Genomic DNA, 60,948 nt, shown 5'->3' with positions numbered 1-60,948 from the left:
CAAAAAAGGAGGACAAACTCAAGCTGTGACCTCTGACCTCCAAATACTGAACTTTTAACACCACCCATCAGGTTTGAGCACCCATAAAACTGACATTCAAGCCTTTGGAAAGATTTGGAGATATGTGTTTAGGGGCAGAAGTTTATTTTGTCAATTCAGGGGGAGATTATGATTTATGAGTTATGCACTACCCCCCGTCATAAGCTGATGGAACAGTCATATGCATAAGTTACTTAACAATTACTGAATTTTCACGAGACAAACATGTCCTTGAATTGAGTCTGAACTTAGGAGGAACATGGGAAACTCTTACAGGAAGTTGCATGTGACGTGGCCACTCAGCACTACATCATCCACACTCATACTATTAGCTTAGACTATGTCAGGAAGGCAGGAAACTGAACAAAAAGCCTATCACAACTGGAGAAGAAGTTTCCGTAAATGAGGAGAAAATCCCCATTAGCCCACACATACACACACACGCATCCAAATCCCCACTGGACACACAATCACTCCCACATTTAGACCCCATCTCCAACAACAGCTGCCACCGCACCCCACCACAGGAAATGCCAAAGTCCTCTGAAGTGGAGCATAACAGTACTGCAGCTCACATCCACAGTGAAGGTCTGAAAGACTGGAAGGGCAGACGAGCCCCTAATAGCAGGAAGTTGTAAGAATAATAGTTGTATGGGGATGTCATGGCCCTGGGCCTTGTGGCATGCGAGCTCTGAGCCAGAACAGCAGAGTCGGAGTGTGCTGAATGCTTGCTCATACAACATTTTTTTTTACATGACTTACAGTAAGGGTTTACCAGATGTGGGCTTCACAGTTGCAGAGTATGTGAGATTTTTGTCATTGTTTCATTTCTTATTTAGGTCATGGCAATGCTCCAATCAAAATACAGAAAGTGTTAAATGATTACAAAACAAATTTACAGTGTAGGCCTATAAATGCATTTCTAAACAGTTGCAAACCTGATTGTGAAAAATGTACCTGAGGAGGAGGAATACAAAGATGAAAATGGAAACTCTCAGTCCGACAATGACCCTTTTTTCATGAGGGATTGCATTGGCTGACTGTGTCAATCCAACATTCACCAGAGGATTACTCAGCCATTGTGAACTGTTTCCAGATCAAACCTCAGCAGTGAATAGCGTGGCACACCGTATTAAATGTTAGGAAAAGTGATCTGAAGTCAAATTTCATGTAGACAAATCCTACCTGAGCCTGACGGATCAGGATATAGAAACCTGTGACTTTTATCTTCTGCATCTGTCCTGGATTATCTAAGAATGGCTGCTAAGTAAATTAGAGCGCTTAGGAACGTTTCCATAATCCAACAATCTTAAACCCTTGTGCCACTGACCCACAGGCAAACACCAGTGCACCAGTGTCAAAGAGTGCGCATGAATGCGTCTTCAGGTCTGCAGAAAGTGTACAGAGGTCTTGTGTGAGCCTGTGCATGAATGCATGGCAGCGTTTGTGTGAGTGTGTGGTCAGTTTGTGTGTGTTAAATCGTCACTGTTGGACAGCAGTTGAACAGACCCCCAGCCGTTCTTAAACACTGAAGCAGCCTTCCCTGTTTTTTTTTTTTTTTTTTATGTGCTGCCTGCTTCAGACTCAGTTCCCATGAAATTGGTCTTTTTTGGCTTGTTGAGAGATTGCCTGCACTGTAAATGCTCTCTCTGGAGTCTGCCAAGGGCCAGTGGGGGCTGATTCAACGACAAAAAAGACACAAAGAGAGACTGACAGATCCAAAGGTGCCACACTGCCCCCATATCTCCTCTAAAGGAAACCAGCAATTCCTATTCAGGTTTTATTTTCTTCTAAAAAAAATCAAATCAAAGCAACTCAAGCTTTATTGTTATTTAGCTGTGCATACAACATTAGTGCAGACAAGATGAGAGAGTGTTTCTCTGGGATTCAATTAAAACAACTGATGACAAAGCCTTGTCATCAATAATTTTACCAGAATTTTCAAAAATACTCAGTTAATTTTAGAGGATTGTTCCATGATGTGGGCATACCCAGTTATCATTCATTTGTTATTATTATGTGGAGATGAGGTGCATAACTTCTCTGCTTTCCTTTAAATGTCTATTGATTTCAGCGTGAGGCAAGTGAAGAGCACTCATGCTCTGTTAGAAGACAAAGGTTATCCAATGAACATTAGCGCAGGAAATGAGAGTGTTCTTTTTATGATCACTACTTGTTGCTGAGCGGCTGCGTTGCGCTGTGAACACTTTTCCTCCAAGTGACCCAGCTAGCGAAGTCATTATGCTTTCCACTCTCTCAACGGGAGGTGGGGCTTTTTACTGAAAACTTATTCTACCCAGCTGCACAAAGACCAGAGTGCAGTCACAGTCTCCTCCACGCTGTGAGTGCGCAGCGCCCTGCACAGATCGCTCCAATTCGGACCTAAAGCCCACCGTTGCATGAACCTGTGTACTTTTCCAGCAGCTTTCTTGGCCGACCATCAGTAGGCTGTTCCCGCTGTGGCTGTTTTCCGGCAGATACTCCGACCCCGAAACCCATCGGGACCTGTGAAAAGAGAAGCTGCGGGAGTGGTCTGGAAACTTTAGCCATCATGAGCACGCCAACGGTCAACCTTGATACCTACAGCCTGTCGCTGCTCACGGCCAAAGAGGACATCCTCAACCCCCGCTCCTCCACCAACTGGTAACACTTGCAAAACTGCATCTACCTGCTATAGCAAAACTTCATTTCTGTTTATCACGACACTTTAGATTAAATGTGAGCTTTATAATCCTGCGCTATTATAAGGAAACACTGACGAACGCAAGTAGAATCAGTACTTTACCAAAAACTTTTGTTCTCCATCTTGTTTTACCGAATGAGTCTTTTACGCATTACCAGAATGGCAGTTGCGTAAGCAGAGGCTTGATTTCAATTAATCCAGTGAGGGATATGGTGGCTAGCACAGAGGCAGCAAGCAACTTGCACTATATTTACAAGTCCCATAATGATAAATGTACGGTTTTGTGATGATGCACTGACTTTAGTTGCCGTCCATGATGCACGCCAGGCGGCTGGCGCTGCTCAGAGCGCAGCACCTGGCCAGCAGCCCGCTGCCCTCACCGGGGCCCTGCCGCTCCATGACTCTGCTATTCTCCCCCAGGATTTGGGAGGCTTCATCGGATCGTGTTTCTGCAGATGTCCTGATCTTTGACAGCGGATTGTCTTTCAGGGAGAGGCCCTTCAGTCTGACAAACATCGTTACATGCTCGAGTGTTATTCACATGTCTGAACAGTGACATTTAATAAAATAGCAATTACTAGATGGAGGTTGTTTGGGAAGAAACATTAAAGATCACCTGTACAGAACAGTCTGTGAAACAAATACCAGCCTTCAAACTACAGTTACACATACAATCAAGTATTTTAAGAACTTCTCCTGTATTTAAACACTTAATGTTTTTTTGACATATGGAAACTTGAAATCATTCATTTAATTAATTCTGCTCAGGCATATGTGAGACCTCGTAGTGGTGTAACTTGAGCATCAGACACATGGCTCATTCCGTCCTGTTGTTACAGGGTTTGGCTGGTCTGTCACTATGGTGATCTCCATCATTTCCAAACAATACCAATCTGCCTGTGTAATCTTCTTCCTCCAGTTCCTCTTCCCTTATAATGTGTGTGTGGTATTGTCATCTGCAGTTACAAAGGTGTTGTTATTGGCTCTACTCATCTAATACAGAGAGAGTAAAATGTACCTCGACCTCTTTCTTGCCCTCAGTTGATGAAGCTATAGTTTAGAAAAATATTCCAAGGCCCAGCCTCCCACACACACTCATTTGTAAGTAATGGACTGATTCTGTCTCTGTTTCATCTTTCTCTGCCTCACATCCGTCTCTTCCACCAGCTTTCCCTGCCCACTCTCCTTCTACCTTCTTCCTGAGTTCAGTTTTGAGCTAATGGCGCCATTCAGGAAATGAGATTCAATGCACCGAGTTGGAAAATCTCTTAAAATTTCCATGTTCAGTATCACTGTGGAGTTTTTATCCCATGGCAACAGCTTCGCACTGACACTTTCCTGATCCAGCAATTCCTCATTTTTAGAGTATTTTCCTAAAGTTTAAAATAACAACAAATATGGATCTGGTGCCAGACAACCAGCTGCTTTTCAGACAGTCACACAACAATGTGCTGATGCATAGATATAGATAGAATGCAGATACAAGAGAGGAAAAAGATGAAAAGAAAGCAAGACAGAGAGGGAGAGAGAGAGAGAGAGATCACTCGGCGTTCTTTGACCACATTTTAGAAGGATAAATAAGTCTGCTCTGACTGAATAGAGTGATGGAAGGGGGACACGGTGATGTCATAGTTCCCACTGTCAGACAGCCTCACCCACTCTGTGCATGTGTGTTGGTGGGATTTTATGTGCTTGCGTGTGAGTTTGCATTTCAGTATGTTTGATGTGCTTATGCATCCTGCAGAGACTATTATAGTCAGTTGTGGCTGTTGAGAAATTTGCATGGGGAGGGATAGGAGGCTTGTTTTGTTGAAGGATCCCGCCCCCACTGTGTGGCCTTGAGGTCCCTGTGTGTATTATCTAATGACCTTGTGTCCTGAATGGGAAACAGACCCTTTGTGGGTGAGACTCTGAAGAAAAAAGGAGCAATTTCAATGCATCCCTCATTCAGAACTCTCTGCTCAACATACTGCCTTGGAGGTCTGTGCTTAGTCTCTGAGACCACTGAGGACTACAAAGTGTGTTACTCCAAGGCTGGAGACTGGCACTGTGTGCATGTGCTGTGTGAGTATTAACAGTCAGAAAGAAAGACAAACAGTAAAAATACATGTTCCCAATGACAAAGTGTAACCCTCTGTGAAGTCATCATCTGTAATTATTCACAAAAGAAATCAAGATTTATGTAATTTACTTGCCATTCTGTGACAAAACAACATGTACAAGTTGTAGTTGTAGCACTTTTGAGGCAGTAAATATGAGCAAAGCAGCAGGAATTACCAGGGGGTGTCCTCCTGCCAAGCAACAAATACACCACAGCACCAGACTAGCCAAGCATGTTAAAGAAAGGAGGGGTGTGGGTAGGTTTAGAAGAATGTTTACAGAATTGTTTCAGCTTTGCAAAGCATATCAGATAGAAATTCCTATTGAGATGTGGAGCAATTCATCAGAATGGGTGTAGGCTATATCTAGACATCTGTGAACCCCATGGAGAAGCTGAGCACAACTGCTTCACAGACCTCTTTCTCCCAGGCCACACTTTGATACTTTGTGCTATGTTTGTGGTATGTGCTAACTTGTAGGGATTACTGTAGTCAGGTTGTGACACATTAAGTAAATATCTGATGTCACTTTAGCAAGAACGTGATTCAGCTTACATGGAATGTTTTTACACCAATCAGTTTGGTCTTGACTTAACCTTGATTTAAAAAAATAAAACAAAGACTCTGTATTACTTGACCATGCAAGTCGTTACAAAGGTTGACCTAGTTAAATGTCTATCTCTGGACTCAGGTCAGATATTTCATATACACTTAGTAACAAATTATACAGGGTCTATGAAAAAGTATTAACCCGCCCTTCGAGATTCTTTCATGTCCAAGTAAAAACATCCATCCATCCATCCATTCTCTATACACCGCTTTATCCTCACTAGGGTCGTGGGGGTTGCTGGAGCCTATCCCAGCTGACTCAGGCGAAGGCAGGGGACACCCTGGACAGGTCGCCAGTCTGTTCCAGGGCTACATATACAGACAAACAATCACACTCACATTCACACCTACGGACAATTTAGAGTAACCAATTAACCTCAGCATATTTTTGGACTGTGGGAGGAAGCTGGAGTACCCGGAGAAAACCCACGCATGCACAGGTAGAACATGCAAACTCCCAAGTAAAAACAGATTTCTACAAAGTAATGTCCATTATTTAAAATTTTGAGATGTAAAATAAGTAGCAGCATAAGTATTCACTCACTTTAAAGTGCCTCACCTCATTCAACACAAGTGCAGCCACTTAGTGCCAGATATCACACATTTCATTTGAGTGCAGTGAATATGTCTCAAGTGACTGTAGGATAAAGACACCTGTATCTGGAAGGTCCAGTTACTGGGGAGTCAGTACTCCTGGCTAGAAGACAAAAGAAAACGCCAAGCAACTCCAGGAAAAATTATTTCAAAGTTTTCATCAGAGGATAGATACAAGAACATTTACAAGTCACAGAATATCAGTTGAAGTACAGTTACATCCATCATTATGGAATATAAGGAATGTGGCTCATATGTAAATCTGGCCAGAGTAGGCTGTCCTCAAAAACTTAGTGTGCAAGAAAGAAACTCATGAGGGAGGCGAACAAGGCACTCATGACTCCTCTGAACAAGTACACGCTTCAGCAACTGAGGTGGGCGAGACTGTACATAAAACAACTATTGCCTGTCCTCAACAGCCAAAGCTTTACAGGAGTGTGACAAAGAGAAAATCACTGTGAAAAAAACTGATATCATATTTCAACTAGAGTTCACCAAAATTCACGTAGAAGACTCTCTTAGGTCAACTGGAAGAGGGTTCTTTGGTTTGATGAGACTAAAATGTAACTTTCTGAGCATCAGACACCAAACACTGCACATGATCACAAACACACCATCTCTACCATGAAGCATGGTGGTGGCAGCATCATGATGTGGAGATGCTTCTCAGAAGCAGTCTCTGGTAGGTGTGTAAGGGTTAAGGGTTCAGTTAATATAACAAAGTATTAGAAAATCCTGGAGGACAACCTGATGCAGTCCGCAGGAGAATTGTGAGTTACCGCAAGATTTCTTTTTCAGCAAAACCATGACCCGAAACATGCAGCCAAAGCTACACAGAGATGATTTAAAGACAACAAGGTGACTGTTCTTGAGTCGGAGAGTCGGAGTCCAGACATCAATCAAGATGAGAACTTGTGGCTGTTTTCTCAGCCAATGCAGACGAATAGAGGCTGAGCAGTTTTACAAACAAATGATGCAAACTTGCAGTGTCTGGATGTGCAAGGCTGACTGAGACCTGCACCTACCAAATACTGACGTGAAGGGGGTGAATACTTAAGCAATCACTTAGTTTATGTTTTATATTTGTAATTAAATGACATTACTTAATATAAATCTGTTCTCACTTTGATATCACACTTTGTAAATTCTCAACAAAGCCATATTACATTGAACACGATTCAATATTGAAAAGCAATAAAAGGGGAAAAGTTCCAAGGGGATGCATACTTTTATAGGCATGGCGTATTATTCAGGTCTTATATACTGTAATATAATTGCTGCTATATTGCTAAAAGTTCCTCACTGATTTGAAAGAACTTCCTGTTGAATGATGCAAGGCCTTCATTGTTATCTTTCTTTGGCAGAAGTGCAGCTGCCATACAATCTGTCATCAAATGATAATGATCACGAAATTACAGATATGTTTCAGTTTAAGCATTTTTTTAAAAAAAAAAAGGAAATTCCCCTCTACCAACACTTATTTTTGAAAGGCATCCACCTTATTTCTGTAACTATTATCCACAGTGTCTGTTTTTGTGCTGGTTGTAAACTGCTGGAAAATGTACATGATGCCATTTAACCTTATGAATTCATGAATTACCTGGAAATGTTTTAATATTATCTTCATTTATATATTTTTCTAGGTGTTGACATTCTGCGGGAAACTTAAGTAATCAATCGTACTCATTTTCCTTGAAGACACAACATATTATCCCTCCGCTCCAGGTCTCTGATCTCCTGTGAAGGGACTCTCCTGTTGATGATAAATGAAGGAGCCATTATTCGGCACAGGCCTGGGGTGTTTGTGTTGCTCCTACTTGCCAGAATTTCCACAGGCTCATGCATGATTAACTGATACCTTAAGAGTCCCTGGGTCTAAAGTTACATGCTGGATGGAATACACCTGTGGGTGTGGAGAGAGGATAGGAGGGAGGAAGGCAAAATGCATGTGTAGATGCACATGCTTGAGTGCTTCGGTCTGTTTAGAGGTGTACAGTATTTCCCGACCCTGGAGGGGGATTATATGTGCAAGTACAGCAAGCCAGCTATCTTTCTTGTAAAGAGGACAACCATTATCATCAATAAGCTGCCCATTGTCTAAACTTCCATGCACAGGTTCTGCTTTTGATCAGTTCCTTCATTGTCCACAAAGACTCACCTGTCTAAAAACACCCTGAAGCAGATAAACAAACGTGTGCTTTTTGGCACACAATGTGTTGTGTAATCCTCATCTAGGTTGAGAAAGGTTGTTGCAGCTTTCTGTGATCCTACTGATCACCTAACTGTGGAATCCTACTGAAGGAAACCAAGCAGTTTGGTTGTTTCCTCTTGCTGTTCAGGATAAAGCTTCAAAGGCTGCAGAAAGTATTGTTATCAGGCTGAATGATAACAGGACACGTTTGATTGATCCTTGATATAAATAGCAGAATCAGAAGTCAAAGAACGGGTACACTGAACCAGTGCCAGTCCTCCCTCTCTCTCTCTCTCTCTGTCATGCTGTCTCCAGCTTTGCTTCCTGTATGTTAACTTGCAGTAGCCTGTGTGACGTAGACCACTGCTGATTTCTAAACAAGCCAGCATTCTGTCTCTTATTTCTGCCATGAAAACTTTGTAGAACCCGTTTTGGTACTTTGGCAGAACTTGACCCAACTAGAGTGGTTCCTTGGCTGGAGACTAGAGCACTTGAGCTCTAATTTAGGACGATCAGAGTGGTACTTCATCCATTAAAGTGCTTTTTGAGTGACATTAGCACAAATGTCCTGTTATTGCACATATGTACGCAGGTTAAATGAAGGCTTTTAAAAGTTGTTTAAAAGATTAGAAAATTCTCCACACTGTGTAGGTTGTACCCTCTACAAAAACACATCCTCAGCTTGCCTGGCTGCCTGTGTGAGCAGGTCTGTGGGTGGCATGTTGAAAGATGATGACAATGATAACTATAATGGCTGTTATATGTATCTCTGTTTAGATGAACTTAGAGAATAATTTGAGCAGTTATCACTAAACAACTGCTTACTACTCCCTTAAATACTGTTTAGAATCATCTGGGGTCCAAGATGAAGGTGCGGGGTAATGGTAGGTTTTAGGCATGATGAGACATGACTGCAGAAGGTTATGCAGTATGTGTGTATTATGTTTGTATGTGTCTGTATGTGTGGGTTCCTCAGCGTGCAAACTGTTGGGTGGAGGACCACAAATTGACACTGTGTCCATGTGTCACTTGTAACTGCCCCACAGAAGATGCAAAAGGTTGGTAATTAATGTTTCATGACTTTAGGGCACTGTTGTGCTGTTATTCCCGGTGGTGTCGATTGTCCATCAGGAGCAAAGTAAAGAGCTGCTGCTACTTTAAAAAAGATAGTTTCCTGCAGCTGTGGCATCTCTGTTTTTATAGTAATGAAAGCTTTATATAAAGATCATTGAAAACAATAATCCTCAAAGTATTTTGGCAGTCCTTCTCACACCTGACCTTTCTATCAAATCCCTCTTTTGTTTATTCAAGAGCCTCAGATCTGTTGATCTGAATGCAGATGCCATTTGCACATTGTTTCCACTGGAAATCTTTCCTTTTTCTGCCTACAGCGTTGGACGCCACAAATCCATTATTGTTTCCCTTTGCAGTTCAAGATAAAGACTGAGAAAGTCTGCTGGAAATCTATATCTTTGTGGAACTAGATGATTTTTGCGAATGCTATGAAAAGTAGAACCTACATTAAGAGGACCTGCTTGTTTCACCTAACTATTGAGCCTTGAATGTCACAAACAGAGTGGTATTTTCAAGGGTGTGTCAGATAGCTGTCTAAAACATCTGTATTGTAGTGTTTCTTCAAACATTGGCAAAAGGATAAATACAGTGTGTGCGATGTGTTTAATTGCGTGTGTGTCCTAAGCTCAGTTGAGGCACTTTTTGGGGATGTCTGAACAACAAGATGATATCAGAGACATGCATTACTTACATTACATTTATTGCATATATTGACTGACATTTATGTGTCTTTGAGCTGCAATGTTCGACAAAGATATAATCTGTTAATCGAAACCTTTGAAACTCATCTGCTAGATTTAAGAGTGACCTACATGTTGTTACAATCTCGAACAAGTAACTTGAAGCAACATTGGTGCTAGCATAAGATGAAATGAAAGTTCTCTCTTTTACATCTTTGTTGGAGAAATTAAAGATATGATATTGTTTCTGTGCTTTAGAGTCTGGTGTTTTAAAGTTCAGTGCTTCTCTTTGGCATCTGGATTATCCGAAGTCATAAGAATAAAGAGCCTGAATGAATGTTGGGAAAGGAAGCAACTGAGGGCATGCCGAAACATTTTGTCATGCAGTGTGTTGCTGTGGCTCATTTCGTGCCAAGCATAACACCAGCAGTGTCTGACACCACAAAGTGTGTGAAAGACAAAAACATATTTATTGCCATTTTGCTTTTAATTACACAATTATGAGATCATCATTCACATTTCATACATAGTTGAGGACTAACACATGCACATACATATACACATGCACACTGGGCCAAATCAATAAAGACACACCCCTCTCTCATTCCTGTAGCTATCCAGACAGTGCAAGATATCACAAGCTCTGCTCACCAAAAAAGCTATAATCATGTCATTCTGAGGGTTAACTCGACTGGGAACTCCACTTGCCTTTCTCCAGCCATGTTTGTTCACTTGCCGGTAGTGGGATTGGGTCGTGGGTCCTCGAAGAGAGTCGGAGGCCATCCTGTTGTCCTGACGACCCTGGTGGGAAAGCTAGGTTGTTTGCTAAGAGAGATTGAATGAATTGAGGGGGATGAGTGGAGAGGGACTGAGGATGCTGGGAAGGGTCTGTGAATAAATGGACAAGGACACTTGGTAAGAAATATAGAGGAATAAGTAGACGAGAAAGGACAATATGTGAGAGGAAAGAGAAAGAATCTTAGTGGAGCGAAAGCAAGTTCAACAGGGTCGCCCGGACAAGAGGTTTTTGAAATGCAAAAACTGCAAATGATAGAACTTGGGGGAATGATAGAGGGGGGGGAAAGGGGAAGATGAGAGGACAGGTGAAGGGGTGAAGAGGAATGAAGAAAGGATCAAAGAATTAAGAAAGGCTGCAGAGAAGACGGGCCAAATAAGGCCTAAGTGGATTTGTAATACTTGAGAGTTTGCTTTGTTTAACTGAAGGAAATGGTTGAAGATAAGATGCCATCATGTTTTTAGTGGTCCCATAATAACTTTGATACCGAGAGGGGAGGATATTCCTGTGTGTGTGTGTGTTTGTACGTATGTGTTTGTGGCAGTGTGGAACAGCACGAACAGGAAATGCCTGAAAGATCCCAGCGGGCCATGATTTTAGAGGATTTATCGGCATCCTCTCCTCTCCTCTCCTCTCCTCTCCTCTCCTCTCCTCTCCTCTCCTCTCCTCTCCTCTCCTCTCCTCTCCTCTCCTCTCCTCTCCTCTCCTCTCCTCTCCTCTCCTCTCCTCTCCTCTCCTCTCCTCTCTCAGGTGCAGGAAAATAAATTCAGTTCCCATTCACTCTCCTATAGCTTTCCAAACAAACCATATACCTCCCTAAGTCATAATAATTTACCCCATACAGACCCATGACAACTCCCCTGTATTACTTTCATCAAAACTCTTGCCCCCATTAACCACATACTCCACTGGCCCCTTGGAAACCTCCAATACACTCTGGCTGTTTCCCATTGTGTGCCATTGTTGAACATGCCTCTCTTAGCCTCCCCATTTATACCTTTCTACGTCCCCTAGTGCTTCTCATCGTTTTCCCCAGTGTGAACTCTGCCTTTGAGTGGATTTTCTCCAACCTGAGTATATGCATCCCCCGTGTGCCCCATCATTCTTTAAGCACACACCCTTTTGGCATTGAACTTCATGCACCCATCTTCTGAGAAACCCTCAACACAGATTTCACCCCCGCATTAACCTGAAGTGTTTTGGACACCCTTTAGCATCGTTTTTCAACTTGCAGGCCAGCCTGATAGTCATCTAAATGTTTGTGAACATCAGATATATACACCACGAGTTTGTGGCTAAATGTCCTCAGCTGGTGTCATCACTGTTGCTACTTTCCAGGCAAGGAGAAGTTTGCAGTGTAACATGTGGTGGTTGTTGTGAAAGCTCGTATTTCAGCCAAAAACAGCAAGTTAAAATGAGACTTAAGCCACAAAATACAATGAAACAAAGTGGAAAAAAAATAAGGGTCAGACACAGGACACAAATGTCAGTCTCTTGGGTGAAGGTCCTGCAACTTAAGCCTTCTTCACACCTCCAGCCTCCTTGTGAAGCTCTCATAAACTGGAAAATCTCCTGTATGTCTGCATCGCACATTGATGCAGATGACACTGATGCCAAAATACACCTTGTGTGTATCTCTGAGAAGCAGGATGCTTTGGCAAAGAAGCAGTATTTTACGCCTTGGGAATGAAAATGGGATGTCAAAGAATATGCATATGGAGAGGCATCGTAACTTTTGGTCATTTTAACTCAACGCTGTAATTTGGCCTTCAGGGGAAAGGTACCGTTTGTGTGAATCTCTTACTGGTTTATTTGAGCTGTGATCTTACTGTTCATTGTTTTAGTGCAAGACATCAAGTTATGGCAATAAATACTCTTCTTACATTCTGTACTTAGACAAAATATGCTGAAACAGATAGACATAAACACCTACACTACACTGACCTTCCTTGAAAAATGGGATTATCTTACACAGGGAGGAATGCTATAGTTAAGTAATTAGAACATGGGCAGCTCTGCTTGCACAATGACTGGCTAATGTTGTCTGTGGATTAACTTCAGGCTGTAACACGAGATCAGCTGGTGTCCATACACTACCTGACGATTCATCACCTGATAACACAATGCTGTTCGCTGCTGTTTGTATCTGTCATTCCCGAGTGTTAGTGTTAATGATGTGTCTTCTCTGTTCTCTGTTTGTTGTTTCAGGACACTTTGAATTGTCATCTACTGTACAGCAGCCCACTTTTTGTCTCTCTTTGTCCGTCCCCCGCTCTTTTCCATCTGGCTCAGCACAGGGAGGGCTGTTTTCTTTCACTGGTCCTTGGCACTGATTTAATTACTTATTTGTTTAGTTTGTCATATTCTAAACTTCTCTGGCTCCGTGTTTTGCTGAGAGCCCAAATTTTCTTCCCTCCCCTCCTCCTTGCAGCATTCCATGCAGTCTCTCCCTCTGCCCCTCAGCTCCACCGCCTGATATTGTGTGCAGTCTGTTGTTTAACTTTTTACCCAAGTTTTCCTCCATTTATTTTTGCTACACTTTCTGTTTTTTTCTTATAATTTTCTTCTTCATTTCCTCTGTCATTTCTCCCACGATTTACCATTCTCTCCTGGCCAAATAGTTTCAGTGCTCTGTAATAGTGTCCAGGGGAGTCTGATTTGTCCTCCACCCTGTCAAATATTATACAGATCAGTCAGTGTTACTCACAGGGTGGATCTGGACATGTTCTCTTGTAGGTCAAATAAGCAACCTGCTTGCAATTTAAACATGCACAGCTGTTGTTAAAATTGGAGTTACCCAGGATTTATAATCAGAAACAAATAGATGCTTTCACAGTGACGAGTACATTTTGCTTTCATTTGCCTACTCAGTACATACAGTACCTCTGCAAAACTAACATTCTGGGTACGATTTTCTATTTAGTTTTTTTTCAATAAGAACTAAAACTAGATCAGAGAGGACACAGCACATAAGAAAAAAGATGAGTTGTAGCTTTGAACTGACATGAGGTCATATTTCCATGCCAGAATGTCTCAGTATCTTGTAGTCACACTGACACAGTTTCCAGAAGTATTTGAAGCATGCAGCATGCAAAGGAAACACTGGTTTTTCCATCTGTCACCAAGTCAGGAGAGTTTACCTGATGGGTGATTATATCTATCTATCTATCTATCTATCTATCTATCTATCTATCTATCTATCTATCTATCTATCTATCTATCTATCTACTTATATGTGTGTATTTTTTAAAAATTCTTAAGTTTTGCACTTCGACTGATACTTTTATGTTATTGTTTCAAGCATTGTAGAGTACATTAGTTCAATAACAGAACTTCACACAGGTAAAGCTTTTTTTTTTAGTTCTGTCAGTTCAGTATTAATGTAGATTCATGATACATCCCAGAGCTTCCTGCTAACCTGCTGCTGGAGCAAAAGGTGAAGCTTGTTTGTAGTTGTTGCCATTATGGTAAGATTACTGCGGGCGGCAGGATTAGTCACGAATTGAAGATCATGATTTTTTTAAGCTTTTCTGAATGTGAAGCAAAGTTGTTGTGAGGTGTGTGTCCAGTAGGCCGTCCTGGCCGTCTGTTTGGCCAGTGGACATGTTGTTGATTGGAACTTGGGATAATTTGGTTATTGGGTCAAGGTTTCTGGCTGAAGCCTGCAGTTACATCATAAACCAAAGCCTCTAGCTGAGGCCTTTCCAGAGCAGCTTTACTTCTGACACAGTTAACAGACACTACATGTCGGACTGGAGTTTTAGCGTATGTGTTTTTGTACTGGACGTTTTCTTTTGCTTATTTTTCCTGCACAAATAATTATGCACTCCCTTTGCACTAAATTTGGCATTACTTTAATCTTATCTCAGTGGGAGAGGTCCTTACTAAGCATTATCCTCAGCAGAGTACCGCTAGAAGGTATTTGGCTTGTTTAAATAAGAGTCCACCTCACATCATTGCAGGAATCCACAAACATTTCCAAACATCATTTTTGATTCTGCTCTAAGCTGTGTGAGTTCATCAGTAATTTGCAATGAGCAATTTGGTGCCATGTTTCAATCCCTTAATGCTCATTAAAGGACCCTGTTGCTTGGCTTGGGAGGATTACATGATTACAATGCCCGCTCTCTGCAGGGCACCTGACTCGAGTCCTCTGCAGCAAGTCAGAAGTATGAGACTTTACATTTCTTTGCGTCCTCCTTCTATGCTTTCTTTCTTACTTTTAACTTGCTTTGTAACGTACACTGGCATACCGTTTGTCTCCTTTCCTTCGTCTTTTCATCCCTGTCCCTGTTGCTCTGTCTTAGCGGATCTGTGTAAACTCTGCTGTGGGATATCTAATAAGCAGTGAGAAGTGTTCACATAAACACCATCCCTCAGCAGCAGCCTACATCCATGTTTCATCCCTTAATGAGGGGCCACCTAGAAAAACACTGATTGGCTTGCTGCCATTTTAAGTACTGGAGATGATGAATGATGTTTTCATACCTCAGTTATAGGGCCCAAATTGAGTATACTTTTTAACTTGTATGAAATAAAACCTAACAACTTCCCGTTACTGAAAGTGTGTTTGCTCTTTAACAGCAACATCTTGCACCTCATTACAGTTCCAATGCGCCTTTGGTTTAGCATGCCACATTTTTGAGTCATGATGTTTACAGTGATGCAACGTCTCAGAGCAAACTCTCCCACTCTGTAGGCCTCTACAAGCTGCAAACATGAAGTTGTCTCTTTTCTCTAGCCTTCTCTTCTGTTAACCTCTCAGTCCTTCTCGCACTCACTCTTGCTTAAATTTCCGAACCATTACCCATAAACCTCCATGTGTTTCTGCAGTCCAGACAGATGGAGGAATGCGTGCACCACTGGGATCGCTGTATGGACACGATATGAGTAACACGGCGGCCGAAGGGGGTGGGAAGGGGGCTACTTTTTCAGCAGTCAAGTCTGGCTAGACTTATTTTGTCCATGTTTGGAGAGCGGAAATGAGCGCTGTGTGCTGTGGGGACGTCTCTGAGCTCCCCGCTACAACACGGGCCGAGAGGTAGACTGAGAGACGGGCTAAAAATAGAACTGGGAGCCCAGGTCAGCTTCGAGCCACGAGTGTAGAAGTGGGGAGCAATGGGGGGGAAGGGGAGAAGAAAACATATGATGTAAAAAGAATTGAAGAGAGAGAATGGTATATAATATTTATGGTATCTAAATAGGTGATGAGATACAAACCGGAAAGCCCAAAACAAGAAATCTGACAAATTCACAAATGCTTTACATAAAAGTTAGTGTGTGTGCAGTATGTGGAAAGGGAAGAGCAAGAGAAAAAGGAGTGTAAAAATGGACTGATGGAGAGCTTAATCTGGGCACTGAATTCTGGTGAAAGCTCCCAGCCTGCCATCTATTTTCTCATATCTTTCTCTTCATACACAGTTGATCATACTGTAACCAAAAATCTCTCATATCTCCCCTGCTGGCAAAGATGGAATGAATAAATGACCTATGAGCTCACAAGAACTTCCTGTCGGAGAGACACGGAGGGTAGGAAATGTGGAGTCGAGGGAGAGAAGATGAGGATGAGATATTGCCTCAGTTTGTGACAGAGGTATGTTGTGCTACAGGATTTAAAGTAGGCGGAAAAGAAATATGCTGTTGTTGGAGGTGGGGGTCAGAATAATGAATTTAGAGAAGTAATGAAGCTGACATATCCACAAAATATACAGGGAGAGTAGGGCTAGTGAAGTTAACAATGGATATGAGAAACGGTTATTTGTTCTGGGCCCAAAATATATTCATAGCTTCATTTTACTCTTTCTTATTGTATAATAAAGCACAAGCACAATGAAATGCATTCCCTTGGAACGTCATAACAAAAAAATTGGACGGCAGTACAAGGGAAGAAAATCTCCCCAAGTCTCTTTAGAAATTACAACACGGGAGAAGTGTGTACATTGTGTTTGAGTATTTCCTGCACATTACCACACTCAAATGGTTCAGATTTGAGCTTGATGTAGTGGAATGCCTGGATAAGTGATGACAAGGCCTTCTCCAGCACGGCTCACCATCTGCTTCTGTTATGTTAATCTTGAAATGGTAGAGCGTAGCATGTTTGGAGGTATTACAGGGACTCTGGTAGTCCAAAACAAACCATCCCTATTGTTACTGGCTCAGGCGTGGAGTACATTGTGTGCGCATGTGCTTTTCTGTGTGTGTGTTTATAAACTGTATGAGTGCATTTCTCCTTGAATACTTTGAAAATGGGCTGTATATTTATTTTATAGCAGCACTGAATGGCTGGCTGTGGTAATGATGCAGAGACTTCATTCTTTACTGTTAATTACTTTTAAAATGTTGGAGCTGTTTCAGATTGTGACATCATTGCTGCTTTCTTTTCTTTTCTTCACCCTGTCGCCTTTTCATGCCTCTTATTGCCCTTAATCATGGCCAACTTCCCTACTTCTCTTCTCTTCTCTTCTCTTCTCTTCTCTTCTCTTCTCTTCTCTTCTCTTCTCTTCTCTTCTCTTCTCTTCTCTTCTCTTCTCTTCTCTTCTCTTCTCTTCTCTTCTCTTCTCTTCTCTTCTCCTCCCTCTGAGGTCATAGCTGGCTACGTTTGAAAGGTGGGCTGGGAGACACAAGAGAGTCTGTTTTTCACATCAGTCTGTGTGAGTATGTGTTCTCTGTTAGTTTGGGAAAATGTTTTACTACTTCTAAAACTGCGTATGTTGCCGCGGTATTACAGTAACTAATCAAGTCGTGTAGACAACAGAAGGCATGTGAAGGGCATCAGACTGGCATACTTGAGTTACGTATCGTGGGCCGACTACAGAAGAGAGACCCTGAAAGTACCTTTGTCTTATTCAAGGACACTCTTACAAAAAACACATTTTGTGAACTTGAATCTTTACCTTCAGCTGGGAGAACTCTATCTCTGTGCTCATTATACCACACTGCTGGCATATCTCAATAGTCATTCCGTGGTTTACCACAGGTTTTCACATTATCCTCGACTACTACAAAGCTACTGTGTGCAGTATAAACACAGCTTCAAAAACATAGAATATGCGGGACTATAGATATTCACAGACCTTCCGATATTCCATTCGTTTTATATCAGAAACAAGTAGGTTTTACATCTTTTGGTGTACTAAACCAAAAGAAATTCTGTAATGCCAGTTTTGCTCACCCATACAGGAAATCTTGAGATAAACTCATTGTATGGATTAGTAGTCCATAGAAGGATGTTTTCAGAAGAACTACAAAGAGATTTATGATTGCGCTTTGATCCTCTTAATAGTTTATTAAACTGAAAAATGTCATTGTACCAACACATTTCAGAGATGTGCATCCTTGATCTTGGAAGAATAAGTGAGAAAGCAGTCTAATTTTCACATAAGGGATCAAGTTCTGGTACTACAAAACTTATATCATAGATTTGTAGTGAGATCAATACGGCAGATATTCATAGACAGATAGATACTTGTGTGATAAATGTGTGTGTGTGTGTGTGTGTGTGTGTGTGTGTGGTTTTTTTTTAAAGATTATTGCATTAGTAAACCCCTTGTTAGTTTCTGAGGCAAGAATTAAGTAAACTCTTAGGGAGAAAAATGCTGAAAAATAGGATCTTTGTAGGGTCCATCGTAGGGAATGCTCTTGCAGGACAAAGACCGTCCCACAGCAGTGTATCCTCATGTGTGAGCCTGTTCACTGTGGGTGGAGAATTTGCACATGCAATAAAGACTTCTGCAGAGGCACTGTGACCTCTGACTTTGACTGCTTGCGAGTGGTAACCTTTAGGAATGCTAGCGGACCAAGGATCAGTAAATGTGTCTTGGTGCAAAAGCTCTGGAAGTTGGTAAGACTATTGAGGGAACAGAATATGTTGTTTTTATCGTTGTTGTGACTTGACTAATCCCTGTTGAGATATGTGAATAAAGCAGGTGACACAGTGATTACATAATACTCCAAAACTGTGGAAAATATTCCCATGAGTTGCGTTATATTCTGTGGAAATCTGAAATTAAAATAACTGATTTAATTTGGTGACATGATAGACATTCAATCACATTTGTCAGCTTTATTAGCACAATGAAGAAAGATAAAATAAAAGAAGGGCAGTGTCAGCCTGCCTCCTCACACACCGGACCAGCATGCAGTTTGCTCAATAGGGTGCACAATATGGTTATTGTGTCCTCAGCACACTCACATAGTGACTGACTTTTGGCGTTCTTTGTTCTTTGGAGAGAAAGAACAAAGAAGGAATTGTTGTATCAGGAAAAATAACACAGTGATTCACAGATGCAGGCTGAGTTAGCTGGCTCCCTGTCAGTATGTATGCTGTTGTGTTTTTGGAACAAATTGTACAATTTGTATAGAGGACAAAACATTTTAAACTGATACTTTGCCCTGACACGCACGCACACGCACACACATGCACACAAACATACGCACACACACACCATTCACCTTTGGCCCATTGTAATAACTGCTCATGGCCTCTTGCTACTCAGCTCCAGATGTTATTGACACACCTCCAGGAGTCCTACAGAGAAAGATTTACACCTACCCGCAGTCCGACAAAGTCACATACTTGTACACACACACACACACACACACACACACACACACACACACACACACACACACACACACACACACACACACACACACACACACACTCTCCTATGAAGATCTGACAATTCGTTTCTCTGCAGGCCAACTTAAACGTCACCTGCGCTCACGCACACATTGACACAGTTGAGCTTCAAACACACGCATGAATCAGGATTATGTTAGAGGCACGTCACGTGAAATAACATGAAAATATCATTTTGGATTCAGAACCAAGGGTATTACATTGTGTAGCTTTATGAGAACAGAATTGAGAATCGTGCTTGTCTTTTCTCGTTGGTCGATTATGAAGTCATAGCTTTCTGTCTTGGAGATTTTTCAACAAAGCAAATGTAAACACTGATTTGTTTCCATCTCACATCAATCACTGTGTTCCTAATGGAGGAGCGCCACTGTATCTCAGTGGTCTCATGAAAACACTTTACGAGTTGTTGAGTTGCCACAGAGATAGACTGACTGAAGGGTGTGGTGGGACAGGTTTTCACCTGCAAAATGTCAAAAAGCTCATAGTTGTGAGCAGCATTGGTTGCGTTTAGTTCACTTTGCGAGTCATGCATCTGTGAAGCAAACAGTGTGAGTGCTGGTTATTGTATAACAGGATGCTGTCCTGCTTTACACAGACTCTGTGAAGGCCTCTGGTGAACAAGCACAGGAAGGGACACAGACAGGGAAAAAGTGAAAAAGTGCATGTGTCACAGTTGAAAAAAATCTTTTTTGTTGCATATTGTAATGATGCTTCCACTGCAGGGAAGCTTGTTATGTCTGAGACAAAATACCAGTAAGTGCAGTAAAACATCTGGCTATCCCTGTGGGTCTCCTGTGCGCAGTGAAAGATTGAAATTCTGCTGTCCCCATGCTCAAGCTCAGATATTAAAGTTTTGATTCTGCCTTCATTTTTGGGGTCACATTAGTTATTTATTTCATAACCATCAGCATTCAACATTGCAAATGTCATTGTCCTACATTTGTGTGTATCTGACCTGTGTGTGTGTGTGTGTGTCTGTATGTTCGCAGGGCGTTGTTTACATATGAAGGAGTCACCAACAAGCTCAAACTGGCTGACTCGGGAGGTAACGTAGACTTCCATGTTTGTCAAATTTCTGTCTGTTTTCATATGTCATTTCATACATGTGAGTGATGGAGAAATGAATTTTCGACATAGCTCCAGTATTTAGCCAGGCAGGCAGCTTAGCAGCTCAGCTAGCAGCTCAGCTAGTGAAACGTATGGGGCAACTTGCCCCCCCCCCGCGTCAAAGTCCGCCCTAACGTGCTTTTTTTCCCCACACTGACCGGCTCAGATAGTCTCAACGAGTGTCCCACAACATACTAGAGATGAGAAGTGAACGAAAACCCCCACATTACTTGGCGATCGCTCTTTGTTGTGGTCTGTATCCAAATCTCAGGACGCTAGAAAGCAAATCTCGTTCCGAAATCACGCGATAGCTCGCGCCAAAACACAAACTCTCACACCATTTCGCGAGCTATCACGCGATTTCGGAATGAGATTTGCTTTCTAGCGTCCTGAGATTTGGATACAGACCACAACATCTCTAGTATGTTGTGGGACACTCATTGAGACTATCCGAGCCGGTCAGTGTAGGGGAAAAAGCACGTTAGGGCGGACTTTGACGCGGGGGGCCAGCTGCCCCATACTTTTCGCTAGCTGAGCTGCTAAGCTGCCTGCCTGGCTAAATACTGGAACTATGTCGAAAATTCATTTCTCCATCACTCACATGTATGAAATGACATATGAAAACAGACCCCAGGTTGAAAAAAACCGAAGTTCCCCTTTAACATTTAACAGTTTGCTATAAAAAGAAGATGCATCATTAAAGCTCATCAATTTCAGTCTTCCTGCGTTCCCTCCGACTTCTCCCTATATCGGCTTCTTTTCTAACAGCGGGTGGTGTGGCAGAGCTGGCAGGGAAGTTTCACATCTCCAAGCCTCAATATGGACTGTGCAAAGTGGGAAGTAAGGAGACAGGAGCCCCCCGGATTGCTATGATCATCTGGGTAAGTGGGAGATGGGCTTATCGGGCTTAACTCATGCAAGCATGTGCCGATCGCAGCACACATGCTGGCACAAATTACAGACACACATATGCTTTGTACATCCATATATATGAAAATGGGAGGCACACACACACACATGAACACACACGCAGACTTCCACTCATTCAGAGAGAGCAGAGTCATTTTGCAGAGCCCACATAATGCATTTAACATCGTATGTGGTCACGTACAGAAAAATCTATGCACTAACTAACCTGTTAAATCCCTAAGCTACTTGGCTTATACAAATGGTATGATCCTGTTTTGACACAAGCTTATTGGGCATTTGACATCAGGAAAGCGTCTTTCAGAATGTGTCATTCTAGTATAAAATAAGTTTAATCACATGACAGAATATTTAAATGCTATTGTTCCTTTAGCTCAAATGTCATGAGAAAAAGTAGTAACTTTGTAAGTTGTCTTATTTTGACTGATTATGGGAAGTAAAGGTGATACATACAGCACCACACGGAAAATTTGCCTTTTTTTTTATAAGTTATTTAGCAAAATCATCAACTGATGTAACATTCATCTGTAGTAAAAGTTCACACTTAGCTTCAGAGATTAATATTAGTACATCTATTAGCAGAAGGTCTGTGAGCATTGCTGTCCAAAATTGATCTGGGGTTAAAATTTTTGACAATTGCTCTGCATTTTCTTCTTTTTGAGCCATTCCTTGTTGAATAGTGTAGCGTGCTTCCACGTCCACTTCTATTTTAACTTCAGCTTTCAGACAGATGGCCTCAAATTATCTACAAGCACTATTTGATATGATGCAGAATTCATAGTTGGATTAATGATTGCAAGCTGTCCCGTCCCTGAGGCAGTGAAGCAATCCCAAACCATAACATTTCCACCACCCTACTTCACAGTTGGTATGAGGGCCTTCTCCTGAAACGTTGTCTTTGGTCTGCGTTGCACACGTCTACTGTTAAAATACATTATTCTGAAAGGCTTGGTCTTGGCCTGTATGCTTATTGTGGCTTTAAACTTATGTTCTTTTTGGACAGCAAAGGCTTTGTCATGGCATCATACGCACGTAGGTCAAATTTGTCCCTTTCTGATTGTAGACTAAGCACTCTGACATCAACAGCTATCTGCAAATCCTGTGATAAAATTTTGGGATTCTTAGGAACTTCTTTTTTCCATCAAACCACCTGTTGTTGGGCTGAATTTCCTGAAGTGGTCAGTTTAAACTGTACTTGCAGTGTTTTGAAATCTGCATTGCTTGTAGATGATTTTACCTTTTAGTGGTAAATCCCTTGTCAGTCTCATAGGCATTCACACTTTCTTTCTGAAAGCCTGAGGCAGCTCTTTAGATGTTGACGTAACGACACCACACTCTTTACAGGGAGAACATCAGACCGTAGATGTTAGTCTAGTGACGTCATTATGAATCCTATTGTTCCCCAGTCTGTTTTCCTCACATCTTTTTTTAGTTTTCTCAAAGAGAGGTATGATATGCATGCAAGTGTCTACATCCTGTGTTTGTCCCCAGGTCGGCCAAAATGTGGATGACTACCGGAGGACAGAATGTGCCAGCCACATTCCAGCCATCAGGAACTTCTACAAGGTGTAGTATCTCAAGATAATCATCAAACATCGATCTCTGGATTTGACAAATGCACATTACATCCTGTGGTTTGTCTCTGTTTGTCTTCACTGCTAAACTGTTTATAAAAAATGAATTGCAGCTGTGAAATTTTCAGCATTGTGGAGGGACAGAAGAGGTTCAGTACATGTAAACACCATAAAGATTATTTATGGTGCTTTCTCTTCCCAAATTTCTTTTCTAGAAAAAAAGTTACACTCTGTTCTATTTTATCTTGGACTCGAGACTTTGTAGTCTAAAACTATATTTATACACAGTAGTTTACTGAGTATTGTTGTGAGAGTTTCCTGTCCTCAGTCCTTTCCTGTTCTTCTGGTGAGCTGCTCCTGTACATGTGTGGTTTATCTGCCAGGGAGAGACTGCTAAATAAGTTTGGGCTTAAAAGCTACAATTTCATGGTGAAGCTTGAAGTCATGAGATAAACTGAGGTAGGGATAGATTGTAAAGAACAAACAAACATAGAAAAGACTAACTGAATGAATAAATACAATTTATGTAAATTATCACAAATAGAAATAAACTGCAAAAAAAAAACTCATACACATATTTTTTTTGATTTTTCATAGAAGGAGTGCTATTTTACTGATTTCTTCAACATTATTATGATGAACAACCTTCAGAAAAGTGTAATACAAGTTCAAGTTTGATACATTAAACACTATTATTTTGGAAGACAAATAGAGTACATGCCACTATTGATTGCAAAGACCTTTCTTAAATTCTTTCAGATAAAAATGTATAATATCACAGATATAGTCACAAACAATTCTGTAGATGCTCTGGGAAGAAGATGAAAAAATAAAAATTTATTAATTTGGTATATCTAATAAACTGGTAATATAATTTTGTGGACTTCTTGTACAGTTTACAAACAAGAAAACACCTGCAAAATTTAAGTTATTTCTGTGAAAGTGTATTTTTTACAGTGTAGAAGAGATGTGGTATAGATGGAACAGACTAGAGAAATGTACATTTTTTAATGTATTTTTCTGACTCACTGTCCTAGTATGTACAGCATATGAGCAGTGACGTCCATTGTGATGTGAGCTGCAACTTCTCCTCTCCATCTTTACCCCCCAAACTGTGTTTATTTAGTGTTTCAGGCTAAGTAGGAGCATTTTCTCTGACCTCTGGGTTTACTAGTTTCCATATAAAGGCATCACCCAGTCAACTGCAGAAGCATCTGTGGAATGTTTGTCGTTTTTTGTCTCTTTATTTTTTTTACACAGCGAATGTCGAGTCTGGGGTTTTGTGAGCAACTGTCTGAAAACCCACTAACCCCTCTGTGTGTGTGACTGGTCTTGGACATGTGTATTTTCATGTGGGATTTCAAAATTGTAGAGAAATGATTACTTGGTGGATAAATGCCTCCCCTTCTGTGAATTGTGGGAGAAATGTGACCTGTAACCTTTGCAAATACACACACATAGACACACTCACACACAGACACACACATTACCAGCTGGACCTGTGTCATGACAATACCAACACACTGAGGTCACTACTGTAACTGCTGACTTATTCAATGGAACAGTTTGTTTTAAGACCAAGAAGGTGTTTCAAATGCTGATTTATTAGTTAAAGTGGATTCAGACTTAAAGAGAACATACTGTGTCCTTGTACCACGCATATGGATTCCATTTGAAGAAACATTCTGACTGTGGCGATGAGACATATGAGTGGAATCACATCTTTTATTCATTCTACGCTTGCCAGCAGACGTGACATTTTTCACACTCTGTTAAAGCCACGTAATCACCTTTAATCACCGTTTCCGCTTGTCCCAAGTGCATTGCTCATGAGCCAAATTGCTCCTGTATAACATCATACAGTTAGAAAGAAGAATACAAAACAATTAGAAAAAGAAAGAAAGAAAAGTCTTGTTGCCTGAGTCATAGGCATCATACACTGTACAAATTCAATATGAATTCCAATCAATGTTAGTGTTTTTTTTTTTGAAAAACAGTTCAACAGTAGCAAGCACCAATAACTTTGTTTCAAAATTCATCGCAGCCTACATACATTGATTCAGTGCCACCGTGATTTAGCAATTAATAGTCAACAAATTATTTAGCTTTCTATCAGAAAATAATCAATAGCATGTTGGTGGTTTGAGTTGTTGATTGGGCAAAACCGATAGACTGTATATAAAGATGGACGTAGCATCTTGCTCCAAAAATGAAGCCCACCCGGAAGTGTCAAAAACTTGCAATATCACGCTGTCCGCTAGGGTTGGCTCCAAAAAGCTTTTGCTCCATAGACCCCAATTCATCAACGGAATAAATAAAATTTGATAGACCGATATTCTACAACTCAGGATTTTTTTCCCATTAGTTTTCATGGTCAAAATGAGAGATCAGGTGGCCGATCTTAAAATACATCAATATTGAATTGTAAATAAATCGTTAAAGTTGGCGGAGCCAGGGGGCGTGGCTATGCTTGATAGACAGTCTTGTCTGGAATGATTGACAGATCCTTTAGGGCGAGGCTGTCTGCAGTCTGGCTTCAGTCTGGCCTGCCCATAGACTGGTCCTGCCCCGAGTTGCTCTCCGGTCCAGCCTGTTTGATGACGTCACTGGCTCCAAAAAATCCAAAATGGCAACCAGGAAGTAGCAAAATCCAGGCTTCATTTTCTCGGCGTTGAAACCAATGGGTGACGTCAAGGTTACTTCACGCCTGGCAAAACCATGAATCCGACTAGTATGCAGGAATTTGTGACAGAGGACAGTTTGTTCACATTTCACTGTCGAAATGATTCACAAATCAATTTAAGAAATGACAAAACTTTAACTCATAATGTAAAAATCCTTTTCTTGCTGTCAGTTGTTCTCTATAAGAGTGAGTAAGCCTAAAGTTCTTATTTAATATTTAGAGTCTCTCTCTTTTTTTTCTCAAGGTACAGTTGTGAATATCTCTTTACATTGAGAGAAACGGTATGCAAACTTCTGCCACCAGTGCAGCACATTTTAAATGAAGCCAAAGACAATCCATTCATGAAAATACAAAAACTATCTTTTTAAAGTCACCTACACATTTTGGTGCATTTTCAATTTAAACAGTATGTGACAGTTGTGTCTCAGGGGTCTTAGAGCAATTGTGGGAATATAGACAGATATTATCCGTGTCACCCACAATGCTGCCTGCTGAATGTTCTCATTTAGTGGAGTATAAACACATGCTGTAGCCTTAAACCACTCTCATTAGTAGTTAAACTCCTATTTGACCCTGTGCTGACATGGAACTCAACTTCTGAGCTGACCTTCATGCACACACTGACTGATGATAATATCCGGGAGCTCGCATGTTTTCTTTGAATCTTGGCCTTCATTGCCTTGAATGCAGTTAGAATCTCCCTTAGCTTGCTTGTTTGTTGTTGTTATTTGTTTCTTTTCTTCCTCCATTCTTTCCTTCTCCTTTTTCCCCAACTTTGTTTCTGTTTTCCTGGCATGCTATGCTGCATGTCCCAGCTGGCAGGGAAGGGGGTTTTGTCAAGACGAGTCTGCGGCTACCGAGCTGGGTGTGTTGCAAACTAAACTCCAGCGTGGTGTGAGGTTATTAAAACTAAAATATGAATAGGATGCAGGTGTTTGTATTGTTCTACATTTCCACTGAAATGTTACCAGATTGAAGTTATGTAAAATGGGATTTGTGTTTGTCAGTAAGTGCATTAGATATCGATATTGGGATTAGATGAGAATATGATAAACTAAGAGATATGAAATTGAAAATAAAACTGTTGACTCTTTTCTAACTTTAAATTTCATAAAATGCACCTTTAATTCATCATTATATTATGAACATACCCTTATTTGGCCACATGAAGGTCGGGTACAAGGCCAAATGTTGCTTAAGGTGGAACAGGAGGTTGGGATTGCAAGAAAAAAAGTCCTTTCGTAAAAGCAACATGTTCAGGTCAAGGCACTAATCTCTGAGGCCCTCTAGATCATAAAGCTGTCGTCTTGCACACTTGAAAAGAGAATATTTAGGTTCATGTCAACTATCATAACTCACTGTGGTTCCTTCTGTCTTTTTTCAAGTGAAGAGCTCTCATTCCAACATCAAATGCCATAACGTTTTAGGAGCACTGTTAATGAAACACAAATATCACAACAATTCTATTAATATTTAATTTGATAATCTTGCTGTTCAAGACTATCAAATTAAAAGCAAACATTTTCCAGTCATCTTACTAACAATCAAAATTCGGGAATTCTACATACGAAGAATGATATTTATCGTAAATAACCCATCAGTCAGTTGGGACAAACCTGAACTGTGGAAGCTTGAGTTTCACCACATCCACCTTCTGCCTCTTACTCCTTACAACTCATGAGTAGGAGAGAGATTATGAAGCAGTTTGGTTCCACAGCAGAGCGACAGTTTCTGTGGGGCTGAACCCAATTATAGCTAAAAAGTCTCTCAACCCGTCACATCACCTTGGGCTCCTTTTCCTCCCAGACGGGTTATACACTAACACCCATAGTGAGTTTTCACTGCCGAGGTCATCAATGCCACAAATCCCGAAAAGACTGTTTCACATCCCACTTGGCCACTGTGCTTTCCCATGAAATGATCCCGGCCATGACACTTTCCTCTAAATAGAGCGGTTTACCACCGAAGCAGCTCATATAGGAAGGTTTTGGGATTGAGCAGGAAGATGCTGATGCAGTTTTATCAGAGCATATTATAATCTGTGAGGCTTTCTTATTGTCACTTGATGTCATTCCATTTATAGCAAATCAAATGCCATGGGCTTCAAATGGGGTGAAAACAGAGGGAAATGAGACAAAGATGACAGACTGGGAGGAAGGTAGAGGCTGTGTTTAATGTCAGACATGAGTTACAGTACATCAATAATGATTAAAAAAAGATTTTGTTTTGACATATAAACACAATGACTCCGAGCCATGTTACATTATGAAAGACAATTAGAGGTGATTTGTATGAAATTTGCAGAGAATAATATATAGACTTGTTTTTTCTTCCTGAGAGCAATCTGTTGTGTTACCTGTTTTATGTGTCAGTCCCCTAGAGTCACCTGCATACAGCTGTCTGAACTTTATGTGCTTAATTATATTTGCTCTGCTTCTATATGAACTAGCACGTGGCACTGTGAGCACATTTATTTGGATTCTGAGTGATATTGTGACTAACAATGGCAGCTTCTGTAGATATAATGAATTACAGTGCATAAGAATACAGGATTCTGTCAGTAAACAGGCAAACATAGTGATTTTTTGCACTTGCACTTTTCAGAGTTGAACGGTGTGCTATGGAGAGCTGCAGGCCATGGTTTGTTTCCATGATTTTTCCCAATGTTGCTGGCAACAGCGCGGCCTGCTTGTCTGGTCTCCGGTCCAACTCTGTGTGCAGTTGGCAGTGACAGCCAGAGCGATATGGATTATACACCATACTGACATGTATTATAGGGCTCGCTGAATGCTCTGCGCAGTGTCTGTGTCAGTGCTGTCACTCAGATAAAGCTGTGGTTTCCTGTTGGAGGTTGACAGACCTGGCCCTCCATTTACAAGCCTGGAATTGCTCTGCGTGGAAATTATTCTGAGGTCCTGGCCGCATGCAAACGTCTGTATACATACAGAGACATAAGTTCAGCCCGTGCTTAACACCTATATGTTCCAGCAGTGGAACACTTGTACTTTGGTCTTTAGAATCTGTCACAAGTCATTTTTGTCATTAATCTGATTTTCCACGAAGCATGAACTCCAGGTACTGAGCAATTGTTGCATGTTAATCCTTAAACACCCTTTGTGCTTCTCAAAAAAAAAAAAAGACTGCTACAACTCTTTAAAGCATCTTTCATTTTGGGTTACACTGTTTAAACTGTGAGGCTTCGTGCTTACAGTGATGCATGTTTTTTTTTTTCAATTTTGTGCTGAATGGGCTGATTTCCATTCATAATACAGTGGCAATATTGCCATTTGCTTAGTGTGAAAGGGTTAAAGAGGGTCTATTTCTCTTTCTCTGCCTTTTGGGAGACACACGGGCTTTTCACACCCTTTTCTCACTTTCTGCAGCCCCTACAATTCATTTTCCCCCATCTGTTATCCACAATCATCTAAACCATTGCATTCTTGTCTTCACACTAAAGCCTTTGCTGTTTTTGTTCTCTCACAATCCAACTAAAGCAGTTGCACAACTGTTTGGCTCCAAGTTGCATCTCCAAGTCAGACCAAGGGAAAAACCACCAGAGGGACTGTGTGTTCCTGTGTATGGATTTCGTTGTGTGCGTGTGTCTGTGTGTGTGTGTGTGTGTATGAGAGGCTACAGTACTGCATGCAAGGGGGGATTAAATTCACATCTGTCTTACGCTACTTGCCATCTCTTTTTCATTCCCTGCCCTCCATGTTTCAGGAAGCGCATGCTTTCATTAATGCAGAGAAGGTGGAGGATGTGACAGAGGAGAAGATAAGAGCTGAGCTCAGCAAGGCACAAGCCCAGACTCCTACACAGTGGGTGAGGAGGAGTTCGAGGTCTGCGGACAAGGAGGAAATAGTGGTGAGTCACAAGCAATGCCTCATCTGTCCATCAGATGGAGACAGAGACTTTCAAACAGGCTATGATTTTACCACGTGTTAAGTTTGAAATTCAGTTTTTCAGACTACTTAGTATAATTTGAAAAACAACATAATACTGCATGTTTTTCTTTGCAAAATGGAAAATTTAAGAATTTGTGGCATTGTAATCTGTGTCATTGTATTCACTAGTCCATTTCCTTTGTTTCTTTTTTGTTATAGGGTACCAACTACAGAAAAACTAATGCCGCAATGGAGATGAGACTGATAAACAGAGACTCCTTCTGGGCACGTGCAGAGGTATGTGAAATGGTCCTTAATTTCATTTGAGTGCCTTCGTTTAGTGACTGTCCTTCTGAAAATGGACAACAAATAAAGCAAAGAAATATTTGTGTTAAAAATTGGAACAAAACTACAGTATGGTCTCATATTGTTACCCTTTGTTAGCGTGAAGAAGAACAGAGGAAAGAAGAGGAGAGGAGAAGAGCAACAGAAGAGAGACGGCGCCTCGAAAGAGAAAGAATTCTGAAGGAGCGTAAGGACGCAGAGGAGAGAGACAGAAAAATGAACGAGAAACTACAGATGATTGAAGAGCAGAGGTTAGAATCAATGTCTTTCCTGGTGATGGTGCACTTTGGGGGTTCAGGTTTCTAGTAACTGGGAGAACCAAGTGCATTCAAGTATACTGTATATATAATGTATTTTGCGTAGTATTTTTTGGAAGACAATGGTATGATGCTTTTTTTTAAAAAACTACCTGTCATGCAGAAGAAAACAGGCAGAGCAAGAAGAAGAGCTGCGCAAAAAGGAGAAAATGAGATGGGTGAGTAGAAAGATTTTGCAAAAAATGGGATTTTTTTTTTTTTGCAACATCTGAAAAAATGGTAAACTTGTGACTGAATCTTTGTCACATTCTCTGAATGTCGCTAGGCCAGGGGTCGGCGACCCACGGCTCCGGAGCAGCATGCGGCTCTTTCAGCCCTCTGTTGTAGCTCCCTGTAACTTTGGAAAATAAATAATCAGCAGGCTATTTAACTCAAATTTCTTTTATTTTAGATTGTTAATTTTTAAAATTTAATTCTAAATTTGAAGATTATGGTGATCTTGTAACATCAAAATAAAACGTCATAATTTTTTTGTCTGTCAAAATATGCGTCCCAGCCGTCAATCTCCGACACTCGCCGGCCTGCAGGTATTCATGTGGAGTCCTGCTGATCTTCGGATCCCAGTGTTTGCTCTACTTTCATTCAGCAGCGGCAGGCTACCATTCCTAAATCCTAGCCGTCGCTCCTTCAAATTTCTTTCTTTTTCTTATTGTCGCAAATACACCACTGCCATATGTCTCCGCCTTCACAGCAGAGTCCTGCATTGTGTCGGGTACTCGTGAGTACTAAGGTAAACTACGGATAATTGTCTTGCTCAGTATCTACTCTTTGATAGGGTAATACGACGTTACGCGAGAGCACGACTCGATGTCACGTCCAGCATCCAGGCAGCAGTTCAGAGAGTCAGAGGAGTGTCGTCTTGGAAAATAGGGCAGCGACTTACCGGAGAAAAGTTATTAGCTTAAGATAAATAGATTTTACAAGTTAAATAGACATTCGCAAATTATTGATTTCCAGCTAACATTACATAACATATGAGGTCCAGGAGCAAAAATGACATTAACCAAGTAAGATAAATATTAGTTGTAGGACACAATTAAAAAAATGAATCTATCTAATTAGAGACTTTGTAATTAATTAATCACGACTGATTAACAATGGCATAAAGGTAAAAAAGCCATATATGCAGTGTTGTCTTCATTTTAAAAGCCAAAAGGATTTTGCGGCTCCCGGTGTTTTCTGTGAGAAACGGGTCAAAATGGCTCTTTGAGTGTTAAAGGTTGCCGACCCCTGCGCTAGGCGTATACATTGCCTGAAACTGCAAAATATGACACCTTTGCTCCTGGGTTGTTGAAAAATGATGTGTTTTCAAATGTTACCAAATACACCAGATGCTATTATAAATGATAAATGAGAGAAAAATAAAAAGTTTCAGTGGAGGATTTGGAGTGTTAACAGTATGTTTATATTTGTGAGAGGTGAGGGTAATGGTGATTTCACTTGTGGGTAATCAGGGGTTTTGTAGGCGTTAAGGAAGAATAATAGAAAATCTAAAAATTTACTCGATTATTCCTTTGTGTCAGCAGTTAGAGTGGGCACTGTAGATCACTAATTTTAAATGTTGCATCTTTTACTTTTTCAACTTATTCAACTTCGTCCCATTTTAAATTATGACACTGAAAGCATTAAAGTTTTTATGTAGAGTATCTTATTATGACTGCTGCTGTGTTTCTCCACTGGCAGGAGCAGCAGCAGAGGGAGCACGAGGAAGACATGAGGGCTCGTCTTAGAAGGAGTGAGTCCATAGAGAAGGCAGCAGTAAGTTATTCTTATACTAATGCAAACATGAATGGGCCACACATTTTTCTCCAGAATGTGGGATTCATGTGAAATCTCCCCCAAAAACTCAGCTTGAACTGCTTAACCATTTCAATTTCTCGGCTATTGTTCACTATTTGACCTGTAGGAGGCAGCAGCATTAGTATCTCAGCGCTCCATGAACCCCAGAGAGTTCTTCAGGCAGCTGTCATCGTCATCACTAAGTCCCACTAGCCCTGGATCCTCCCGCACTGGTATGAGCTGGAACAAAGAGTGATGCTACCGTCCAGACATGCCCATGGAAACACATGGATCAGCTTTGGACTGCACTGGATTTGTTTTCAAACTGCTAACAAACTCTTTTCTCTCTCTCTCTCCAGGCAAACCATTCAGACGATACCAGCGCAGCCTGACAGATACAGCTTTCATCTTCTCCAAAGCGGAAGAGAGCGCAGCCTCCTCCCCCCGTAATTCTCCCCTGGTCTCCCCCTTCTCCCGTGCTCCTCCCTCCCCCATTTACCGTGCCATGTCACCCCCCGTAAGCTCTGATTTCTGCGCTGTTACCTCTCCACAAAGGCCCAGAGCCCCCATGTCACCACCCACATCGCCTCTTCGTCCTGCCCCTCCAATTTCATCTCTACCCATCCTTCCACACACCGACAACCAAGCTCAGGATGAGCCCAAACCTTCGTCACCCACAGAACCTTCGGCACCTCCGGCCTCGCCGACTCTTTTAGCTTCTTTCTCCCCCAGTTTAGAAAAAAACAGCCCCCCTCAGTCACATTCGGATGCCCTGCTTGCCTCAATTCCAAATATCCAAACACAGCCAGAGGATACAAGTTTTTACTTCGAGGCAGCACAGGCTCCAACAGCTCCTCTGCCCGAAAGTCCACAAAGAAACACAGGTGGGATTCAACAGAATAGAAAGAATTTTATTGAGCTTTGATCAAACAATGTCATGTTGATGTTATGTGCAGACAAAAACATCAAGAACATGTGTAGTATTAATCCTTGATTATAGTCCCTCACAGAAGCACACAAGGGCAGCTGTAAACACCTTCACATGTGTAGCTGTTTTATACTATTTTATATTGTGCTTTGGAGTCTTCTTGAAAGACTCCACGCAGTCCTGAGCAGCACTGAATAACCATATAAGTACTAAGTATGCGCACTACTGCCCTTCACTCGGACATTAGTGGATCCTTACATACTTGTGGACATGGAAAGTATAACACTGGCCTTAATGTTCACCACTCAATGTGATGAGGCAATATGAAGTGGAGCATATTAATCAGCAAACTACTCTTCTTATTACTTGTTTGTTTGTCATTGTTTTTGATCATATGACAGTAAATATGGGTTGTGTGAAAACTGGTGTTCTGTGACTTAGATCCTTTTGCCAGAAACTTCTCCATGTGCTCCAGATTGTGTAAAGCAGGCCAGGGACTATGAGTCAATGGCTTGTGTTATGTGAAAATGACAGCCCCTGCCACAATTAAATACTCCTGAAGTAACCACATATTCTTAGTCATGCAAAGCTTCGCTGTAATTTGCACCCTGAGAATCTGCATTTGCATCCTTTAAAGTTCTTCTTCATGGACACTTTAATAACATGTGCGCTTATAAAATAAACAGTTGTGTTTGGTGCATTTATAATTATGAGTGTAATTCTCCGACCCACAGACCTCAACACAGCCAGTCATGTGCACACTGAGCTGGTCTCAGACATTGGCTACAAAGTCCAGGCTGTCCTGGTGGAGGAGGACGAGGAAGAAGATGAGGAGGAACACGTGGAAGATAAACCTGAGACACAACCAAAGCCTTGTGCTGTGACCACAGAACTTGCCAAGATGGAGGCAGAGGAGGAAGAAGGAGAAAGGGAAAAGGAGGAGCAGAAAGAAGAGCAGGAAGTGCAGGAAAAGAAGGAGGAAGAGAAGGAGAAAGAGGAGGAGGAAGAGAAGGAGAAAGAGGAGGAGGAAGAGAAGGTAGTGGAGGTGGAAGAATTAAAAGAGGAAATTGAGTTGGTATCAGTGGAGGAACCAGTGGAGATGGCACAGGATGAAGCGGAGGTGAAAGAAGATGGAGAGAAGAACAACCAATCAGAAGACAGTCAGCACCCTGCTGAGCTTGAAGAGCTTTCAGAGACAGAGGAAGAGACAGCAGTCACAGGTAACCCTCATATTCCTGTATGCTGTTACATGGATAGAAAACATTTTTATGTGCTGCATCTTTCTAAGAGATGATATCTAATTTACTGTCATTAACATTTTTTCATTACATTGTTTCAGATGTTGAACTCATTTGTCAGGAAATCAAACATGAGACTGTAATCCTGTCAGCCAATGGGATCACAAATGGAGACGTCACAGAGAAACAGAATGGCATAGGTTCGGCAACAAATCTGTTTAAACACTATTATATAATGTCAAATCATTCAATGATACTATTATAATACATTTGTTCTTGGACTGTGATAAATACTTTTCACACTGGTCTTCCTCAGTGGAGTCTTTGAGTCCAGCTGACACAGAATTCAACACATCAGAGACAACTGTGTGCTACAATCTTCATGGCACTGCAGAGGAGGATGAAATCATCGAGTACAAGGAACAGGAGATCTCAGAAAATGGACAAGAGGTGATTTATCTACAAAGACATATTGTACCTGTGCAGGGTCTTTCACAAAACCCATTAGACCAAAAATGGAAACAACAAATATTTTCTTAATCAAAACCATTCTATTACTGAGGCTCATCAAACATCCGTTATACATGTAGAAGGGGCAAAATATATCCTGTTAGTATAAGCAAAATAAAAATGGAATGAAGTTTATCACATCCACTAATCCCACAAAAAAGAAAAATAACTAAAAGGTGTTTGAATTACGTTTCTATCTTTAAGGAACTCAATGCGAAGTCTACACATACAAAAAGGATCAGTAATATTCTAAACCATTTGGGTACTGCGGGTTTTCAGAAATTTTCCTCAAACAGGGATATGTAGTACATTTGTTAGGAACAGTTTCCAGCGGTGAATTAGTAGAAAGCCTGTTCTCAAGTTTCTACAGTAGCAGGACAGTGTAAGAAGGATTTAAAATAACCTATGATTCCTATGTTCATAGAAAAGAACATGAAAGACGTAGTTCTCATTTATCTTTTTAATAGTTTTCTGACAACAAATGATGTCTATGGCACAGAAGAATGTTGTATCATTCTTTTGACTACACAGGAAATACTTGTTAGATTAATTCATTTCTCTTTTGCAACTTTTTATAAGATTTATTAACAATAAGGAAAAGGAAAAAGGAAAAAAAAGTTTTAAAATAAACTTCAGTTCACATTAGAAAGTTTTTAAGATTTTTTTCCCCTTTATTTCTACCTTGTGGATTTTAGCCAAAGAGGAAACATGTTTCATGATTATAGTCTTTCTCTGACTTTCCTCACCAGGTTTTAGCCGAGCAACAAATGTGCGTCCGAGCTCTGTATGACTACCAAGCAGGTAAGCTGCCATTTAGAGGATAATGGCCACGCACGTTCACGTAAAGTGCCTCAATTTACACTAATTGCACCATGATTACTGGGCCTTCACCATGTTATCTTTTGGTTCCCACAGAGGATGAATCTGAGATCTCCTTTGAACCTGGTGACATCATCACGGATGTGGAGACGGTGGACAAAGCCTGGTGGAGAGGGTGGAGCAAAGATGGCCGTCAAGGCTTATTCCCTGCCAATTATGTGGAGACCATATAGGCAGGCGGAGACACACTAGCACACACACATGCACACAGACACACACTCAGGGACACCATCTCCCCTCACGTTTATGCATGTTTTTACCTAATCCTCCCACTGGAACTTTGTACTCTGTTTTGTAGGAAGAATAAAGAAAAAATGTGACTCCCTGTTTTGTAGACAGCACAAGGAAAGCGTGTGAATCTCTATTTTGATGTTTTTTGAGGAAAACAACATATTCTCCCAAGTTTGTAGAAATTACCCAGCCTCATTTTCTTGGATAAAATAGCGAAGACCTTTTTCCTGGACCCAAAATAACTTATTTTCTTTTGAGATACAGTAGAAATGTTGGAGGGAGAGATCAGATCGCAATGACAAATGATCACAAACTTGTTTTCTTCTGAGAAACACAAATAGATTTTTTTTTAGTGTAGAGTCTTCCTTTTGATCCACACATATAACAAGCATTCCATTCTGCTCACCATTATCCATATATCAGATATCGTCTTATAATCATCTTCCTGTGTTTCCTGAGTTATTTTGAATCACTGTGTTTGTTACTGACAGTCTCACAGCACAGTTTAATTACCGAACCAGAACAGAAGATAGCAAATGATGAAAAAAAAACGAGGAAAATGGTGTTGCGTTTGACACCTGTGTAAGTCTGTATTTTGGGTGGGCTGTATTTAGTTCATATGGTGATGTCCTTCCATACATGTTTTGATTATGTCTTATCTTATTTTTCTTTTAGATATTAACAAAATAATGCATTATGTCAGCACTCAGAAAATATGAAAACATCTTTTCAATTTTAATCTTTTACAGTATCATAATACTCTACATTGTATATAAGAATGTATAAAAAAAACCCATCAAGATTGTCTCTTTTTCTATTCTTGCCTTGTTTGTTTGTATGTTGTACACTTGTTTCATGGTGTCTGTTTTTTGTATTTACTTTGAACTTACAAATATATAGCCTCTATAAACTTAAACTGCTTTTAAATGTTTGTCTCCTGCTTTATTCTTACAATTTTCAACAAGCAAACAGAATCTGTAATGGCCATTAGCATTATTGTTAGCAGATTTGGTACACATTTGATATTATTTCATAGCAGTTCTAACATTCTATCATGTGTGGAGTCCTGCGCTTGTTTTAAATATGAAGGAAAAACATAGTTCCCTTCCTTTTAAAGGAAACAGAAAAATCAAAAATAACAACAAATGTCCCCTCAGGCATTTGGCAGGAGTTCAAAAATTGTTTTATGTTGTAAAAAAAAAAAAAAACCCAGCAACAATAATAACTACTTCTATTTTTAAAAGAAGCAGCTGAAAAATGATAAAATATACATAGCCTGGTAGCCAACAGGTAGTTTTGCAACAGATGAAGAAAAAACTTGACTATTTAACTTATAACAACAAAATCTCCGAGTTTAGATAGCTCTCATTTGATTCAAGCTAATGTCAGATGACACATTCATCTCTAAATAGCTCATGAATTCCCTGAGGAGAGCAGGGCCTCATGATTTACAGCAAAAGTTTTGATTTCATTGTTGGAGTCTGCAGTGGCGGGTTATTTTAATAATCAAGTCTGTCGTGAGTAAACAGGATTTCAGTAATAGTATAGATTGTTCTTGTGCTGAACTTCCACGCATTGGCGCTGAAAGAAACTAAGAAAAAAGTAGTTGTAGCAGTGCTATATTTGCACCTATAGGTGGAGACATTGCCTTTTCCAATTTGCCAGTGACAACCTTATTGCGAGAGCTCAGTGGAATGAACAGATTCCTCAGGACAAAAGGCAAAATATTTTGACAGGCAGAGAGGAGGCTCATTGTTGCACACATTTTAAAAGCGGGATATCCTGACATTTCCAAAGCTAAAAATTGCTAATTCTTCTACACCTTAAACAGGATTTTCCCCCCAGGGTAATAATGATTGATTGAATATGACATTAATATTTCTTAACCATACACCTTTAATATTTATGGGGGGCTAGGTTACGCTCTTGTAGTGCCAGTTCAGTAACCGTGTTTGGCAGATGTGCCTCTGTTCTGAAATAGAGAGGTAATGTTTGACATGGGTCTCATCCTGCTTGAACTGATGCCTGTTGACAGACTGACTAAATCTATCCAGGAGACTATTCTGTCGAAGTTCTCCCAGAAGGCTAATCATCGGTGATATGTGTGAAAAGGTGATGAGCCTCTTATGAAATACTAATTGGTTTGCAAGGAGAAGACCGTAAAAACCTGAAATGAGCAAGATTGAAAGATAGAAAATAACGTATGATAAAGTTATAAATCGGGGACTAGGATGGGATGCGAATATATAGTATAATGCCAGTGTGTGTAATCTTACATATTTGTGCATGGGGAAGATAAACAGCCACAGAGTAAGAGATAAAATGAGAGTGAGAGGACATCTGTGCACAGAGAATGTGAAGGCAAATCAGTCCCGACAGTTGTGCCCCCCTCCCTCACGATTTGCCAGGTCCCCGTTCCCATGGTCATCCCCACAACTCAAGAGATTCCTTGTCTCTTCAGATTAAACAGAGTGATAGGGGGACACCGGCTAATGTGCCAGTCAACTTTCCTTTCCCCTATTGTCTTTAGGCTGCTCCTTCCCTCTGTGACCCTCATCAGTAACAAAAAACCCTTTGACTATGGCGCTAAACTAACAGAGAAGCACCCCCCCCAACTTTCCCTTTATCTCTTATTTAACTGACAGACCCTATCTGACCGGTGGACGACTGACAAGTGTGGGATGGCCGAGCTGAAATGGCGGTAGGGAAATGCCACTCACTGTAGTGTTATCAGCACAATGCCAACGACAGAAACCTAATCTGACCTGGCTGCTGATGGCTTGTGGCTTATTGGCTGGTTTTCTGCTCTGGAGCAGATTCTGGCAACCCCTGAGATACTTGGAGGGGAGGATAAGCAGAGACGCACACAAACGTACGTACATGGGCGCTGATGCACACACGAAATGCATGTACACACAGCCTCCTTCTCCCTGCCACTCTTCAACTCCTGCCTGTCACAGTCAAACTAATAGTTTACTGCAACTTCTTGTGATTAATTATATGTTTGGAAGAGGTGTCAGTTTACAGGAAACAGAAATCTTACTACTGCAGTCTCTGAGTTCAGCCTTCCTTCTTTACTGCACTGTAGCTGCAAGCACCTGGGTGCAAGTGAGAGCAAATGGGGCTTTGTTTTTTTTTCTTTTTGGCTCAGTGCTCTACAGAAGGAAACATGAAGGATGGGGTCACCTCCTCTCTCTTTAAGGCTTCAGGTTACTTTACCAGACTTTGGGCAAAAAAATAAATAATGTTTGAATCTTCCCCACTCCAAAGTGCTGTGAAACTTAAATGCCTGTAGTGCTTTGCTTTAGTAAAGGTTTAGCAGAGCTCAGTGCTCATGCAGTGTTATTCTTGAAACACATAAGAAGCTCCCGCTTTTTTCCTCCCTTGCTGGAATAAAGATCAGTGTTTGGAAACACCTGTATGTTAGAGCCCTTACTGAGATAATGGCTTTCATTTTGTTGTTGGCTCTTTGTTCTGCAGTGCAGTCACTGTGGACAAATTTCATCCGGTGGCTCAAACACTCTACACTGGTAATAGAAACTCCATTGCTCTGTGGTGGTGGTTTAAAAAGTGAATCCACCACTGTGGCAGTTTGCTTTTGAGACCATTTCAAGGCTACAACAGTCATGTTATCCAGCAATAATCAGCTTTAGCCTGGTGATAATTCCATGTGGTGTAAGTCTTGATTAAACCTTTGCTTTTAAACATGTCTTGTGTGCTCGACATTGTCATTTTCTGTTTTCCCTTTAAAGATAATCTTCAAAACCGCTGAAGTAGATAACGCCTTGGAAGCTAATGATGGCTCCAGCCAAGATTTTACTGTCAGCATAGAAACTGGCCCATTAACTTCTGAAGCCCTCTCTGGCAAAGCCCCCTATCCCCTCCGTTGCCATCAAAAAGCTATTTTCCTCGGCCAGTCCCACACAACACCAACAATGAACAGAGGATTAGAACATCTTTCTGTCTTGAAGCAAAAAAAAAAGAAGCAAAAATGGATTTAAAAAAATCTCTTTTTACCAGTCATTGGTAAAAAATAGTTGGCAGCGTTTCCTCAGGATTTTTCCCGATATGATTCCCGAGAGGCGGTTTTTGCTTTTTTGATACAATCCCTGCACTTGCAATCAGCCAACGTGGCATTGTGATCCAATCAGAGATTTGTTTTCCCTTCAGTTTGTAAATGGTTAAGTCTCTCATTCTATTGTGAAGGAATCTTCAAAGTGGCTGGAAACCACAGGGGAACAGTGCTAGTTGTTAATTAATGCAACAGAATCTACAAATGCTTTATTTTCTTGATTCTAAAGATTTAAAAAAAAGGGAAAAAAACATGCTTTGGATCTAGCAACAGGCACATCTAAATCTCTTACCTCATCTTCAAGCCGTTATCCTGGACAATGAAAAGCCATTGTTTCACTGGAAACCACAAGTAATTTTTTATTAACTCTGCTGTGGTTCCAGAAGAAATCCCTCTCTCTCTCGCTCTCTCTCTCTCTCTCTCGCTGGTTTAGGTTTATTGGATTTTTGTTCATACTGATCATTTATGTTTCCATTCAGTAAACCGACGTAAAACACGTTTTGGTATAATGATCTTTTCTGGTCTTTATGACTGTCATTGAATTTGAAAGAAATGGGAAACATGTCAAAGGCTGCGGTAAGAGCTGAAAGGCAACTAAAGCAAAATTGGCCAAGATAAATGATGGATAATAGGGTTTGATTGTAAGATTTTCTAAATTGCTTTAAATCCAGCGAATGACTTTAAGTGTGCTGGATAGCTTGTGATTGTACACATTTTCTTGTTTTTTAAATACACAGCAATAGCAAAAAAATGCATCAAGAATTGAGATGAAGAATCTTGTCACTGAAAATTGTGACCTCAAACTAAATACTAAATTGTTTTCAGAAGTCACCAGTCGACGCGTAAACGTGAGCAAGGTCCTGGAGGTCAGTAATGGGGTGAGCTGTCTCTTACCCTAAACACCAACAGGGGTGAAAGCGCCTGTCTTCTTGGTGACTAACACACACACACACACAAACACACATACCTGCTCTTGCTTTGAAACACACTGCCTGTGGCACCACAATCACTGCCAGATGCTGTGACTTTCTCCCAGACAATTCATTTCACAAGTAGCCTATCTCTGAAGGAGCGCCGCCGATGGTTGCATTTGAGGGAGACAAATGTACATAAGCGTACGTGTGTTAGTGAATGATGGAGATATGCCTGTGGCGTTGTGCGAAAAGGAGACACATGAGATCAGATAGACTTGAGACTAATTCACAGCCTGGCCTGAGGACACCAAGCAGGATAATGTGAGACATCTTTTCTCGCACCGTTTAGGCTAAGCCCATAGGGACACAGTGTTTGTTTCTTAGCTGAACTACATGTTTCAGGCTCAGGGAAAAAAAACACATAACAAGGCAGGCAAAACAACAAGCTTGATTAATAAAATGTTAAAATGTACATTAATCTAATCAATTCTGTTTTCCCCATTCTGCATAAGACATACACAGCTTCACATTGCTGTTCCAGTGACTGTGATGTTAACCGTGCAGATTTATAGTGGATGAGACACCCAGTGCCAGCCCTTGGCAGCCCAGGCACGGTGCCCGCCCCAGGGGAGGTAGATGATGGAGAGCAAACAGCTAATAATTAATACCATGATTACACAGGCTGCAACAACACTGGGAGACAAACCTTCACACACCCAGGCAGGGACCTGACCAAGACTGATAGCACCGGAGCACGCAAGCACATACACAGATGCACAAATATACAGACACGTACTGTATCTGTCACACACACACACACACACACCAACGACAACCAGGGGCAGCGCTCAGACTGTCATTACCACAACATCTAACATTTCTTTGTTCACACAAGGATCAATTAGAAAATGAGAAAGGCACAATGGAGCATCGGAGAAGTGAAAACCAGTAATTTTATAATGTTGTTTTGATTTTACAAGGCCTCTACACATGGAAATGAAAGCTTCTATTCTATTCTATTCTATTCTTTTCTATTCTATTCTATTCTATTCTATTCTATTCTATTCTATTTCACACATCCTGTCGCTGTAAATAGAGCACCAGCCTTTCCGTATCTATCTGGCTGCTGTGAGACCTTTAAAGTAAATAAATCCAGCTCACAAACCAACCGCTAAACCCTACCTGCCATGTGTACAACTGATACTATAATTCTAAGGCTAAAAAGACCATAAAAATGTGTTTAGGCTGTAACAATACCGCCCAGACCCCCCCTGTGTAAGTGTGGATGAAGCCTCCCATCCTATAGCCATTACCTAAGCCACACAGAAGGATAACAACATAAAAACGTCACGGTCGCCCTCATTAGCAGCTGGGATGGAGTTCCTTTGATTTGTATGTGCATGAGGTCCGCGATGGCTTCCATATGGGCACCCCTTCATTTTTTAATATAACCAGCATCACGTTACACCGAGATGAAGTGATTCCAATTTCTCCAAAACCACAAGTATTTTTCGAAATGTGCTCGACATGTCCGGGATTTCCTACCATTTGAAGGGATGCAGGGGCGGCGTGTGTTTTCACTACAGTGCGGCTTGCCTATCTGCCTCGTATATGCGTGTGTCACATCCTAAGAGGTAGAGAAATGTGGTGAGAATAATGTGCGCAGTAGTGTGTATGTGTAAAGGTGTGTGTGTGTGTGTGTGTGTGTGTGTGTGTGTGTGTGTGTGTGTGTGTGTGTGTGTGTGTGTGTGTGTGTGTGTGTGTGTGTGTGTGTGTGTGTACAAAGAGATGCCAACCATGAAGGGGCCATGCAGGGCCCGTGGCTCACAGCCATTGGCCACCACATCCTACCCTTCTGTGCCACATTGACTCCGTTTCCATTACCACAGTGGAAGGAACAATAAAGGGCTGATGTGGATGTGTGGTCTACTAACACAGCAGAGACCTGGACAGCCCTAGAAAGATTGGACTAAGCTAGTGAGACCTGGAGAGCTTTATATGTTGGTGTGTGTGTGTGTGTGTGTGTGTGTGTGTGTGTGTGTGTGTGTGTGTGTGTGTGTGTGTGTGTGTGTGTGTGTGTGTGTGTGCATATTGCGCACTCAATCATAGAAGCAGAGCAGAAAGTTACGACAGTAATCACACGTTTTTTTGCTCCAGCCTAATTTTAACACGTCAGTCTGCTTTGGTCAAATATACAGACAGATGACAAGTAAAAGGAAAATCCAGCATAAAGTGTCTTAGTAAGGTAGTGGGCCACCACAAACCTCCAGAAAAGTTCAGTGTGCCTTGGCACTGATTCTCCAAAGTGTCTGGAACTCCACTGAAGAGAAGAAACACTGTTCTTCTATAAGGTATTCCCTCAGTTGCCGTTTGATGATCGTGGTGGAGAGCACTGTCTCAGTCCAAATCTCCCATGGATGTTCACATGGGTTGAGGCCTGGTCATAGCATAAGATTCACAACAGTTTAATACTCATGAAAACATTCAGTGAGCCCTGTGTCCTATGATAATGGGGCGTTCTCATCTTAGAGGAGATAGAAATGTATAATCATAGGATAAAAGTGCTCTCTCAGAACAACTGTGTATTGATTTGCAGCCATCTGTTCCTCTAAGGTGACAAGTGGACGCAAACCTTGCAAGCAAAATGTCCAGCAAAACAGAGCCACTGGACACCTTCACTGTAGAGGTCAAGAGTTCAGATTTTGCCATTAATTTGTCACCCATCTGTATATTCAGCAAATTTTCTTAGTATTAAGCCATTAAATGTATAGTTTCGTGTCATTTCTGAATCAAAATTGCAACTTCAAATAGTGCTATGAAACTTTGCAGCATTGTCTAAAATAAATGACAAATATTAAGTCATGATGTTTACCTTGCTTATTTGACTGATTCTTTTTGCTGGAAAGCAAACTCTCCCCTCCATGCCTCTGCACGGTCAAAGAACTGCTACTGACTAAATTAAATTTGATTAAAAAATGTAGACCTGGCTGTGATATTACTGACAAAAATGTGCTTATGCTGCAGAAAAGAGTTTCTCATCTCTTTGTTTCTTTGTTTGAGGAGATGATGACACATTTGATCCTGTCTCGCAGCGTCACATGTCAACCTCCTCATGCCCTGTCACTCTGACAGCTCACAGCCCGCAAGGCAAAGGATCATGGGTGCTGTGTCAGACGCAGCGGGGAGGTCGGAGGAAGGCAAGCTAAATGCACGATGTGTGTTTTCCGTGCGTCAGTGTGTGCGCGTGTGTCTGTGTGTGATTACATGTGTGACTGGGGGAGTGTGTGTGTGTCAGTCTGAAGGGATGGATGCATGCCAAAGGCGAGAGCAACACCATGTCAGAGTGCTAGCAGACGATGCCCATTTCAGATACACTAATACAAACAGTCAGCTCAGCCATGAAACCATTTCCTCCCGTGATTCCTTCACTCCCTTCTCCTCGGCTCCATGTGCATCAGACGTGTATCGCAAGGTGTAGAAATATATTAGTCTCAATTTCAATGACAAACAGAATAAGAATTAAAATTTTATAGACAGAAAACATAAAACAGTGGTACTAAAATGTAATTAATTCAGAATTCTTTTGAATGTTCTGCATAAATGTTTGGTGACCCATGTCAAATAACCAGTTGCATAACCAAATGACAGCATCTTGCTACATGACAACAACCATTATGACACGTTTGTCCTCACAAAGTTAGTCACCATGGGTGAATTTTGCAGTCTGATGGTATTTAATTTTACTCGCTTAGATTTTCAGTGGGGCCTTCCAGCTTGCTTGTTCTGAAGTGCCCCAGGATTATCGGTGCTGTGAGAGCCCCTTCAGTGGATAACCTATCAAAGCTACCGGCCATGACACTCTGAAGTTGAGAGGGTGAATGTCGTGGCATTGAATTTCTTGGCTGTGTTGTACCCCGCAGAAGGCCTCTCTCTTCATCAAAGAGTGCTGTAAATCATAGTTTTCACATAACTGATGGATGGATTCATTAAATGATTTCCTGCAATTCATAGCGATTCTAAGATATGTATACCAGCGTGAAAATTGCTTATTTACAGGATTTTTCTTTCCAAAGTGTTTGATTTACTTTGTAAATGACCTTAACCTGCCAATGTTCTGAACTGTGTATCATATAGTGAGCTATAGTTCTAAACAAAGTTTCTCACTCTGGCAATTAGTTAAGTGTTTTTTCCTCTGTCATAAGCCATCTGTAGTATTTTCAAATAAATATTTTGTCAATTGCACCATTCAATCAGACATTCCTTTTTTTGTTTGTGCTTGTTTTGCTGCAGTTGTTCATCTTTGGACTCAACATTTTAACTAACACATCACGTAGACTGACCAGTGGTGCGGAGTGATTATTATTTTGTTATTATTATCATTTATCAAAACACAATTTCATCCAAACATTCTCTGTCCTCCACATACAGACATGAAAAGAAAATCCAAATTGCTGAATTTTTAAAGTTGATGACTTAACTTCCTGTGTTGACGCATTGATGTCTGAACAAAAGGTAACAAAAACTAAAGTTTAATTTTTCTCATTTGGGAAACAAACTGAAACGCTCAATGACAGCATGTTAGTCAGAAGGAGACAAACGTCATTGCCATGGTAGCGATGGTATTAAATAAATAAATGACTGGGCCTACAATGTAATTGCCCATTAGAGGCTGGAACATTGCACGGTTATGAGATCTGTCCAACAAAGACCAATCTGTAGTTTAAACCAGAGAGCAATCATATTACATAGAAGCTAGTATGGAAATTGTGATGGCCTCATGCAAAGATATGAATAGTAGGCCCATAATAGTTGTGGCTTTTCCTGAATGATCCCTTTTGAGCGAACAGTTGGTTATAGCATTGCCTTCAAATCGTTTTAGCTGTCCACCACTGTCAGACAAAACCGGGACCGCGCACTTTTCAGTGTTTTGGTCAAGATATAATGTTTTCTACAGGTGTAAGAGTCTTGGAGTAATTGGTAATGGGCAGCGGTAACTGGGGCCCCTGTGTGCCACCTGGAGAATCACACTAACCCTGCCAACTACCACCCATTTACTCCCCCCAGCATCCACACAGAGCCTCACATACACGCACGTACACACACCCACACACGTGCACACACAAAGACACATGCACACACAGTAGTCACAGAAGGATGTTCCTTGGAAGCAGAAAGAGCGAAAACTGGCTCTCAATATAGATATATAAATAGTCCTCACACTGCACAACATGTTCTGTTTTGATGTAATTATGGTGCAGGAAGAGCCTGGTTTAGCAGGGAGCGCTCTTGGGCAACCATTGTGGGGTCTTTAACAAGGGATTTGGTAAGGAAAATGGTTGCGTCTGGCTGAGCTTGGTGTGTTTTGGAGAAGGGAGCAAAACGAGGGAAAAGACAGAGATGTAGGAAGGCAGAGTAAGTGAGGCAGATTAAGACTGGGAGAGGATGAACAACAGAGAATGCTCTTTCCAGTACACACATATACAGACAGTCATGTGCACGCACACATTCGCACTGTTGCGGGGAACACCTGGACTTAATGAGAGCCAGATGTTCTGGCCAGTTAAGCCTTCTGTAAAGTGGAAAACAAAGAGCATTGGAGGCTAACACAAGCTGGGACAGAAAGCAGACACTTTATCTATAATCTCATTCACACAGATCATTTAGGCCCCCCACGTCACTCTCTGTCACTTGCCAACATGCTGGATAGATTCAATTTACACAAATCCCCTGAGAATGATCAGGTTGTTAACAAAAGTTGAGAAGACAGACGTTTCACTGGCAGACTCGTACTCTTTCTCAGACAAGCAAATGAATGATAAAATGAGGTTATATTGAGTGTGCTGAGAAGAAAGTAACAGACTGAATGTGATTTGCCAAACTTTGCACAGGTATCCATAGTGACAGAGTGCAATATCTGTAATTTAATTTTACTAACCCAGAGTTACACTGTCCTACAGAGTGAGGCAGGATTAGAGGGATAAGGATATGTGCTGAACACAAGGGGGAGCACTTATCCTTTCCCCGTGTTTTCCAGCCGGCACAGCCTGCCTTTACTTCAGTGCAAAGCAATCTTTTCCAGTTCATTGTTCCCCCTATAAATCAGGAAGTCCTGAGTGTTTGTGTGTCCGTGTGTGCGTGCGTGTGAAAATGCACTGACCAAGACCAGTCAGTCTAATCAACCTAATCACACCCAGCCCTGCACGGTGGGTAACTATGGAATATTTAAAGCAGCACTGAACCTTAACAAACTCAAACTTCTGAGACAAAATTTGAGAGCTAAACTTGATTACTGGCAATATACATATACAAAAATCAAGTCAAACACTGAGATGAAAGCTGTAACCTTTTCAGCACATGTAAGGAGCAGTAGTAATTCCAAAACACAATGGAGCTCAACACGCTCCCTTCTTAACACTTGTTCAGGCCTGTGGCATTGAATGATTTGAATTCTTACTCTGGTGAGTTTCCCCTCTCCGTGAATTAATTAGTCTTTGCCAAAGCGGGCCACATTTGTCATTTGAATTTATGCTAATGAGTGCCGAGGTCTCGTGGAAGAGCTGATAGGCCGGAGCAGCTGCTCTGTCCTTGCGGGGCCTAACTGTCTCCCCCTTTTTAACTGCTCCATCTCTCTGTCTACTCCTCTGTCTGGCTCCTCATCCCATTTCTCTCTTTCAGGTTTTGTCTGCTTCTCTACCCCCCGCCTCTCTCCCCCTCAGCACCTTCTTCTCTTTCTCTCTCGCCTCCTTGTCTCTCCTCCTGTGGCCTTATCAGCCCACCTCCTCCTTTTCTCCAACCTCCTGCTGGTCCTGGGCTCCATGACCTGTCAGTGGAAAGGAGACTGCCCGTGTCCCAGGCTGATAAGGCAGCTAATTATCCAACACTTCACACAGGGAAGCAGATCGGCAAACAGACAGCCACACACATACAGAAGTATACAGGCTGCAAAAACACTGTCAGACATATGCATACACCAGCAGGATACAATACGACAGCAGTTATGAGACGATAGATAGATAGATAGATAGATAGATAGATAGATAGATAGATAGATAGATAGATAGATAGATAGATAGATAGATAGATAGATAGATAGATAGATAGATAGATAGATAGATAGATAGATAAAAGAACAGAGCGGCCCCTCCTCTTCACTGCTGTATTATACTGTTATAACTGAATGCTGGTTGAAAAGTCAGTGGCATATCTTGGCAGCAATTTTTGGTGCTATGCACTCCAGTCCAGCCTCCCAAGCTCCCAATTTGATGGAGCAGAAATAAGCACTTTGGTGCTCTTTCTGCGATGTTCAAAATGCAGCATTGGTGGAGGGAGAGGGCCGCATTCTGTAATGCGACCCTCTCCCTTTTGAAGTTTGCTTCAAGTGATGGTCAAGTGATCAAGTCAGTGTGCTGGAGGGCAGTTCAGCCAGGCAATATTATGCATTTTGGTTTATTGTCTATCAACAACTTTTACCTGTTTCTTGGCTGGTTTTGGCTGGCGGGCTGCATTGTAGAATATAAAACAGCACACAAGTGGGACTTAAATAATCATAGAATAAAGTTCAAAATTGTCAATCAAAATCTAGAATAATCATAATCTGTTTTCATGCTGATGCTCCAAGGGCTTTTCTTAAGTAAGTCGAGTGACCAACAAATGATGAAGGAAACTTTAAAAAATCTTCACTAATTGATAAGATACCTTTTGACTGTTAAGGAAGTCAAGTCAAACTATCATATGGACCAAAATTCATTTACTGTAGAGCTTCTAATAGGCTTAGCATGGAACGCTGAGCAGATACCATATTTATACTTTTTAGACTTAATCAAATTACATTGGGAACTTTATATGTTTATCACATCGTTCCCAACACCCTAGAGTGTCTTCAGTAATTTGGCTCAGATACATTCCACCTACTCAAAGAGGAGAGTGAGGACTAATGTCATTTCGAGGGGATTATTGTGATCTTTCAACACATCTTTGGGGAGTTAAGCGTGTTGTTAAAGAGAGGAAGGGAAGAGCTAGAAAAGTGATAAAACCCAACCACAGAGCCTCTGTTTTAACTTTCACATTTCCTCCCCTCTCTCTCCTCCGATCTCTCCCATTTTCTCCCTCACAGCACCAAAAGCCATATTATGTGCTTGTCAAGCTGGATAAACCCCTCAGCCAAATGTTCAGATGAAAACAAATAAGTAGGAGACGTTCATGTAATCGCTTCTGCCAGAGAAAGGCTTTAAGAAGAACATAAACACTTTCTGGAAATGTGCCTCGCAAATACTAATTCCCTCACGCTTTTGTTTGAGTCTCATTCAACTTCAGGACCATTTCATACTGCGCCATGATGAGATGTCACCACTGGAGACACGGTTAAAACTACTTTGCAACACGGTTAGCAGCACTAAACAAAAATATGAGATCATATTACCTTGCTGCTTGTTAAACTGTCATGATTATATTCTGGGGAATTAAGGAAAGGATTCTTTAATTAACCTGGCTACAGTTACGGATGCGGAGACAGGCGAAAAAACTAGGGAGGTGGAGGGTGGCGCTCCTTTTAAAATGATCAAACTCAGATTGCCTCATTATCAGGTCGTGGATGCTCTTTGTTTGTAGTGGTGTGTGTTTCTATGGGACGGCTGGGCTCTTTTCACATGAGAAAAGTCCCCCAACTGTCACTACACTCCCACAATCTTTCCAGCCAACCCCTCTAGTAAAGTTCCCATGGTGGTCCTTGGACAGCTCACAGACTTCTGCGCCAAATGCCTCAGTCAGATAAGGAGCTTGCTTAGGTTGTCACACCATACTGTGACTTCAGATTCGGTTAGAGAATCATGAAGATTACAATTATTGAGTCACTGTAGACAAGCTACTGTACTAAAGAAAATGTCGACACAGAAATTAGAAATATAAGGGTGAGAGTGTATATTTGGCTGAAGTCTGAATTAAATAATGCTTGGTATGTTAAAAAAAATATCAGCCAGGGGTTACATGAGACAAACCTTTCTCTTTTGCCCTTTTTACCCTGTGACTGATGCAAAAAATGTCTTCTGCAGCAAATCTAATACAGAAATAGCAAAGAGAGAGAGAGAGAGAGAGAAAGAAAGAGAGAGTAATAGTTTAGTGAGACGAGAAAAATATACTGTGACCAAAGGATACTGAAAAGTTTCAGAGAAAAAGCTCTCCTCTTGTTAAATATTAAAGTGAAAGGACATGCAATATTTCTCACAACTTTACTGAGCTTCTTAAACTCACTCAGTGTACTTGCAATACATAGAATCCATTTCTCCTCTGAATCCTCTGGAACTAAAAGCTCTGTATCTTCGCCTCGCTCCAGTGCTCACAATTAAAGCTTTAAAGGATTGTCTGTTTCAGCTAAATGACTAATCTGTATCAACAAATCAAGTAACCCTTACATGACTTTAACGCTAAATCTACAATCATTTTCTGTTCCTTGAGTGAAATTGAGCAGTTCGGGTGCTGATTCCACCGCAGCAGTCAGACATCCAAGAAGAAAAATAACACCATATGATGTGGCTGGAATTTTTAAGGAAAACTGTAGCTGCGGGTAAATCCCAAAAACTAACACTCGGCCTGTTAAAAGGGAGTATTGAGAACTCTGTCCTTTGGAGTAGCCTGATTTCAAAGTGATGTAATACACACAGTGCACAAATAGCAACTGGATGAAGGGCTGTGGCCATGACCTGTGTGTCTAGGGAACTAATTTTCATAGTAACTAAACACCAATGAAATGTCTTCCCTGGAGTGAATGAATCCAGAGCACCAGCCATCCAATAAAAGGGATGAGGATACGCAAATATGCTGAACAGGAAATAATATTAGGGGATGTAAAATGAAACGCAAAAACCTGTACTAATGACCCCTTTAATTTCCTCTGAACTTCATTTCATCCGTCACTAATAAATGTATTAAGGATGTTCTGGGAGACATGTTTGCTGAAATTTAAATTATAATACTCTATGTGTCTCTGTCTTGAGAATCAGTATAATTTTACAGAGCTAGTCAGGGGCTTCTCTTTGAGCATTAGAGAGAGCAACCACTAAATGAGGCTGCATTGAGCCTTTGATATTCTGTTGTTAATGAATAAAATGCCAAAACCAAAAGAATGACATTATCATGGATTGAAAGCATATCACAATATGAGCATTTACTATGATTCAATTCAGTTCAATTACCCCTCAATAGGAGATCCAAAAGAATTGAGCTGTAGACGGCCATGTAAGCCTGGTTTTAGGCCTGTGGTGTGTTAACTGATAAGCGGGCAGAGCATGTCAAGCCTGTGGGCCAGCTGGCAGGGCTCTAGTGTTTGTGTTGTGCTAGTTGGGATGTCAGGGCTAGAGTGGGATGAAGGGGGCTGGAGGGGCTACAGGAGCACCAGGCCTCCTCCAGACTTGGCTGCTCCGACTAAATGGACCAGATCAATCACATTGGACGGCCCTGTGACAGTGAGTTAAGGTTCTGCGGCACGGCACAGCGTTTTTGGACACAACGGCCCTCGGCAAGGCTAGCTGGCTGGCTGGCAGACGCATGCAAGCGCTCCTCTCACTTTCCTTGGGCTCAGCAAGCAGATGGCAATGGCAAGGACGGAGGCAGCTAGCCTGCCGTCAATCCCAAACCCCCATCCATCCAGAGACAAGTGATGAGATTAGTGTGTGGGAGATGTAGAGAGGGATGAAGTGGATGGAGGATGGACTGGTGTCAGCCAGGTCTGGACTGGATCACACACAGCTGGGAAGGGCTGGCCTGGCCTGAGGCTGGAACCATGAGGCATGGCGCTGGAGAGTGGTTTGGGGATACAGTGGCAATGGAGGACCCAGACAGTGGTGCAGTATGGTGACATGTCTGAGGTCTGCCTGGCATCGCATCTGTCAGAATGTGTGTGGGTGTGTTTGTCTGTGTATGCATATGTGTGTGTGTGTGTGTGTGTGTGTGTGTGTGTGTGTGTGTGTGTGTGTGTGTGTGTGTGTGTGTGTGTGTGTGTGTGTGTGTGTGTGTGTGTGTGTGTGTGTGTGTGTGTATCCCTTGAGGTTGTGCCAGCTCTGTGTTTGGTGGCATCCAGAGATGGGGCAGGGCTAGCCTCATGCTGAGACACTCAAGAGGGAGAGTTGGAGGAAAATATGACCTACATTGCCATAAGGGAACGAGGATGCTTAGCTTTCACAACGCACACAGAGGCAATTTGAATATTTATGTGTACAGTAGGCTAAACTACTGTACACAACATGCACAGTTTTATAGCACAGACTTTTCTAACTTCTTGAATAGTTTACATTTTCCCACAAGTTGTCTTCTATAGACGACAGCTTCATCAGTAATGTCAGCTTCCAGCAGTGGTTAAAGCTACTGAAGAGACCTGATTAGCATTACAAGTGTCGGAGGAAAAGATCTATTAAGCAATATGGCTTACACACAGTAAATGATAACATCGAGTAGAGTACAGTTATACCAGATGGTGTCCCCTAGTAAGCCAAAGCAATGTATACAGTTTTAGGGTACATGTGAAGTGCCACAGGCATTTTATTCTTAATCCAGATTTGATCTGATTCTTTATTGTGTTACAAAAACAGTGGGGAGGGATATTGGCTTGTCGTACTGCTTTGTTTACTTGCTGACAATGAATCCTCCCACTTATTTCTATGCAAGTGGCAGCGAGTGTTTTTTCTTTAGAAGCAAAATTTCAAAGCTCCCACATGTAACGGAGGTTTCTGTGGAAATCGCTGTGTTCGTTGATTTTTATACAATAATGTTGTCAGAATTGATTTTTAATTATTAGTCAATCAATGTGTATCAAGAGAATCTAATCCAGCTATTGAACATCCATCATTTCTCCATCTGTTTAAAATCATTCAATGGACTGAAATGAAAACCGTTTCAAAATGATTTGAAACCATGCACAGTGGTAATAACACTGAATCCTTGTAATAATTTTGGGCTGCAACATAAAAATCTCAATTGGAGCCTATCATTTATTCCTGTGGTGAAGGCAGAAGAAGAACAGATGACTCTAACAGTGCAGACAATGTATAGAAATAGCTTGATGGCATTTACATGGATTGTCCCTTGAATGTAATTGCTATATACACCACACAGGTCTGTTAGCTCTGAACCTCGTTGTTTTTTTTACACTTTCTCCCTACAGTAATCTGAAATCCAGTTGAGATTGTATGGAAACCTAGTTAACTCATCTCCTCCAATAACCCTGGATGATGCCCAACAACCAAAGGGTTCTATGACATATTACAAATATTTATCAGAACCGTCACAGCCGTTTGTGTCTTGCCATGCTCTGGACACTGTAACTAATTGGAGATCCTTTTTTTTGTTATCACTCCTCTCTTGGTGGTTGAAATGTAAACAGGGTGTTATGAAAGTGCCCTTATGGCGTGGGGGGAAGCAAGCGAGGCCACTCTGGCACTTACACGGTATGCCTTATAAATAAGTAATGGTACTGGACGTGTAGCGGTTAGTCATAGAGGAGGAAGGTCTGCGCATCAACCCCACCTCTGTTTGCCTTGTACATATTTCATAACATGCTGGGTGGAGAGAAGTTGGAGGTTGTGGGGTATATGGGAGGGTGGCTGAAATAAAAGGCAGCTCACACAGGCTCCTCTCTGTTCACTGTCATGGGTCTGTTACTATTAATAATACCAAGTGTCCTCTCTCTCCACTGATACAAGTTCAGGGTGTTTTTCTCCTCCCTGCCTTCCTGTATTTGACAACAAAATAGAGCCAGCTGCCGCCGTGCCCACTGAAACCCGGGCAGAACACAGTACAGGTTCCACAGTGTTAGTTTTAACAATTAAGACAAAGTTTCCCTTACAGAGTCCAGATGACCGTTTTCGTATGGGCCCTGATCAAAGTTGGCATGGAAAAGTACACATAAGCTTTACGCTTCTAAGAAACGAAACAGTGTAAGTCATATACCCATGAATGTGTTATATGATGTCTGCAAAGTGTCACTCAGTCTGTTTAGTCTGCCTTTTTTTTTTTAAACATTTGCATTAGTTTGTGAGAACGAGCATCACAACCATTTTATTTGGCTGGTGAGCTTTGGTTACAGTGGCATGCATCGATTAGAAATTACAGGGGCAAGCTGATCTTCTAACCGCTCCATTCGCTACCCCACCATTGTGTAATGTGGAGATGCAGATGAATCAGTTTGACAGTAGCTAATGATTCTCCACCAATCAATGACCTTTACGTCTTCATGATAATGTAATGGAGGTCATGCTATTTCAATTGCTCAAGATCCTGTCAGCTGTTTACTCACTGCTCAAGCAACACCTTGAATTATTGAGTGGGAGTCCTTCGGAACATCCATGCATCCATCCATTAGTTATACTTGTTTTATCCTATAGAGGGTCAAGGGAGGCTGCAGTCTATAACCGCTGGCATTGGGCAAGAGTTGGAGTACACCTTGAACATCCCACCAATTAACCTATAAGGTATATTTTTGAACTGTGGGAGGAAGCTGGAATGGTCAGAGAAAATCCACACGAGCACACGGAAATTCAACAATATCACCAATATTATCCAAATGTTGCTTAACAGGTCATCACAGGCACAGATAAAACCAGAATCACAATAATAATTAAATGGCCTCTCCATGAAAGGTAAGGTATTAAGCATGTGCCACCAATTTGATGCATGTAGGTCCAATTAGTTACCTCTGGCATAGTGATCAAAGGAGACAGAATTACACAAAAATAAATCTGAAAACACTCATGTAGCTTGTAGTTCATTAATTACCCCACAAAATACTGTCCCTCCTTTCCCCTGTCTAATGGAAGTCCATGCTTGTGCTCTAATGCTTTAACTACCTGCATGATAAATGGCCTTGCTACTGATCAATCCCAGACAAAAGCATGCTCTTATACAAATGCGATCTTGAATAATGATGGGGATAGTATTTCTACCACAGAGTGGAACAGAGGGAGCATGAACATGCAACACATGTAAAACCCAAGTGAAAGTGCTCATCCAGGCCACATCTTCAAAATCAAAGGCCACATTTGTACATGTAAGCTCCGAAACTTCCTTTTCCCTTCTGCCTTTTCTTTTTTCTGTGCTGACCTGGGCTACAGGTCTTTATCCTCCACTATAGCTCCTGCCAGTTTTGTACTGATCAAAGCAAATTTGAACAGTATTTTTGCCAAAGGAGTGAGTAAGTGTAGCTGACTTTCTCAACTGTGTTACACGGGAAAATATATATTTTTTCATAAAAGCACACAATAAGTGAAGAGTACCTAACCTGTTGCCAGGTTACTGCTAGCCTGCAAGCACTACCTCTCAAGGTGGAACAAAGACAGACCAGATAGGTAGCAGAGCCTCAGCAGCACACCTCTAAATATAAAGTCTTCAGGTCTTGTCTGTTTGCAGTTCTCTCCCCTCTCTTTGGAGAAGGTTAATGGGAAGTGATGGTCATGTGGTCTGTTGCCGCAGGCAAGCAAGCCTCAGGCCACCACACATCTGACTGCCCTTTGTGTGTGTCTGGGTATGTGTAACTGACCAGTATACGGCCAATTTGGGACTAAAAGGCAACTTTGAGAACAAAGAGACTAACAATAAGTAAGCTTCAAGCTATTTCACAAATTACAGAGATATCACACAAACAAGGTGATTATTCCTGCTTTTAATGTCCTCTTAATTTTAGGGGTCATGTGAGGACAGCCCATTCAGACATGTGATTCAGTTACTATCGACTTAGGTGAGTCAAAATTATTTTACTTGTGCAATGTTCATGTAATGTGTATCAAGGCTGTTTCGTTAGGACAAAAGAAGTGCTAGTTTAACCACAAGTAAAGTTCTATAAAACTTAATATATGCTGGTACTGTATGGTACCTAGTAGAGTTATATGGGTCAGACATTGTGCTCCTGGGGGCCAATTCCAGCCTGCAGCTGAGGGGTTTGGCTGAGTCAGCATCTCCAGTTCACTCTCTGGGACCAGGATGCAGCACTGTGTTCCGCTGTGACTAGGCAACAAGCCTCAATGTTATGTGCACACATGCAACTGCTGTGCCTTTCTCTAATTTAAGTCTGGCTGTGTCCCACTTTTGCCTCGTGCAGTCAGGACAGTACGGCGATACCTCTTTCAGTAGTATATTGTGAGGAAAACAACAGCACATCCAATTTCACTCCATTTTTCAGTTGCTGCATTGTTGTATTTCTATTTTCCTCTTAATCCCATTGTTCAGGTTATTATTTTCATGAAAGTCATGTATTGCAGACAAAGTGTACGAAATGAGCCGTAAGTTAAAAAAAAAAAGGCTTCAAACAGATGTCACATATATGTTGCCGAATATAATCACGCATTGTGTTCTGTATTTTTCAAATATCGAACAAGAAAGATGAAGTATCAAACTATTAATTCCGAGAAGAACTGAAGTCAGAGCTCACCTTTTTGTTTCACCCTAGATGCCCTGGTTTGCAGAAATCCCTTTAGGACACTGAAAAGACAACCATGTCACATTCATCACTAATTATGTCCTCTGTTAACCTTAATATCCCCACACGGTGCTCTTGATCTGATGCGAACTTAAGCCCGCTGAATCAATATGATTTGCAAATCTAATCTGCTTTTTTCAAATGACCTAAACCAGAGCAGGAATAAAATATAAATAACCATTCTGCTGGTGTAATGTAAATCAAAGGTAAAATAAAAATACATTTCTACGATTGAAAAAGAAATAAAGCTAAATATACAGCACATGTCCATACAAAAATAATAATCTTTAGTTGCTACAAATGAAATGAAAAGCGTTGTCTTGTGGGTACGAGGATTGGAAAGGTGCTGACCAGGGTTGATATAGAGAGCTCAATTCTTAATGCTGGAGATGACAGAGGACTGAGTTGTTAGGGTGATGCAAATGGATATATTGTGTTCAGTAGTTTGCCCTGCCAACCATGTGATGAATAATAAAGTTTTATTCATTTTCTCCATCTCTAGCTCCATGTGACTGACTTCCCTTCATTTCTTCTTCATGACAGTAGACATGCAGGTGTCAATGAAGGTCAGATAAAGAGGGCGGTTCAGATTAACCACGCTATATTGTAAACAAATAATAAAAGTCTTGCTTAAAACAATCATTGCCACTTGATGTTATCTTGGCCACAGAGATGTTGGAATTTTCCCTGCTCTCTCACGCTTTCTGATCAGATGGGGCCATATTATACAGATATTACTTTCTTTTAGAAAGGTTACCGTGGATACAAGGCTATTACTTAAACGCTCAGCTTGTGACATTTGGAGCCACCGCTGGCTGCCCCTATAATTACTCAATTCCAACACTTCCAACCATTGCTCTTGTTCAGCTGTGATTTGAATAATTGTACGGTGAACAATTTCTGAGCCCAATGGAGTGCCTTGGATACTCTTATGGGTCATTGTGATTAAGAGATATTGAGTAATTGTGGGAGCTTTTGGAGTCAATTGAGGTTGATAGCATTGGCTGTCACTGGCCATCTGTCTCTCGCTGAACCAAAACATTATGATGGACATGAGAGAATGATAGGGTTATATGGTATGATTTGTCTGCGGCAGTTATTTAGCTCAAGCAACGTAGTGTGCTGAAGTCCGATATGATGAGAGAACCGATGTTAGTCCTAGGATCCAGTCTTACGCTTGTATGCTTTCCCCAACACATCCACAACCAGACTTCTAAACTATGAATGTGAAAATGATTGTAAGTTTAGGTACAGAACAAACACACAGATTCAGCCCGTCTTGCACACACATACTCAGTGAAGGGGAAAAACATTCGATAGATTTGTCAGTCGGAGGAGTGTGTCTTAGATTATAATGTGATGAAGTGAATCAAGACAACAGCGAGCAGAAACATTTCATTTACAACTGCTGCTCCATCAACATGCTTTTATGGGCCCCAGAACTCCTTTTTTGTGGCTTTAGTGTTGCATACTTTTGTGCATGTGTACGTGTCAACAGCTTACATTTCAGAGGCTGTGCGTTTTTACAGTAACTCCTGATGACAATGCCGTGGTGCACAAATTACATATGCATTTTTTTCCAGCCCTCCCCACAGGAATAACAATTTGTTTCACCCAACATAAACACAATGCCACAATAAGGGCTCATTATGAGGCGACCAGATTCATTTTCTCTGTAACGGGAGAAAAATGCTTGGGAGATTTAACATGACAGCTCCTTTACAAGGATACACATTTTTCTTTGATGCATTGTTGAATTTTTATATATGGCATGCTCTGTGCGCAGGAGCATTTCACGGAATTATTGGTTGAAAAAAAGCATCTACACTATATGCTTCACCTTTGATGAGAGATGAGAGTTACTAAGCACTTCATACAGTTCCTATGGTTACATCTTAGACCAACTTTAGACTGGGTGATGTAAATGGCGACATGTTTTCTATAGTAGATCTATGCAATATATGACTGCTTGGTAGGTGCATTATAATGGGACTAATGCAACAACACAGAATCCATGTAACCCAGAAGTAGTGAGTGTTAAACACTCTCAAAAGACTTGGAGGTCCTCAGTCGATGAAAATCAAAGAAACTCGTATTTTCCTTTTGCACCCCCTCTGTGCCTTTGTCTTCTTCTAAGCCCTTGCTAGTCCTCAGCAGACAAGAGCAAGAGGCCGCTTGCTGTTAATGCTCTTCAGTGGAGAATTTATTTTAGCTGGGATACAGTGCATCATGCCAAAGGGAAGACTTCCTGACCCACAATCCGCTTAAGCCCCGACCAAGGGCACAGTGAGTTACGGTTCCCCACAGCATGGTGTCACAGAGAAAAGCATGGGGAAGCAGAGGTCTGGGGAACAGCGAGGCGCATGGCAATCGATTTCTCCTTGGGGGAATCCAACACAGACACCGTCGTCACCTTACTGATTCCTCTCTTCCACTTCTCTCTGCCCTCAATCTCTTTCTCTTTCTACTCACTTTCAATCCATTTATTTATACACTCTTTCCTTTCTCTTTCTGGTTCTTTCGCACCTTCCCAAGGCCCACCTGCCTGCCTCAAATCTGGAGGGGTTACTCCACAGTATCCGCTTCCTCGAATCCAACAGCCTGAGCTTTGTGACTCTGGCCCGACGTAGCCCTAATTAAACACAATTAGATAAATCCCATGGACTCCGGCCTAATCCTCTGGACTACAGCAGGAGCAAGAGGAAGCACAAGCAAAAGAGATAGTTGGGGAAAGAGGGAGACTTGGCAGGAGAAGGGACAGCACATCCCTGCAGAACAAAGCCAAGCAGAGCGTCTAATATATCAAACACATGGATTAGTGGTTAGCTGGGGGAGCTGGGGCTGAGCGAGAGCCTGCGGTTTCCAGCTTTCTTGGAGGGTCTGACTTGGCCTAGTGAGAAACAGGAGGCCCTGGTTAGTCTTGTGGGAGGCCAAAATCCATTTCTAAATGTGTAAATTAACAGCTGTATAAAGATAAGCAAATATGTCATAAAATTGTCTGGTAGGATTTTTTTCAATTTATTTATTTTTTGCTGTTTAAGAAGACAGGTGCCTTCATGATTAGATTTCCACACTCGTGTAACCAGAATCCCATGATGAAACATGGAAAAAAGCAAATACTGAGACCACAGATTTACTGTGCCATGCTGAGCAGAGACACTCTTTTACATCCACTTTCAGTGAAAAGAAATATTACAACATTTCTTCTTTTTATGCGGGGCTACATCAAACCAAGCTTTTAGGTCTTTGGGATTTATCACTACTATCTTTTTACAGTAAACCATCAGACAGTGCTCAAACAGACATGCTTTTCGATAAGCATTTATGGAAACAACCCAGGTATTCAGAACAATTTATTTCCAAAGTTGTCACATATAATAGTAACTGTGGGCTTGCTTCATACAGTCATCTTCTCACCTCTCCTATTGTTTTACGAAGGCTGCAATATTTTCATAACCATGGAAAGATAATCTTGCACTTGACTCCCAGTATTGAGTCATTTCAACAGACCCACTTTTGGCCATGTATTATTCACGGGTATTCAAGCCCCACTCTGGCCCAGAGAGGAAGTGCTCTCTCCCAGTCTCCGTCACAGGATATCAGCCTCTAATTCATTATTCAACACGCTGGAGCAGGGCCACTCAGTCTAACTCACTGAGAAGCTGCCTGGACAGGAGAGGATAGTGTGGGACTACAGAGGCTGGTCTGAGGCCTCCAACGGTTTCTTCTCTCAGCTGCCTTTTTTCTTTCTAGATGCACAAATGAATGGATGGGGCTGGATTTTGTTTTTGTTTCTGATCTATTTGAGGAATTTATGTTGTGTGGGACCCAAAATTCACAGCTGTTTGCTCACCTGATAACTCTGATGACAATAATGATGCAGCTGTGTCTGCTGCTGCTGCTGAGAACACTAATGACAACGTTAACTGGTGAAAAACACATTCAGGGCAATGTTTGAATCCTGCCGCTATGAGATTACTTTTTCAACATCTGCAAAATCATTTATCAGTATGAAATCAGCAACAACATTTTTACTTTATAAAACCACAACTAAATTTAATTAAATTTAATTTAACTTAGGTTTTAATCTTTAAACTATTTATTTATATCTCCAGATGTCAACCTGGAATGGAGAAAAATATACTTCCCAGGACTTCTGATGGCACTGATCACCGGTGCCACAGTGAAAACAATGCTATAGATTGCACTGACACGTAAATATGACATGTAAAATGATACGTAAAATGAGTTTTGTTGGTGCAACATTTAATCACACGAATGAAGTAAGAACTACAAAAACCTGTAATGAAGAATTTTTTGTGATTATACTGTGATACAATTATAACTACAGATTGTGCGAGGAAAGAGAAAATATAATTTGCCACATTTACAGTATGACTGAGTTGGATCACCAGACAATGAAGTGTCATCAGACACGTGCTGTGCATTTTTTGGCACAACTATTTCCAAAAAAAGAACAACATTTTATCTTCAGAAACAAGGTTTAAGAGCAGTTCCTGAGATGCAATACCTTTTTTTTTTTATAACATTGTAAACAGTAAGACAAGTGAGAGTTTTATAGAGAGTTTTCTGTTCTGTTTTTTGTTTTTTCATACTCTAATTCCTCACTGTCATACAAAAGCACCACGAAAAAGCAATAATACAACAAATAGACATTAGTCAGATAGGCTTGTTTG

The 60,948-nt window shown here is 41.2% G+C and overlaps 1 protein-coding gene across 1 annotated transcript; it reads left to right on the top strand.

Annotated features, from left to right (window-relative positions):
• Positions 1-2,309: 2,309 nt before the first annotated feature.
• Positions 2,310-36,735, top strand: si:dkey-40c11.2 (drebrin-like protein). The gene is made up of 16 exons (XM_022192745.2): positions 2,310-2,682; positions 20,396-20,451; positions 21,282-21,394; positions 22,932-23,006; positions 29,418-29,561; positions 29,801-29,878; positions 30,026-30,177; positions 30,347-30,401; positions 31,927-32,001; positions 32,150-32,255; positions 32,382-32,906; positions 33,685-34,170; positions 34,290-34,388; positions 34,505-34,638; positions 35,448-35,499; positions 35,614-36,735. Exons 1-16 carry the CDS (start codon positions 2,591-2,593, stop codon positions 35,748-35,750), a joined length of 2,379 nt encoding a protein of 792 aa, XP_022048437.1. The 5' UTR covers positions 2,310-2,590; the 3' UTR covers positions 35,751-36,735.
• Positions 36,736-60,948: the final 24,213 nt, after the last annotated feature.

Source organism: Acanthochromis polyacanthus, chromosome 7 (assembly GCF_021347895.1).
Source record: "Acanthochromis polyacanthus isolate Apoly-LR-REF ecotype Palm Island chromosome 7, KAUST_Apoly_ChrSc, whole genome shotgun sequence".
NCBI lineage: Eukaryota > Metazoa > Chordata > Actinopteri > Pomacentridae > Acanthochromis > Acanthochromis polyacanthus.
Note: the sequence above shows the minus strand (reverse complement) of the source record. Positions and strands in the feature narration are given on the sequence as shown.

Excerpts from the sequence above, each read along its gene's own strand:
- si:dkey-40c11.2 (XM_022192745.2), top strand. The coding sequence starts at position 2,591 with ATGAGCACGCCAACGGTCAACCTTGATACCTACAGCCTGTCGCTGCTC. Across the intron at positions 21,395-22,931 it reads GGATTGCTATGATCATCTGG|GTCGGCCAAAATGTGGATGA; the intron begins GTAAGTGGGAGA and ends GTTTGTCCCCAG. Across the intron at positions 30,402-31,926 it reads AAAAGGAGAAAATGAGATGG|GAGCAGCAGCAGAGGGAGCA; the intron begins GTGAGTAGAAAG and ends CTCCACTGGCAG.